Below are 72,089 nucleotides of genomic sequence, written 5' to 3' on the forward strand. Positions count from 1 at the left end.
CTTTTTTCACAATTATTTATTTATTTTTTTTTACTGCTCGATATAGACACGCCCATCGGCGGTTGTGATTGGTTTCAGTGAGACAGCTGTCACTCAGCGTGGGGGCGTGTCTGACTGCAACCAATCATAGGCGCCGATGGGCAGGGGAAGCAGGGAATACGTGATAGATTAATGAGCGGCCGGCATTTTCAAAAGAGGAGAAGCCGCCACAGTGTGAACGCCGTGCAGCGCCGCGCCGATGATCGTGGATCGGTGAGTATGAGAGAGGGGGTGGGAGGTAGAGACCGGCATGGACAGAGAGAGAGATAGAGACAAAGAGAGAGAGACCGACAGAGAGACCGAAAGACCTGCCTTTGTTATGTTAAAAAAACATGTGGATCGCAACAATAATGCAATGCAAATGCACTGCTTAACATTTTGGCAGTGTTGTTCTACAACTCATTGATTTCAATGGGTGTAGAACGCTGCCAAAATGGCAAAAACAATTGACATGATGCTTCTTCAAACGCAGAGATTTTGACAAATTTTTGACAATCAAAACGCTGCGTTTCAAAAAGCATTGTGGGCACAGATTTTGCATGATTCTCATAGACTTTGCTGGGGAAGCAGAACGAATGCATTTTGTCAATGACACAGTGCAGTTGTAAATGCAGCCAAAACGCAAAAAAAACGCAACGTGCGAACATGGCCAAAGTGCCATTTTTCCAGGGCTGGGGATCCAGGTAGACGATGCACCTAGTAGTTTCTGACAGGTGTCCAACTTTTGAGTTTCCATTGAGGTTTTTTACTCTTGCTGAAAAAGTCAGGTTGGTACCAGGAGTTCTCTCTCTGCTTCCTAATATCTATTGGGCCCTCATACCCAATGGAAAAAGAGTTGGCCATCTAATATGTATGGAGCCCACCCAACTCATAAATGGATTGGGTTGCTTGAATTTAGGGTGTACCAAAGGTGTCACTCTCCCCCTTGAAAACACAAGGGCCGAAGTTTCGATTATGGAGAGATATCTGTGCGCCAGACTTATGTGGCCACCTTAAGAGATAGCACAGTACATGTGTAGCGCCCCTGAATACCTCAGGGTGCTACAAGGTTCTGCATCTCCACCAGGATGCAGGACCTACCCCCTTAGGGACCCAGAACTCCAGTGCCGGTAACACCAAGAACCCAGGTAATCCCAGTTCTCCCCAACAATTTCCCCATACAATGGTACCCAGCTAGGGTGGGACCAGTGGATGACCGCCTAGAGGTGGAGCCACTCCAGTCCACTAGTTGACCAGGTGGGAGGGTCAGACTGTGGAGAGTAGTCAGTGAAAGTGTGATAGAGTGAAGTTGAAAGGTGTGACTGAGCAACATCCTGACTCGGGTTGACGGTGACCTGGTACCCAGGAGAGGTGGTTGTCAGTGGAGTACTCCCGGAACTACACACAGACGGGGTACAGGACCCTAGGACAGGAAAGAGCTTCAGCCGACCTGTTAACACCTGCACAGCAAAGGGGACCATCAGGGACCTTGCTGACCATACAGAATCCGAAGACTCAGTAGCAAAGGGAGAAACGGGGACAGGACCAGAGGCTCCAACCCCACAGGGTTCACGCTACCGTCAGGAGGACAGAGGTGGACAAACCACAGACTGGGGACCCCCAGTGTTCCAAACCACGGGGACCCACTTACCAGAGGCTGGTGCAGGGGAAGAAAGTACCAGAGAACCAGACTGGCACTGGGACGAAGGAGACCTGGAGGCAAAACCAGCCGGCCTCGGGCAACCAGTTAACACCCGAAAAGTGAGTAAATATCTGTCTGGACTCCTCCTTCCGACGTCCACCGCACCATACACCCGCTGGGGCAATACCATACTTGCAGAGGGACTACCATACTAGCTGCTCATACCATCAGCCCCAGTAAGGACATTCCGCAGCGGCGGCTGTTTACACTTAGCCGCAACACCGCTAGTGGCGTCACGAATAACTTTATTCACAAATCCCCTGTAAATATCCCAATTACAAAAAGGGTCCAGGGCACGGAACCGGGTAATGGCCAGCATCGTGACATTCCCCGTAGAGACACTGCCCGGAACTGAGGAACCCATATTCCTGGGTGCTACACATGCAATTACACACCTGACCATCATAAGTAACCGGTAAGATATTCCGCATTATACAGCCATCCTATTGTCACATTTTGGCATTTACTGAATTTGCAAGGCATCTATGAAATAGTGTAGAAAATAGCTCAGCCATTCCCAAAGCAGTCAAGAAAATACTCACTCCTCGTAATCAAAGTCTGTCAACTCCATCATCTCTCCAACCCCTGCCTCCATTTTTCAAGGGGGTCTGTGCAAAAAAACAAACAAACAAAAAAAAGATCAGTAAGAGCTCGGCCACACATGGGCCCCCCTGCTCCCAGGAGTGCGGCTTGTTACCTGATTTTCGCTGCTAAGGATTCCAAGGTGACTGCTGGAATTTTCTGGCCATGCAAAAAAAAAAGTTGTCACCTCTGCAGATCTGCGCTGCCTTTGGTTAGTGACTCTACAGATGTAGACAGGTGTGTACTGGAGCGAGGAGAATGACAGGTGTATTGTACACCCCCATCCCTCCAAACGTCACGCCGGTAGGAGTCAGGTAGTGTGACCAATGGTCTGGAGTGGGTGTAAACCTATATCTAACCTGATCTGCTACAAATCCCTGCCATGCACAACCGTGCAGGACAGGGCTGCAGGCCCCGGAGCAGGTTCCCATCTCCTCTCATATTATATCCCAGACAGGGTTTCCTTATTTAGGACATAGATGAATTAACATATACCAGTATAAACCAGTAATTGAGACGCCGTACGGAACAAAAGTGCATTTTAGTTCAAAATCATTACCAATACCAGCACAAGGGTGAGCAGACAGCTCTCCGCAGATGCCAACGGCACATGTATCTGCACGATATCTTATAAACTCAGACGAACCAGGCAAGTTTTTCAGAAAAAATTTATCCCTGAAGGGTCCTTTATGGAATTTTTCAGCCGTTCCCCTGAGCGGTTTTCTGGAAAGTTTTGGTTACCTCTTTTTTTTTCGCTACATTGAATGATTAAGAAACCACTTGAGGATTTTTTTTTTGTTTTTTGTTAGGCAAAGACATTGGCAAAAGGTTCCAAAAATGTCCAGTCATTCTGTTTTTCCCAGCTTTCCCCATGACTTGTATTGTAAAAGCACAGAACCTCGTACGAGTGGAAACTCCTGGAGAACGGTCAGGCCACTTCTTTTAACACATGACGTTTTTAAATGTCCAAAAAGTGGTTAAAAGACGACCAAAAGCCGGAACATAAAGCAAGTTGGTAATACATAGAAATCATATGTTCATTGTTTGGAGCATTTTCTGATGAGGCTTTTTAGACAGAAAAAAAATGTAGCGGCTTCAGCTGGAAAACTCAGCCGTTGTACATAGGGTATGTGCACATGGAGTCTTACGGTGCGTGTCAACGATCAGTGTTCATAGCGTTTTGGATGTAGCGTGTTTTCACTGCATCCAAAAGGCTGCGATGTACAGCACAAGTGTACCGCCCCTGCAGCAGTCGGACTGCTCAGATCCGGGGTTGCTGTGGCTTGAGGGTGTCTGGACCCGGGGGCTTACGGCCACTCGAAAATTAAAGTGGGACTATTTACAGGAGGGTTAGTGTTCGTGGTAAGGGGAGTACTGCTACCGCCGTTGGGAGTACCCTGGGGAGATGGAGCGGGGCAGTCAGATGACGTTCCCTCCACGGGTAGGGTAGGCCCCGGGACTCTGAAAGGTGGAGATGGAGGGAAGCGTGGTGCAGGCCAGGTGGGGAGATTCAGGGTGTGCAGTGTACTCACTCAGGCCGTGTGGATGTTGGTGCGACCATTAAGCAGACTCTGACACAGAAGTAAACCAAGTCTTTGGGTGCCGATGCCACTCGGGGGAGCTCGTCCGGTAATCCGTCCCCGTTGGTATTGCTAATGGTTCTGGACCTGCCTCCATGCACTATGTTTAGGCGTTTCTGAGTGACCCCTTGGTCTGAAGCTTTCGGGGTCCCGCTCCCTACAATTAAATAGAGGAGCTGTGCTCTCGATGGCTGACACTTGGGATCTCAGTGGGCTGCATAAGTTGGAAAGCCCTATCCCCCTTATTGTGTTGGTGCCTTCGATCTCTGCGCTCTTGGGGAAAGTTCATAAAGAGACTATCCTCCACAGGTTAATTATCAGTTGTGTGAAGCTACTCCCTGATCTAGGGTCCAGTACCCGTGCTCGGTACCGGTTCAGTTACTAGATTTTCCGGTGCCGACCGTTCTCCAAAACTAAGTCTGGGCACCCTTCTCCCTGACGAAGCGGTGGCGAAACGGTCGTTGGAGTGTTTGGTGAGGGTGGGCTACTAACCTTTCTGGCCATGGTTGAACTTTGGTATTGATACCACTATTGGTTTAATTGCTGCTGGCAGCCGATTTCTAAATACATCATATATGGCAGTCTTTCTGCGCCTTTGAATACTTATAGAGGTCCTATGATCACTGAGGGAGTGTTCTCTAGTTATGATTTATGATTGATTCATGCTATTTCCTTGTAGTTTGCATCAATGGGTACTCCTTGTTACTATCTTATGATTCACATATGTTGGTTATGTAGTCTATGTGGTTCCAGACACAGTTATTTACTGCCCAATCTAACTTTTGTTATTATTGGTTTAGTGAATCTTTATATTAATCATAAGTATAATACTCTATACATTATATGTTGATATATATATATGCTGCCAGTTACGATTTTTTCCTCAATCCCCCTGAATTGTACTTTTTTACACCTATTTTAGGGTTTGTTACACTTTATCAATTGTCCATCCTAAATTTTGTAATGTATGGAAACATTATGTATACAAAAACTGATGATTTTCTAGTACAACGGTATTGAGTATTGGTTCCCCTGGCCATCTGCTATATCTAATTTTGCCTTCCCTCATTTGTCTGGTCTATGTCTGTCTTTTTTATTATATGTGTATAGTTTTTAATCAATAAAAATTATATTTTTATACTACTTGTTCATGGAATAATTGAGTATAAAACCCTTCTCCAATACCCTGCGACCGGGTTTCCGACTCCTCCGGTCCCAGACCACCGTTTGCGACCTAGCCAAAGTCTCCAAGGGAGCTACAACTCCCTCAGCTCCTCACTCTCTGAGGGCTACCAATTCACTGACTATGTCCCTCCCAACAGTCTATCTGACCCCTAGGCGGGTGGACTTTTCCAGCTAGACCACCCACTGGTGTGACTGACAGGGTGTGGTGTGAGGTGTGGTTAGGATTTGAATGCTGATGGAAGCAATACCAAAGGTTAAGATCCTAGAACCATGGAGGGTGAGTTCTGCACTATAAGAGAAAGGAGTGCAGTTCCCTGTGACACCTTGAGTAGGTCAGGGGTGTCACACAAGCATAGTGGATGGGATTTCAAGAAATCCCGTGCCCACTGTGCATGTGTGGCCCACAGTGTAAACTGACCTGGCTTCCAAGGCCGCAAACATGTCAATTGTTTGTAGCGGAGTCCCAAGCTTTCTCCGCAGGGAGAACACAGTGACAGACCGCAACTGCCTGAACCCTGATCGTGAACATGGGTAGCTACGGTCTCTTGCACAGGAGCCTCGCGGCCCCACAGGTCAGGACCTGCCACATCCAGGATGCAGCATGTCTAGTTCAGGGGCACATACCCTTATAGATGCCGCTGAAGCCACCAAGCATCCCCAGGCAAAGATTCCTCAAGTGCACATGGTGCCTCTTGGACGCTACCGAGTTTTCCCAGGTTACACCATTATAGGAAAGTGTCAGCAGTAGGGATGAGCGAACCCGTAGATGTTCGGGTTCACTGGGAAGGAGTCTTGCGAGGATAATTTGCATATTCCCAGTGCCTTCTGGGATAAGTGAAGAGTCACCGCGAGCTCAAGGAGAACCGGGTTTTGGCCGTTACAGCCGGAAGGAAGACTTCTGAAAGCCAGGGAAGGAGTCTTGCGAGGATAATTTGCATATTCCCAGTGCCTTCTGGGATAAGTGAAGAGTCACCGCGAGCTCAAGGAGAACCGGGTTTTGGCCGTTACAGCCGGAAGGAAGACTTCTGAAAGCCAGGGAAGGAGTCTTGCGAGGATAATTTGCATATTGCCAGTGCCTTCTGGGATAAGTGAAGAGTCACCACGAGCTCAAGGAGAACCGGGTTTTGGCCGTTACAGCCGGAAGGAAGACTTCTGAAAGCCAGGGAAGGAGTCTTGCGAGGATAATTTGCATATTCCCAGTGCCTTCTGGGATAAGTGAAGAGTCACCGCGAGCTCAAGGAGAACCGGGTTTTGGCCGTTACAGCCGGAAGGAAGACTTCTGAAAACCGCGCGCCACTAGGCGCGCAAATTTTAGCCTGTCTTCTTCATTGTGAGCGTGAGTGAGCAAAGTGTGAGCAAAAGTAAGTGTGAGTAGAATTGTTTGTATTTAGTTGTTTAATTACTTAACATTTGTTTAGTGCTATCCCCATTAGAAAATGTGCTCCACTATTGCTAATACGATCCAGTGTACATCTTGTCTCATGTATGCAGTCCTTGAAAAGCCGTTCGAGGGTGCATACTGTTGTTCGAGATGTGAGCAAGTTGCACATTTGGAAGCCCAGATACTGGATCTAAATGAGCAGCTGGCAACTCTGAGATACATTAGCAATATGGAAAGGAGTGTGCTGCTCACTGAGCAGCAGCTTGCTGGGTCAGATGTGGGGGAGGATCGTAGTAGGGAGCGGCAGGACGGTGAGGTAGGTAGCTGGGTGACAGTTAGAAAGGGGGGCAAAGGGAAAAGTGCTAGGAAGGCTAGTCCTGAACTGACACACCCCAATAGGTTTGCAAACTTGGCAGATGAGGGGGATGTCATTACAGGGGTAGCATTGCTGCAGCAAGGCATGACCTCTGAACGCCAGAGGAGTGTCTGCTCCAGTAAGGGGGGGGAATAGGAGTGCAGGGCAGGCAAGACAGTTACTGGTAGTGGGGGACTCAATTATTAGGGGGACAGATAGGGCAATCTGTCACAAAGACAGGGATCGCCGAACAGTGTGTTGTCTTCCTGGCGCTCGAGTTCGGCACATCGCTGATCGGGTTGACAGATTACTGGGAGGGGCTGGGGAGGACCCAGCGGTCATTGTACACATTGGCACAAATGACAAAGTTAGAGGTAGGTGGAAGGTCCTTAAAGATGATTTCAGGGAATTAGGTTGTAAGCTTAAAGCATGGACCTCAAAGGTGGTATTTTCGGAAATACTACCTGTGCCACGAGCCACACCAGAGAGGCAAAGAGAGATCAGGGAGGTTAACAGGTGGCTCAGGAATTGGTGTAGGATAGAGGGTTTTGGGTTCGAGGAGAATTGGGCCGACTTTTCAGTTGGCTACAGATTCTATGCTAGGGATGGGCTGCATCTTAATGGGGAAGGTGCAGCTCTGCTGGGGCAGAAAATGGCTAGAAGGTTGGAGGAGTGTTTAAACTAGGAATGGGGGGCGAGGGTATTCACTTTATATTAGGGGAATGTAGTGCAGATAGTGACCAGGGCACAAGTAATGAAATTGGGGGTAGTACGGGGAGAAGGGTTAGGACAGTTAATACAGTAAGCAGGAATACAGGTACAGAGTCATACGTAACGTGCATGTACACTAATGCCCGAAGCCTCACAAATAAGGTGGAGGAATTAGATTTAATATTGTTGGAAGAAAATTATGATATAGTGGGGATATCAGAGACATGGCTGGATGAGAGCTATGACTGGGCTGTTAATTTACAGGGTTATAGCCTATTCAGGAATGACCGTACAAATAAGCGAGGGGGAGGTGTGTGTCTATATGTAAAATCATCCTTAAAACCCATCCTGCGTGACAACATATGTGAGGGTACTGAGAATGTAGAGTCCCTATGGGTGGAGATAAGGGGGGGAGAATGAATAATAAAATACTGATAGGGGTGTGTTATAAGACGCCGAATATTATGGAAGAGGTAGAGAATCTCCTCATAAAGCAAATTGATAAAGCAGCGAGTCTCGGAGAGGTAATTATTATGGGGGACTTTAACTATCCTGATATAAATTGGGGAACAGAAACTTGCAGTTCCAGCAAAGGAAATAGATTTTTGATAACAATGAAAGATAATTACCTTTCACAAATGGTACAGGACCCCACAAGAGGGGGAGCACTACTAGACCTTGTACTAACCAATAGGCCAGACCGCATATCAAATATACAAGTTGGGGGTTACTTGGGGAATAGTGATCACAAAATAATAAGTTTTCATGTATTCTTTAGTAAGATGTCTAGTAGAGGGGCTACAAGGACACTAAACTTCAGGAAAGCAAATTTTAAACGGTTGAGAGATGATCTTAGTGCAATAAACTGGGATGATGTACTAAGTAATAAAAGTACACAAAGCAAATGGGAGACTTTTATGAGCATCCTGAATAGGGCTTGTGCAGAAAATATACCCTATGGGAACAAACATGCTAGAAATAGGAGGAAACCCCTATGGCTAAATAGAGCTGTAAGGGAAGCAATAAAAGAAAAACAGAAAGCCTTAAAAGAATTAAAGAGGGTAGGTAGTGATGAGGCATTATATAATTATAGAAAATTAAATAAAATATGTAAAAAGCAAATTAAGTTAGCTAAGTTTGAGACAGAGAGACTCATTGCGAGAGAAAGTAAAAATAATCCTAAAATATTCTTTAACTACATAAACAGTAAAAAACTGAAAAGCGATAGTGTTGGCCCCCTTAAAAATAGTCTTGGTGAAATGGTGGAGGAGGATGAGGGTAAAGCCAACCTGCTGAATGACTTTTTTTCTACGGTTTTTATACAAGAAAATGCCATGGCAGATGACATGACCAGTGATACCATAAATTCACCCTTTAATATTACCTGCTTAACCCAGCAGGAAGTACGCCGCCGCCTCGAAATCACTAAGGTTGACAAATCTCCGGGCCCGGATGGCATACACCCCAGAGTACTACAGGAATTGAGTTCTGTGATAGATAGACCATTATTTTTAATCTTCTCAGATTCCTTAATAACAGGGTCGGTACCGCAGGACTGGCGCATAGCAAATGTGGTGCCAATATTCAAAAAAGGGGACAAAAACTGAGCCGGGAAATTATAGGCCGGTAAGTTTAACCTCTACGGTTGGTAAAATCCTTGAGGGTTTCCTTGAGAGATGCTATACTGGAGTATCTCAAGAAAAATAACCTTATGACAGAGTATCAACATGGGTTTATGAGAGATCGATCCTGTCAAACTAATTTGATCAGCTTCTATGAAGAGGTAAGTTCAAGTCTGGACCAGGGAAATGCAGTGGATGTTGTGTATATGGACTTTTCAAAAGCTTTTGATACGGTGCCACACAAAAGGTTGGTACATAAAATGAGAATAATGGGGATAGGGGAAAATATGTGTAACTGGGTTAAAAACTGGCTAAGTGATAGGAAACAAAGGGTGGTTATTAATGGTACGTACTCGGACTGGGTCTCAGTTCATAGTGGGGTACCACAGGGGTCAGTATTGGGCCCGCTTCTTTTCAACATATTTATAAATGACCTTGTTGGGGGCATGCGGAGTAGAATTTCAATATTTGCAGATGATACTAAACTCTGCAGGGTAATCAATACAGAGGAGGATAATTTTATATTACAGGGAGATTTATGTAAATTGGAGGATTGGGCTGAGAAGTGGCAATTGAAGTTTAATGTAGATAAATGTAAGGTCATGCACTTGGGTAGAGGAAATAACATTTATGATTATGTACTTAATTGTAGAACACTGGGTAAAACAGACACAGAAAAAGACTTGGGTGTATGGGTGGATGGTAAACTTCACTTTAGTGGACAGTGTCAGGCAGCTGCTGCCAGGGCTAATAAAATAATGGAATGTATTAAAAGAGGTATAAGTGTTCATGAAAAAAATATAGTTCTACCTCTGTACAAGTCACTAGTGCGACCGCACTTAGAATGCCGTGTACAATTCTGGTCACCGATATATAAGAAGGACATAGCTGAACTGGAGAGGGTGCAGAGAAGAGCCACCAAGATTATTAGAGGAATGGGTGGGCTGCAATACCAAGACAGGTTATTAAACTTGGGGTTATTTAGTTTGGAAAAACGAAGGCTTAGGGGGGATCTAATCACAATGTATAAATATATGAGGGGACAGTACAGAGACCTTTCCAAAGATCTTTTTACACCTAGGCCTGCGACTGGAACACGGGGGCATCCGCTACGTCTTGAGGAAAGAAGGTTTAATCATAATCACAGACGAGGATTCTTTACTGTACGAGCAGTGAGACTATGGAAGTCTCTGCCGCATGATGTTGTAATGAGTGATTCACTACTAACATTTAAGCAGAGCCTGGACGCCTTTCTTGAAAAATTTAATATTACCAGTTATGTATATTAGATTTTATGACAGGGTATTGATCCAGGGAACTAGTCTGATTGCCGGATGTGGAGTCAGGAAGGAAATTTTTTCCCCATTGGAACTTGTTTGCCACATTGGGGTTTTTTTTGCCTTCCTCTGGATCAACATGTTAGGCTACGGGTTGAACAAGATGGACTTAGAGTCTCCCTTCAACCTTAAAAACTATGATACTATGATACTATGATACTTGGTTCAGCCAGACTTCAGTTAAGTTTGGTTTAGGACCCGAACTTGAATCTGGACTCCGAACTCACATAAGTCAATGGGGACTCAAACTTTGGTCATAGTAAAGGGACCTGTAAAAGGAAGCAAAATGGAGGTAAAAACAGGACAGTTGCCCTGCAAGCAAATGTGGATAAGGAATAAACAATAATAAAAAAAAAAAAAAATGACACAGGTCTGCCGCTGACCACAAGTGACCAATTGAGCCTCATTCTGAGAAGTTCCATAGGAATCGATGGTCGTCATGGGACATTACACCACTGGATTACGTCAAAACTTTGAGGATTTCTTTTTATTTAATAAATTGATGAATGAGGACGTGTGGGGGAGTTTTATTCAAATAAACTATTTTTTCCTCTGTGTTTTTTTAACTTTACACTTACTTGGTTAGTAATGGGGGTGTCTGATAGATGCTTCGCATTACTTACCCCTGGGCTTGATGCCAGCTGTCAATTCACAGCTGACATCAACCCCAAAAGTATTCAAAAGTATTATGTAATAGCTGAAGAAAAACACATGGACTGCACATCCAAAAATCATAAGTTGATCTAGGGCCACTAGGCAAAAGATTATATAAATGAACATGAGGTTCTTAGTTTAACATTCTGATCAGACTGTATGAAGAACACTGCCACGTCACGGCGAACCTCTGAGTGGGTCCCTACATTCTTTAAGCCTTACAGGTGCGGCGCTGTGCACCAACCATCACCAGTGACAATCCACCATCAGGGCAAGTGACCTGGAAACTCACAGCACCCGTGCTGCAACACGGAGTCCCCAAGAATCCAAGCCACACCACCCCACAGACACAAAACTACACACCACCAACAATCTGTGAAAGGAGCTGGGCAACTCACCTATTGCATAAAGCATGGTCTGTCCCCTTTTGTTTATTCAACTGGACCAGCACTCATCCTATTTGGCACAGGCATTTTTAATTAGCAGGATACTGCAAGAGGGGTTCTGCCCTTTTTCATCTCAGGTCACAGTCTGGGAGCTTGTGAAAGGTGAGTTGTCCAGCTCCTTTCACAGGGTATTGGTGCTGTGTGGCGGCCATTGTTGCAGTGGTTTTGTGTCTATAGGCAATGTAGCCTGGAGTCTTAGGGCGTCAGCTTTGCAGCATGGTCACCTGCTCTGCTGGTGTTTGGTGCACAGCGCCGCACCTTTAAGGCTGAAATAATGTAGGGACTCATTCAGAGGTTCGTCGTGACATGACAGTGATCTTCATACAGTCTGATCAGAATGTTAAATTAAGAACCTCATGTTCAGTTATATAAATATTTTGCCTAGCAGCACTAAATCAACTGATTACTTTTGAATGTGCGGTCCATGTCTTTTTGTTCAGCTATCCCAAAAGTATTACACCAAATGCCACTGCACTAGGGCAATCGAGAAGAGCCAGGCAAAGCGTCAAAATTGGCCCATCTAATGGATGCGTCACTGCTGGGGCAGCTGCGGGCTACTAGTTTTAGGCTGGGAAGGGCCCAATAACTGCTGTCTGCTTTACCTTGGCTGGTTATCTAAAATAGGGGGGCTCCATACTGTTGTTTTGCGTTTTTGTGTTGTTTTTTAAAATAATCAAAACACAATAAAACTGCATGAGATCCCCTTTATTTTTGATAACCAGCCAAGGTAAAAAAGACAGCTGTGGGCTGCAGCCTGCTGCTGTCTGCTTTACCTATGCTGGTCATCAAAAAATAGAGGGACCCAATGTAATTTCTTTTTTTTGTTTGTTTTTTTAGCTTTTGTTCACAGCAGTGCGCAGGCATCTTCACCATTCCGAAAACCTTGTTGACTGCAGCCTTATCACAAACTTTGAGCATAAGAACAGCATCCGGACTTCGGTGAAAAGTCAGTGTTTGAGTTTGAACCCCGGGCATCAGGTGTCCAGTACAAACCCCAAATTTTACCGTTCGCTCATCCCTAGTAAGCAGTCATTTTCCTGAAGTGACTTTACAGGCGGTTTTGCTGTCATTCTTACGGCGGCTTCGCCATCGGCGTCTTTTCCTGTATACTATAAAGTTTAAAGAGCAGAGTCTTCTTAGCAGAAGCTGCCTGAAGAATAACTGTCAGAGTTTCTCAACCCTGTAGCAGTTAAAAGAAGATGTGACCTAACAAGAGGGAAGTAAATCGGGCACACCCATAATATGACATGTATTACTTCATTTGCAAAAAAGAATATAGGCAAGTACAACAAAATAAAAAAAGAAATCACTGGGGAAACATTAGAGGGGGTGGATACGATAATCCAACATAAAATGTACTACTCCATCAGGCAAATAGGCTGATGCAGCAGTAGAATTGATATCCTGTCCCAATACAACAGTTGAAGGACTTCTTTATTTGTGTGAAGGAGGACTTTGTGCTGATCTGGCAGTAGATGGCGATGTTGTGCTATTTCCTTACTCACTGTATTGTATTGTATTTTTTTTCTTTCTAGTTTCGTTTTTCCTTCTGATGCAATGCTGTAAGATTGTACAAAATTTTACCTCATACTTCCAGAAATAAAGAGCTTGTAATATCCCATGTAATCTGCTCTCTGAACTTTCTTCTGCAACTAGGAAGCTAGAAGCTGTGCAATAGGTTATGGGCCCAGGCACACAAAGATTCCCAGACACCGAAGATCCCAGAAACCCAGGACACTAGAAAGCTCAGCAAGATCCTGGTGAATGCAGAAGAATTCTTCAGAACAATTCTCTCCAAAGAAGTAAGACAAGTTAAAAATGATGAGTAGCAAAGAGCTAAAACTCACAGTAGCTAAGCTGAATAATGAGAATTATCAGTATCAGTTATGGAAGTTCAAAGTGGAGATGTTATTGTCTAAAGATGATTTATGGAAAGTAATCTCTACAGACAGACCCAATCATAATAATCAGACATGGGATCAGAAAAAACAGACAAGCAAGAGCTACTATCAGCCTTTTAGTGGAAGAGTCTCATTTAATCCACATAAGGAATGAGGATACAGCACAGGGAATGTGGGAAGCATTAAGAAAGCTACATGAAAGACCCAGCTTATATCACAAGGTATTTCTGCTAAGAAAGCTTTACAGTATGGGACTGAGTGCAGACAATGACATGCAGAAGTATATATTCTCTATGATGGAAGTGATATCACAGCTGAGATCAACTGGTGAAGATATGAATGATAGCAATGTAGCAGCAATATTAATGTGCAGCTTACCAAATTCATACACTGCTTTAATAAACACACTAGAAACAAGACCTGAAGCAGACATTACATTAGAGTTTTTGAAGACCAGACTCATAGATGAATATCAAAGAAGGAAAGTGCAAACAAATTATTCTACTGAAAAAGATGGTGGAAATGCTTTTAAAGCTACAGAATCAAAGAGACCCTATAATAAAGAGACAAGAGAATGTTTTAGATGTAAGAAAAGGGACATTTAAAGAAAGACTGTACTATATGGAAAGCAGAACAACAGAAATTACACCATACAGAGGATACACAGAAGATGAAAAACACAATTTTTGATTCATGTGTAAATAATTGGAATGGCACATTTAAAGTAACTGAAGAAATCATCATCAGGTTGGTTTATTGACTCAGGAGCAACAAGTCATATGACAAGTAATAAACGTTTCTTTACTGAACTTGATTTACATAAGAAGGAAGCCATTTATCTTGCAGATGGGAGCAGAATAACTGCTGAAGGTATTGGACAAGGAATGCTAAACTGTTCTAATACGTTTGGACATGATTAAAAAAAATACTTGTACAGGATGTTATATGTTCCAGGATTAGAAGGAGGATTGTCATCTGTAAAACGTTTAACAGGTAAAGGACTTACTGTAAAATTCAAAGGTGATGAATGTACAATCCTATCGGGAAATAAGATAATAATCAATGTCAAAGCAGATGAACAATTATATCATCTAGACACATTAAAGGAACAGATGAAGTTGTGTACATATGATCGCAAGAACTGTATTCACATGGTGACATAGACGTCTAGGACACAGACATCCTGAAAGTATAATGGAGCTACAAAAGAAAGCATTGACAAAGGATTTATTGATATCTGATAGCTCAATTACCGTAAGATGTGAATGTTGTATAAAATCTAAAGCTACAAGAATATCTATACCTAAAGAAAGTGAGACGAAAAGCACAAGACCCCTTGATTTGGTGCATACTGACGTATGTGGACCCATGAAAGTGACTACATCAGGAGGCAATAGATATATAGTGACTTTTATACTTGACTACTCAAGATACACAAAACTGTAAACAAAAATAGTTGGAGTTGAAGCCAGTGACAGTGCTGGCTGACAGAAAGGAAAGGCGTCGGGGGTGGAGCCCTGGCGTGCTGGCTAAGTGGTAGATAGTGGTCCGTGTCAGGAGGAGACGGGAAGACTGTTGCCGGAAATACGAGGTGGATCGGGGCAGGGTTGGAGCCAGTCAGTACCAACACCGGAGAACCGACCCGGAAACTGTGCACAGAGGGGGTACTTGGACCCTGAAGCCAGGACCGGAACCAACGGCCTAGCTAATTAACAAATTGAGGGCAGGATTTTAGGTCCTGTCCCAACCAAAGTCCCAAAAGCAGACAACCTCCCACCAAGAGGGATAGGGCATCCGCCAGAGCCCAGTAGATCCCAAGGGTCAGCGTCAGCGGGCAAGGCTCCCAACAAAAGGACTGGGAGCGGACTCCCGTGTTTCACACCGGGAAGTCCAACACACCAAACACAGAGTGCAGAGGGAAGAGACACTGACCACTAGCCCGGGTGTGGGACCAGATATAACCGACCGTGGCGGCCGGCCACCAGCACCTTGGTTTACCATTGGACTTGTCTGATTCTTCCGATCATGAGAAAACTAACTAACAAAGCCCGGCCAGACCGGGTGCGCCGGCCCCTGCAGTCACCATCCCCATCACAGAGACACTGAGCCCCGGGGCAACCATCCCTACCCACAGAGGAGTTAACATCCAGCTGCCATCCCATTGCCCACGGGTGCCCCACAAGAGCAGCGGTGGTGGTGCCACACTTCACCACACACGTGGGTGGCATCACGGAATATCTACAGTACATCCTGTACAAATACGTCCCCTTTTTATTCGAAGTATCCGCGCGACCATCGGGTCCGGAAGAACCCCTCGAGCCACACCGCAGATCCGGATCCGAGCAGCCCGACGGCTGGTGTGAGGGTGGCACACCTCGAGACTTGGCGTCACGAACAGGACTGAAACCGATCGACCTACCTGGTGGAAGTGCGTCTTGCTCTGGACTGTCAGCGTGTTCCGCTGCAAAAATTTTGAAAAGCCGCCATTTTGCCGCCATTTTTGGGCGCAAAAAATAACAACCCAGCGTCTTCTTCCCCGAGAAAGGGAGTGAAGTTGAAGCCCCGCCCTCTAGGAACACGGAAGGAAGGAAAACCCTGAGGCTGAAAACGAAACTAGCGGGCCGCGCGAAGTGAGTGCTCCCGAAAAACCAGAGGGGCGGCCGGAAAGCTGCTGCATGTGATCCAAGGAGATAAAGGGCAGGGACACCAGGACTCTGCGACCTTCTGTTCCTGGACAACATCACGAGAGGATGTCTGCCGGTCCGGCAACCCGATCATGGAGGAACCTGCTCCCGGGACTGCTGAATGGGTGGAAGCCCAGACCGCGAAGATGTGCCGCAGGATCCAGACACAGGCAAATTATATGCTGGCGAGATGGACGGCCGAGATGAGGGATCTGGCTGCAGCTGTCCGGGCACGCAAAGAGATGGCCTCGGAGGATCGGGTAAGCGACCCACGCCCCTATGTTCCACCGGAACCGGCCCAACCAGCTAAGGAGCTCGGTCCGCCCCCATCCGCCTTGTCGCCCGCACCTGCAGTTAGTGACCCAATCGGTCTGCTGCCCCAAGCAACGGCAGCGGTACCCGTTACATCTACCAGCGAGGACCCAGCCACGGAGTCCTCGGGCCACGAGCACACCACCGCTCCGGCACCCGTACCAGCCTTGCGCAAGACGAAAGCCCGGAAGACATCCCCTCCGGCCCCGAACCCAGCCGCACCAAAGATGACATCAACCCCGGTCCCAAAGATGGCTGCGCAGTTGATGACATCAGCCCCGGCAGCCCGCCCGGCCGAAACAGAGGCGACGCTCAATTGGAAGTCGGCCACAGCAAAGATGCCGACCGTTCCCCAGTACCCGGTCCCGGCTGAGGCGCAGTCGGGATGTACCAGTAGGGCGGCAGAGCAAGCCGCGACACATCGGAGCCCTCCACTTCAGGGGAGGCTGGTTGTAGCCGGCAGTGAGGGCATCCGGATGGGCCAGGTTCCCGAGCAGGAGGAAGCGGAGCATGACACCAGTGCCCCGTACTGGGAGCGGCAACGGCAGCAGCTGAAGACCGAGATCACTGCCCAAGAAAAGCGGAAGGCAGAGGTGTTAACCCGTACCTACTGGGAGAAGGACAATCTCCGACAAGCAACCTTCCGGGTGCGGGGCCCAACCTATCAAGGACAGGTCCGGCACTTCAATACCCAAAAAGGATGGGGCTTCATCTGTAAGCCGGGCATGGATGCCGAGATATTTGTTTCCCGGAGGGATGTGGCCCCACACCTGCCTATGGGCCACCCGGATGGAGACCTGGAGCCTGGAAAGCTGGTCTCCTACACCCGGCACTGCGGAGAGAGGGGGTGGTTTGCCTTAGATGTAAGGAAGTTGGTGAAAGTTGGTGACCAGCTGTACCTCCACCCCTCTTCGCCATCTCCAAGCACAGATGATGATTAACGTAGCGGTTCCCGGCTACCCCCAGTTATTGTTGATCCCATTGGAGTTTCTACAGTTTTAAAAATTGGACCATGGCTTTGGACTGGGAAAGCCAACCCAGAAACTATTGGGTTTTGTAAATAGACCCCTATCCACCTTCTTGTTCAGCACCTGCACAGTCTCTGGAGAGGCTGATTGGAGGAAGGGCCTGCGGTAGAGTCGGTCGAGGCCCAGTCACTACTGAAACCGGTAACTAACCTCTAGTCCAGGGGTCCCCGGACTTGGGGCCCGTGACAAGGACTGTCGGGTAAGGAACTTTTTACACGACCCGTGTGGGCGTCACCCGGACCCGTTCCTGGACATGGGAAAAATGGGTGTGCACCAGTGCTTACCGGTGGCACCAGGGAACAGGTTGGGAACAGGGGGGGGTGCGACAAGAAAGTGGTCCGTTCCTCCAGTTCCGGTTTAGCAACGTTTAAGAATGGAGCCCGCCGGTACCAACACTGAAGAAGCGACCCGGAAACCATGCACAGAGGGGGTACTTGGACCCTGAAGCCAGGACCGGAACCAATGGCTTAGCTAATTAACCAATTGAGGGCAGGATTTTAGGTCCAGTCCCAACCAAAGTCCCAAAAGTAGACAACCAACCACCGAGAGGGATAGGGCATCCGCCAGGGCCCGGTAGATCCAAAGGGTCAGCGTCAGCGGGCAAGGCTCCCAACAAAAGGACCGGCAGCGGACTCCTGTGTTTCACACCGGGAAGTCCAACACACCAAACACAGAGTGCAGAGGGAAGAGACACTGACCACTAGCCCGGGTGTGAAACCAGATATACCCGATGCGGCCGCCGGCCACCAGCACCTTGGTTTACCATTGGACTTATCTGATTCTTCCGATCGTGAGTAAACTAACAACCCCCGGCCAGACCGGTTGCGCCGGCCCCTGCAGTCACCATCACCAGCACAGAGATACTGAGCCCCGGGGCAACCATCTCTACCCACGGAGGGGTTAACATCCAGCTGCCATCCCATCTCCCCCGGGTGCCCCACAACAGCAGCGGTGGTGCCACACTTCACCACACACCGTGGGTGGCGTCACGGAATATCTACAGTACATCCCGTACAAATACTATCCCTTTTTATTCGAAGTGTCCGTGTGACCATCGGGTCCGGAAGAACCCCTCGAGCCACACCGCAGATCCGGATCCGAGCAGCCCGACGGCTGGCGTGTGGGCGGCACAAATCCATCCTTTCTACAGGGTAAGCCACCTCCATTGTATCGAGTACTGGGTGAGTCTGGGTGCAGGTTGATTTGTAACCTTCTGACAAACACTCAATCTCCTCTTACCCAGGAGGGCGCCATCTCCAAATACCCACTTTTGGCTAGTAATATATTCATTGCAGTTCAGATCAAACATTATACCACCTCAGTTGTAAATAGCATACCAGATAGACAGATCTAATCCCTTACACGAGATGTCTTTTGCCTGACGTACAGGGACATACTCATTAAGCCATATTTATAAATCTATCAAACCCTACATTTCTTGGTCAGACTCATCTCCGGGACCAGGTAAATGGACATCGCAACTCCCTAACTATACATTATCAGTTATACTAAAAGCCACACTACGCCTAAATTCCATACTACCATATCATAGCTACACTACAATGGCTCTCATGATATTCCACAGAGCCTACATATCACCTGAAGTTAAATCCAGGATGTCTTCCGGGGGGGACCCCTCATGCCCCAAATGCTCTTGCTCTCCAGCAGACATATACCACTGTCTATGGGACTGCCCGAAAATCCGAGAGGTCTAGGAACTTCTTCATGATTACCTCAAAACTACGCTTAATATTCCTTTTACACTATCACCTGAATGGGCAATATTTAATATACTGCCACAAAATCAGCTCAGTGGACCTTCTGCTCGACAACGACGTATTTTAATTATCTGGGCCGCAGCTACCCGAAAAAGCATCCTCCATCTATGAGCACAAGATACGGTCCCCACTTTAACTTTTATATCCAGAAAGATTAATTACTTAATTAAAATGGAGTGGATTGAATCTCTATTACATTAACACAAAAGAACAGAACTTTTCTTTTTCACATGGTCACACTATATCGATACACAACCACGCTCGGTACGCCAATCGATACACGAATGCATCCAATTTACCGACTGGTATCTGAGACAACTCATTGCAGGTACCACACCGGTTAGGCTTATCTAAGAGGATACTACAAATATGTTTTGTGCCTGGGGAAAGGGGAAAGGGGGGGAGGGAGTGTTTGTGGGAGTTCCAGATTTGTTGGGTTAAGAAAACACTGTCTTATAATTTGCATAATCGAAGCTGCATCTGATATATCTGAAATTGCATCTGATTTACACACTGTATATGTATAACGATTTATTTTCAATAAAGATTGTTTATAAAGACAAACAATAAAGTGGTGAAAGAGGGTGCTTTTTTGTCTTTTATTCCAAATAAAGCATTATTTTAGTGCTTGTGTTTATTTCATTTCACTTACAGATTAGTGATGGGTGATGTCTCAGGTAGACGCCTGCCGTTACTAATCTAGGACTTAGTGGCAGCTGTGGGCTGTTAACTCCTTCCTTATTACCCAGATTCCCACTGCACCAGGGCAATGCAGTAAAAGCCAGATAAAGTGCTGGGACTGTCGCATTTAATGGATGCGGCAATTCTGGGCAACTGCTGGCAGATATTTTTAGGCTGGGGGGTGCCCAATAACAATAAATATCCCCAGCCTGAGAATACCATCACCCAGCTGTTGGGCTTTACCTGTGCTGGCATCAAAATATGGGGGATAGTACGCAAATTTTTTTAATTTATTTATTTTACTGTACGATATAGACCTGCCCACCGGCATCAGTGATTGGTTGCAGTCAGACACTTTGTCACTCAGGGTGGGGACTCGTCTAATTGCAATTAATCACAACAACCGGTGGGCGGGGGAAGCAGTGCATATTCAATGAAGTTAATGAGCAGCCTGGGAAGTAAATGACCGGCCGAGGGAGCAGTGTGACAGCAGCGCCGGTGATTCGGTAAGTATGAAGTGCATGTCTTGAAAAATGCAGCCAAGATGCTGCCAAAAAAAGGATGCACCGTGTAGACAACAAAATAGAAATCTCATAGACTTCGCTGGGAGAAGGAAATGCATGAATTTAGGTGTATGTTAGTACTCCCACAGAGGCATGCTACCATGCTAAGGGGGCCGACTAACAAAGGGAATTAACGCCATCACGACTAGTTGCTGGCCTCATTAGCATATGATAAAAGATTTTCAAAACTTTTTTTCTAAAGATCCCTTTATCTATGCTACTAGATACAATATCATACACAAGACTAGGTGGACACGTGTCAGCTGTGGTGCATGAAATCCATATATGTATATGATTTGCAAAAGGTCTGCAACTCTACACCGAAACGTGCGACATCTTGCATTGCATTTTTGAAAGAAAAAAGAATGAAAATGGATTGAAAGATATGGAATAAATTCTGCAACTATAAAGAATTGTTTTGTGAGTGCCGATCCTTCTGCTGATATTGCTACTAAATACAGGGACAGTTAGACAGGGATTAGCAATATGCAAACAGAACAGCTCGGGGTTTTGGGTGCATATTGCACCTGATAGGTTCCCTTTAATGACGACGGTTATTTTATAGGGACCGATAAACCTAGGCCCCAGCTTCCAGGAAGGAATCTTCAACTTTATGTTCCTGGTAGCAGACAGTCATTTACACTTAGGTCCGGACCTGGCAAGCGTGTTTTTATCAGCCATACATTTGTATCTGTCTCCCATGAGCTTCAAATTACTCAACCCTTGCCATACAGAAAAGAGCGATGAGGCAAAACGCTCCTCCTCAGGAACTCCCGAAGCACCCCTACCACTAAAGGTACCAAATTGCGGATGAAAACCGTATGCATCAAAGAATGATGACTTGCCAGTAGACTCCTGGTGATGATTTAAATTTGGCCAGTAGTAAATAAGATTCCCAATCCTCCTGGTTCTTGGAGACAAAACACCAGGGTTAAGTTTCCAAATTTTGATTTATGTGCTCGGTCTACCTATTCGACTGAGGAAGGAAAGCAGAAGAGAAAGACAACCGCACCCCAAGTCGACCACTAAAGGCTTTCCAAAAGTTGGAAACAATCTGGGTTCCCCGATCTGAGACCACATCAGAAGGAACCCCGTGAAGCTTCATGATCTCATTGATGAACACCTGAGCCGGAGTTTTGGCATTTGGAGGTGCTGGCAACGGGATGAAATACATCATCTTACTGAAACTATCCACAACTACCAAAACCACAGTCCTTCCCGAAAACGAAGGCAGATCAATAATAAAATCCATGGATCCCTTGGAGACAACAAACTGATGGGCACAATGACACTTATCATCATTGGTAACACTGGAATTGGGGACTAATTTGCACCTACCAGACTACCAGTTCTCATGATCCAGTTGTGATTTTACCAGTCCATAGTCATTGGAAGAAGCCTAATTGATGCCCCATATGCCCTTCCTATAATCCAGCCCTGGGCAATATATCCTCTCCCAAAAGCAATGATCTGGGAGTCAAACAAAAAACAGCATCTTTTCATAGAATCTTATGGGCACCATATTATGAAGTAATACAACGCAGTATTCAGGTTGGCATTTTAATTTTTTTTTCAATGTTTATCTTTAACCCCTTAACGACCGCGGGCAGTAAAATTACGTCCTAAATGTCATAATGTTACTGCCCGCGGTCCTCCGGCGGCAGCATGCCGCGATCAGCGCACATCTCAGCTGATTTTCACAGCTGAGATGTGTGCCTGCTAGGCACGAGCAGAATCGTTATCTGCTCGTGCCGATTAACCCCTTATATGGCGCTGTCAATACGTGACAGCGCCATTATAAGCGCGATCGCTGTAAAGTTTTACTTACCGCCCAATACCGGAAGTCACGTGACGCGATCACGTGACTTCCGATAGTTGTCATGGTAGCACAGGGTCATGTGATGACTCCTGTACTACACATGACTTGCTTTCACTTTCGCTGTGCCAGCGGCACAGCAAAAGAGAAAGAGAGCGTATCTGCTGTTTACAGCCGTGTAGCTGTGATCAGCAGATAGTGCAGAGCAATCGGAATGCTGATCGCAATAGCCCCCTAGGGGGACTAGTAAAATAAAAAAAAAAAAGTAAAAAAAAAAGTTTTTAAAAAATTAAAAAAAAACAAAAAAAACTAAAAGTTCAAATCACCCCCCATTCGCCCCATTGAAAATTAAAGGGTTAAAAAAATATACACACTTTTGGTATCGCCGCGTTCAGAAACGCCCGACCTATCAAAATATAAAATAAATTAATCTGGTCAGTATATGGCATAGCGGCAAAAAAATTACAAACGCCAAAGCGACTTTTTTTGTCGCCACAACTTTTGCGCAAAATGCAATAAGAGGCGATCAAAACTTAGCATCTGCGCAAAAATGGTACCGTTAAAAACGTCAGCTCGAGTCGCAAAAAATAAGCCGTCACTGAGCCATAGATCCCGAAAAATTATAACGCTACGGGTCACGGAATATGGCGTAAAACGTGCGCCACTTTTTTCGGACAAACTTCCGATTTTTTTTAACCCCTTATATAAAAGTAAACCTATACATGTTTGGTGTCTACGAACTTGCACTGACCTGAGGCATCACACCCACACATCAGTTTTACCATATAGTGAACACAGTGAATAAAATATCTCAAAAACCATAGTGCTATCGCCCTTTTTTTGCAATTTTTCTGCATTTGGAATTTTTTTGCCGTTTTCCACTACACTATATGGTAAAACGGATGGTTTCATTTAAAAGTACAGCTCGTTCCGCAAAAAATGAGCCCTCACATGACCATATTGACTGAAAAATAAAAAAGTTACGTCTCTCAGAAAAAGAATTGCGAAAAAAAAAAAACGGAAAGCGAAAAATCGGCCGGTCGTGAAGCGGTTTAAAAAAAACCCTAATCCCGGACGAGTTGAGTATTCTTTTCTTTCTCTATGACATAACACATTTGACCTTCTTTTAATCAAGCAATCCGACAAGTTACAGCTAGAGATGAGCGAACCTTTCAAAGTTCAGTTTGCCGATCTTCCCGATGTTCGCCAAGCAGTTCGCCAAACGGGATCGTCAAGCGATTTTGAGCCCCATTGGATTCAATTGGAGGCTAAGCCTAAGGCAGAGGTCAAAAAGCTTCTAAAACAGCAAAAATATGTTTTTACAGGGCAGCCCCACTGTTTAGGCATAGCCATTAGCTTTTTAGACTATCAACGAAAAGGTCATCATGTACTACTATATTTAGTTTGCATTCACTGCAGAAGGACTACTTGTTTTGCGTAGGCCATGAGCGGACAGATCATTGGTGCAATCTGGAGAGGTAAGCAGGTCCATTTTGACCTCCAAAGCAGGTGTAATTGTGGATTATGATGCGTTATTGGACTGTAAAGGTGGCTTTACACACTGCAACATCGCAAACTACATCGCTGTAACGTCACCGGTTTTGTGACGTTATAGCGACCTCCCCAGCGACATTGCAGTGTGTGAAACACATCAGCGACCTGGCCCCCGCTGTGAGGTTGTGATCGCTACAAATCATTCAGGACCATTCTTTGGTCCTTTGTTTCCCGCTGTGCAGCAAAGTTTTAGTGTGTAAAGGGGACTTTACAGCGACTTCGTTAGCGACTTCCTTTTCAAAAAGCTGCTTTACAACGTCCCCAATGACTAGCTAGGTCGTTCTGCAGGTCCGGATCGCTGTTGCGTCGTTGGCCAGGTTTGCCTGTTTGACAGCTCACCAGAGACTTTGTAGCGATCCCGGCCAGGTTGGGATCGCTGGTGGGATCGCTAGAAAGTTTCAGTGTGTAAAGGGGCCTTAAAGGGCCCATATATTGTTCTTGCACAAGGGCCTTTTGTTGTCTGTGCCCACCAGTGGCCTTGGCTGTCTGCAGTGAAATCAGCTGTATGAATGGGGAGCCGGCCACTGCTGCTTTCAATTGTTGTCATCCCTCAGCAGAGAGAAGTAATAGGTCACTATGGGAAATCACTAAGAAATAGCTGAGATCACAGCACAGCTGTCATTTCTTAAAGAGTCACTATCATTGTATTTATTAATTTATTATTCTTTTCATAAATTATTAGTACAAATGAAGATCACAAACTTTATATATCTTAATATACCTTTATCAGAGAAATCTGCTTCTTTCTCAACGTGGACTGATCTTTCACTCTCAATTCACAGATATAATTTACACACAGTTTAGCACAGCTGAAGTAAGATGCACCAAATCTAATAAGAGGCGTGCACCTTTCCTTGAATTTGCCGTAACTTACAACTGCCATGTGTGCAGCCAGGGATATACTCCAGTCAGTGACTGGAGTACATTTCGAGCAAAAAAATTGCCACGTTTTTCACGTAAGTTATGATGAATTTGTCTGGCAGCCATGAGCTTGCACCATTCCGCCCAAGCTCTGTCCACATTTGTCCAACTAGGACAGAAAAAAATCCTAAAACATTTGTGCGACTAAGAGTTGCGTAAAACATTTGTGATATTTTAAAAATGTTTACATCAAAACGCTGGCAAAAACTCCTTGATGACTTTGAGTCCAGTGTGTACAGATTTTGCCACTACTGAGTTAGATGACAGTTAGTGCACATATAGTTCTATGGAGAGAGGGAGAAGCTACAGGCAGACACAGATATTCTACTGCAAGTTCACCTGCAGCAACAGACGATGTCACTGGTCTCTCTGTGATGTCACTTGACCTTTGGCTTTGGTCCTGTCATGTGACCTTTAGAATGTGATGATGTCACTAAGCCCTTTGTGATGTCATGGAACAATCATCAGAATGTCGCTGCAGCCCGATTATCGTCCATTTGTGTTCATCACTTAGTGGGTGAAGGCGATTTTTACTTGCGCTTAGCAAATTTTGGTGTTATAAAAAATATAAGACCGAATAATAGAAGGCCTGTTAGAAGAGCAGTTCCAGACGCTATCCGGGAGCGCTCTAGAGGTGGACAGGACCTTCTTCAGCCCAGAATTTCATCTATGGAGCTGAATATGGAGAGTGTGAGAAAGAGCGAGAAAGAGAGAAGAGACGAGGTGCCAAATACAAGAAGAGAAACATCAGAGGGTGAAAAAGATGGCACCAAAAAAATCCTTGTCAAGGCTTTAAAAAGACCTGGATGCCCGATACAGGAGAGTATCGTGAGCAAGAGGAAAAGGGGAGAAGCGATGGGGCACAAAGCTGATGATGGATCCAGCGGGTCCCCCAAAGCTGAACCTGTGCTGAATATGGAGAATTTGAGAAAGAGAGAGACCATAAATGAGGTGCCAAAAAAAAGAATAGAAACACCGGAGAGTGAGAAAGATGGCCCCAACCAAAGTATTCTCAAGGCTTCAAAAAGATCTCGAAGCCCGATACAGGAGAATATCACGAATAAGAGGAAAAGGGGAGAAGCGCTGGGGGACAAAGCTGATGATGGATCCAGCGTGTCCTCCAAAGCTAACACTGTGCAGCTTTCAGGTGAGTGCATATCTAAGATACCAATAGCCCATAGCTCCCAATGTAGTACTTGATGGGATTGTGAACCTTTAGAATACCCCACCTATTATGATTGTTGTGCCATTTTTCTTTGATACTCCCTAATATTGTTCTACCCCATGTTGTAATTGCTATAGAAGGCCACATTAGCATTATATTGGAATAATAAATCTTATTTCTCCTCTCTCCATCAGGTACAACCCCAGGTGAATCCCCCATCATTGTGACTGGACTGGAGAGCTTCACCTTCCATAAAATCCTTGGAAAGGGTGGATTTGGTAAAGTAAGTATTAGGAATTGTGGTGACGTCTACTTCATGTGTGTGATGTGGAGCAGTAATATGACTCTAGGAACATCACTGCTTCATACAGGGCCGGCTCCAGGTTTTTGTGGGCCCCGGGCGGAAGAGTCCCAGTGGGCCCCATCCACACACAGACACCGATACGAACATATACATATTTAAAGACAAACTCACAAAAATACATATAAACAGACAAATATATAGTCATATACACTTACAGACACACACACACACACACACAAGTCTGCTGCATACAGACAGACACACACACACACAACTCTGCTACATACAGACAGACAAACACACACAACTCTGCTACATACAGACAGACACACACAACTCTGCTACATACAGACAAACACATACAACTCTGCTACATACAGACAAACACATACAACTCTGCTACATACAGACAAACACACACAACTCTGCTACATACAGACAAACACATACAACTCTGCTACATACAAACACATACAACTCTGCTACATACAGACAAACACATACAACTCTGCTACATACAGACAAACACACACAACTCTGCTACATACAGACAAACACATACAACTCTGCTACATACAGACAAACACATACAACTCTGCTACATACAGACAAACACATACAACTCTGCTACATACAGACAAACACATACAACTCTGCTACATACAAACACATACAACTCTGCTACATACAGACAAACACATACAACTCTGCTACATACAGACAAACACACACAACTCTGCTACATACAGACAAACACATACAACTCTGCTACATTCAGACAAACACATACAACTCTGCTACATACAGACAAACACATACAACTCTGCTACATTCAGACAAACACATACAACTCTGCTACATTCAGACAAACACATACAACTCTGCTACATACAGACAAACACATACAACTCTGCTACATTCAGACAAACACATACAACTCTGCTACATACAGACAAACACATACAACTCTGCTACATACAGACAAACACACAACTCTGCTACATACAGACAAACACATACAACTCTGCTACATACAGACAAACACATACAACTCTGCTACATACAGACAAACACATACAACTCTGCTACATTCAGACAAATGCACACAACTCTGCTACATTCAGACAAATGCACACAACTCTGCTGCTCTGTGGGGCCCACACCCGCGGCTTGGCGGGGACAGCACCCGCGGCTTGGCGGGGACAGCACCAGCGGCACTGGCAGCACCCGCGGCTCGGCAGGGCCCACACCCGCGGCTCGGCAGGGCCCACACCCGCGGCTCGGCAGGGCCCACACCCGCGGCTCGGCAGGGCCCACACCCGCGGCTCGGCAGGGCCCACACCCGCGGCTCGGCAGGGCCCGCGGCTCGGCGGGTACAGCACCCGCGGCACTGGCAGCACCCGCGGCTCGGCGGGGCCCACACCCGCGGCTCGGCGGGGCCCACACCCGCGGCTCGGCGGGGCCCACACCCGCGGCTCGGCGGGGCCCACACCCGCGGCTCGGCGGGGCCCACACCCGCGGCTCGGCGGGGCCCACACCCGCGGCTCGGCGGGGCCCACACCCGCGGAATCGGCGGGGCCCACACCCGCGGAATCGGCGGGTGGGGGCATTGGCAGGGGCCAGGGCATACATCCAGGGGGTAGAAGCAGCTCACCGGGGCCTATAATGGGGAGGCGGGGAGGGCACTTACCCGATTAGGTCACGGTGGAGAGGGGGCCCACACAGCGCCGGACAGAAGCTCGCCTCCTTCATCTGTGGGACTGAGAAGGCGGTAGCTCCGCCCACAGATGAAATTCAAACGAGGATGTCTGCGCGCCTTAAAGTGACGGCGCCGCAGATTGCTGCCGAGGACTGCGGTCCCCGGAACTCGGCCGGGGACCGCAGAACTGTAAAGGCGAGTGGGCCCCGGCCAAGGGACAGGAGAACTGACGAGGCCGAGTGGGCCCCCCCGGCTCTCCAGGGCCCCGGCATTTGCCCGGGTTTGCCGGGTGCTGACGCCGGCCCTGGCTTCATATCTTCACGTCACGTCTCATGGCTGGATGGGCCTTTCCACTAGTTCTAATGTTCTGTATCCTCCAGGTCATATTGGCCACACATCAGGCCTCCCAACAACAAGTGGCAGTGAAGATGGTGAAAAAGAGGTTCCTACTTGAGAACTTAAGAGACGATGTCCTGATAGAGCGACAGGTCCTGGAGATGACTAGGAAGAGTCCATTAATTTCTCGGGCTTTTTCCACCTTCCAGTCCCAGGTAAGAGGCTGAAGATCTAACAGCTCTGGGTCTTCTATATAGTATACTAGCTGTACTACCCGGCTTCGCCCGGGTTAATAACTGCTGTTAACAAAATAGAATGTATTAACAAAAATGTATTCTGCACACAAAAACCACAAAACAAATAGATATAAATGTAATTATTAAAAGGCAAAAAGTAAGGTAATAGAAGCATTTCACAACATATATTTCAACACCACAGATATTCCACATAGATTTAACTAAATTGACCAAGTAATGTGCTCCGTCTGTCTCTTTCCAGATCTGTCTCTTTCCCTGTCTGTTTCTGTCTCTTTCCCCGTCTGTCTCTTTCCCTGTCTGTTTCTGTCTCTTTCCCTGTCTGTCTCTCTGTCTGTCTCTGTCTGTCTCTCTCTATCCGTCTCCCCACCGACATCTTATTACCTCACATATGAGCTTCTTATACGATGAATGTCTTTGGTTCCTATAGCAACCACTCACAGCTCCTATTAATAACCTGTAGTTCCAGGCTCCATTTACTTTAATGAAGGCATGTTTTTTGGAGAGTAACTGTAAAGTGCGGGGTTACATTTTCCTATCAAAATATAGTCTACGACGTTCCCTGGGTCACATTAGGTGTCTGTGCAAAAGTTTGTGATTGTAAATGCGACGGTGCAGATACACTTTTCGTTTCACTTTTTCCCCATTATGTAGATATTGATTGGTAAATTGGAATGCGCTGGGTTAAAATTTCGCCTCACAACATAGCCTATGACGCTCTCGGGGTCCAGACGTGTGAGTGTGCAAAATTTTGTGGCTGTACTGCGACGGTGCAGATGCCAATCCCGGACATAAAGACATATACACACACACATTCAGCTTTATATATATGCCTGTCTATATGATCATCTGTGTGCAATGTTCTTCTAGGCCACTATCATAGTATTACATGTATTATAACATTACCACCACTAGCTCATATCTAGACTATTCCAGTAACACCTATTATCTCCTCTGTTTTATCACAGGACTACTTATTCTATGTCATGGAATATCTCAGTGGAGGAGACCTTCGAGGCATCATGTCAACCAAAGCCCCATTTCCCATTGCAGTCACTAGGTAAGACGTAACATGGATATATTAGGTGAAGATAATGGTTGTCAGGCTCATCTGGCTTTACTTCATTATTAGATCCTTAGTACAGTTGGTAGGATGTTGATGGTTTTCTGTTGTTTTTTTTTCTTATTAGATTTCTTGCAGCTGAGCTGATTTGTGGGCTGCAGTTTCTCCACTCTAGAGGCATCATACACAGGTAGGTGCAGCACGTCTTCCTCTGTGTAGACCTGATATATAAACTCATACACTCATCCTCATGCCCCCTGTAGACATTTGATATCTCATGCCATAATACGTCATCAGCCGGGATAATATAATAATTACATTATTGTATTTTTTAAACTCTTTCCAGAGACATAAAACCGGAGAACATTTTACTGGACAGCACCGGTCACTTGAAGATTGCTGATTTCGGTCTTGCAGTAATGAACATCTTTGGCGATAGAAAGACTTCAGATTGTGTCGGAAGCCTTATCTACATGGCTCCTGAGGTGAGGAATCATCAACATGTCCCTGAGTGATCACTGTGTACAAGGCTGGACATCTCCATGTCTTCTGCTGGCTGGACAATGTTCTTATTGTCTTTTTCATGTCTTCACAGATTCTTCAAAAGGAGCCCTACAACACGGCAGTGGACTGGTTCTCTGCTGGTGTGGTGATATACCAGATGGCTACTGGCAGGTATCCATTCTATGAAGGAAAATTTGTTCAGACCATCATTGAGGTAATAATCAATGATGATCCTATCTTTCCAAAAGGATTTGATCCCCAACTCAAAGCCATCATTGAGGGGGTGAGTATAAAGACACATCTCAGTAATACAGCAGAGATATGTAATTAAATAAACAATGAAAATGGAGGACGACTGGAGACTGAATAATCATCTTCATTGTATTTTCCCAGCTCTTGGATAAGTCACCAGAGAGTCGGCAGAAATTTGTGGACAACATCAGAGATCATCCATTCTTTAAGGAGATCAATTGGACAGATATAGAGGAAGCCAGAGCATGTCCTCCATTCCAGCTATCCCCTGTAAGTATACGACCCAGAAAAGATGGTGGCAGCAGTACATTTCTGTTGTGTTTCTTTTTTATGAACGCTCTCACTCTTGTATCTTCTCCCCGCAGCCACCAGTGATGACATCTGATACAATGAAAAACGTCGTATCCTACACTGAAGCCTTTCATCCACCAATAGCCGAAACAGATCAAAAACTGTTCTGTGGATTCACGTTTGCCAATGACGCATGGAAGGTCATAAAATCAATACCAAAACCTGTAATATCTAATCGAAGACCTGTAAAACCCCATCGCAGGTAAGTCAGTATAAATGGGACGGGGAGAAGGGGACGTTTTAAGGCCCATCTCTTATTTTATGAATCTGTCAGCAGAGTGTAGTGTGGAAGCCTCTTACTGACTGCCACTTACATGTTATCCCTTCAGGACAGTCCCAATTTATCTACAGTCATGGCCAAAAGTTTTGAGAATGACACCAAAATTATATTTTCACATGATCTGTTGCCCTCTGGTTTTTAATTGTGTTTGTCTGATGTTTACATCACATACAGAAATATAATTGCAATCATGTTATGAGACCAAAAGGTTATATTGACAGTTAGAATGAGTTAATGCAGCAAGTCAATATTTGCAGTGTTGACCCTTCTTCTTCAGGACCTCTGCAATTCTCCCTGGCATGCTCTCAATCAACTTCTGGACCAAATCCTGACTGATAGCTGTCCATTCTTGCATAAGCAATGCTTGCATTTTGCCAGAATTTGTTGGTTTTTGTTTGTCCACCCATCTCTTGATGATTGCCCACAAGTTCTCAATGGGATTAAGATCTGGGGAGTTTCCAGGCCTTGGACCCAAAATCTCTATGTTTTGTTCCATGAGCCATTTAGTGATCACCTTTGCTTTATGGCAAGGTGCTCCATCATGCTGGAAAAGGCATTGTTGGGCGCCATACTGCTCATGGACAGTTGGGAGAAGTTGCTCTTGGAGGACATTCTGGTACCATTCTTTATTCATGGCTGTGTTTTTAGGCAAGACTGTGAGTGAGCCGATTCCCTTGGCTGAGAAGCAACCCCACACATGAATCGTTTCAGGATGCTTAACAGTTGGCATGAGACAAGACTGGTGGTATCGTTCACCTCTTCTCCTAATAAGCTGTTTTCCAGATGTCCCAAACAATCGAAAAGGGGATTCATCTGAGAAAATGACTTTCCCCCAGTCCTCAGCAGTCCACTCCCTGTACCTTTTGCAGAATATCAGTCGGTCCCTGATGTTTTTTCTGGAGAGAAGTGGCTTCTTTGTTGCCCTCCTTGAAACCAGGCCTTGCTCAAAGAGTCTCCGCCTCACAGTGCGTGCAGAAGCACTCACACCAGCCTGCTGCCATTGCTGAGCTAGCTCGGCACTGCTGCTAGTCCGATCCCACAGCTGAAACAGTTTTAAGATACGGTCCTGGCGTTTGCTGGTCCTTCTTGGGCGCCCTGGAGCCCTTTTGGTAACAATGGAAGCTCTCTCCTTGAAGTTCTCGATGATGCGATAGATTGTTGACTGAGGTGCAATCTTTGTAGCTGCGATACTCTTCCCTGTTAGGCCATTTTTGTGCAGAGCAATGATGGCTGCACGTGTTTCTTTAGAGATAACCATGGTTAACTGAAGAGAAACAATGATACCAAGCACCAGCCTCCTTTTAAAGTGTCCAGTGGTGTCATTCTTACTTAATCATGACTGATTGATCGCCAGCCCTGTCCTCATCAACACCCACACCTGTGTTAATGGAACAATCACTAAAACAATGTTAGCTGCTCCTTTTAAGGCAGGAATGCAATGATGTTGAAATGTGTTTTGGGGGTTAAAGTTCATTTTCTTAGCCAATATTGACTTTGCAAGTAATTGCTGTTAAGCTGATCACTCTATGACATTCTGGAGTATATGCAAATTGCCATTAGAAAAACATAAGCAGTAGACTTTGTAAAAATTAATATTTGTAGCATTCTCAAAACTTTTGGCCATGACTGTATCTTATTGGCATAGAACAATTATTTCTAACCTATTCTCTCTCCCGGCAGGACATTTGGCAGTATGGTGAGGGACGCCTTCCACAGGATCTGGAGGAGGATAAAATCCTGGAAGTGAACAGCTATGAGAAATGCTGTTCACCGGTTCCTATTCCACCAGCACTAGGAGTATCCTGAGGGTCGTGACCTGCAGTGTAGCCATATCCACTCCTACGCCCTGCCATAATCAGGGCTAAGGGTTAATGCTGCATCTGCAGGGTCCAAATACAAGAAGAAGCTGAAGAAGACCATGAAAATCCTACCAGGAGTCAATAATATGACCATGGACCAGCACTACTAGACAACATGTTGCCTTGTGCCCCCAGGGAAGGGCACTTATCCGTAGGCCATGGTTCCCTAGAGGTTTCCCCACAGGGGTTTTTCCTCTCCTGAGTGCCGATGGATAAATACAAGAAAATGGCAACTTATAGTCCTTTTGCCCTCGGTGGAGCTCACACGACTAGTGGCAGAGAGGAACCTAAGATTTTTAAAAGATATTTACCAGTAATAAACAAAACCATTCATCATCATGTGCTAGTAGTAGTAGTAGATTTATTTTGTATCTTCATGGATAAGTATTTTACATTCCACCCCTTAAGAGCATAGGGTGCATATAATGTGGTGGTAACATGTATCCCCTTTTCATTGGTACCATTTTAGATTATATCAAACTGTCTGGTCAATTTTTAAATCCGTTTTTGGAGGGGTGAAGGAAGGAAGAAATTATTTTCTGGTGTTTTAGGGGGTTTTCATTTGTGCAGGGGAGGTAATATGTAAGTGCTATAGTTTTAAGTGGGTACAGGTACAGCAATTCCAGCTAATATAGATGAAGGTGTACAGTGCAGGTACACGTCAGGCTGAACTCCTGGTGACTATCGGTCACTCTTCCTGGCTACAGTTTTGAAAAATATCTTCTATTATTCTGTTTTATTCATAGAAGGTCAAGCAGGGAGTAACACCTCGGTATAAATCCACCTTCAGTCCCCAGATGTCCATACGATAACACCTGTCCGTTCCTAAGGGGACACGTCCACTGGCTACCACGTGTATGGCCTTGGCATGCTAGAAGAAGAAAAGGTTGGATCTCACTGGGTATAAAATCAATCCTTTATTTCATCTGTTAAAAGTCAAATGGAAGGAGAATGCGGGGCACTGTGGACGATGGCGGCCGTTTGCGCGTGTCCTCGGTCTCAACAGGTCCCAACCTCTTACCAACCTTGTTTTCTTGTAACAAGATTGGAATTTGTTTCGAATTTTGGTTTGAGCACCACTGAGGGTGTTACTCCCCCAGAGACAGCCTAACAGGCACAATAACAAAACACATTGTAAACAGGTTTTTGGTGCCGGACAACATACACTACAAGTATTGTCTTGGCTACTGACCTCTGTTCAGCTTCTTCCATTAGTGTACATGTAGGGACCTCTGGATCGGCCACCACCGTCTCCACCAGGATGATCGGTCCGAGGGAGCTGCCGTCCTATACAATAAAGTGCAGATGGGTTTGCTTAGTATAATAAGTAGTGTTGAGCCACCCCCCTAGTGTTCGAGTTCGGTTCGTCGAACGGCGGCTCAGTTCATCGAACCCCATTGAAAACAATGGCAGGCAAACATAAACACATAAAAACACATTATACATATACACATACAGTTAATAAACATTGCCATTACACTTACAGGTCCCGGCGACACGTCCTGCACTCTGTCTCCCGCCGCTTTCCCTTCTGATCATCGCTGCGCCCTCCCGGTAACCAGCACTGATGAAGGACCTTCCGTGACGTCAAAATAGCATGTGACCAGTCTCGTGTCTATTATCTCATTGTTTGTTTTAATGTTTTGTTTATTGTATCAATATTAACAGAGTATATGCACATAACAAAAAACATATGCAATTTTTAGCATCACGGTTAAACTAAATTGCATTAAATTACATTAAATCGCCTTCCAGATACAAAATCGTCTGTGGGATAGGATTTCAAATCAATTAAAAGTCATTATATCAATCGAGAAGTGGAGGGCGAGCCAGACCATGCCTTGCTCTCATAACATTATAAAGAGAAAAAACAGTTTTAACCTTTTTCTTATTTAAAGGGGAAAAAATAAAGAAAGAAAGAACACATAAAGGCAACAAGGAAATAGAGATGGGGGGGGGGAAGGGAATCACTGAGGATTCTGAAAAAGCCTTCCAGCACCTATAGCTCAGTGTTAGGGAAGGAGATAGGGGGCCTAAGAGATTTGAGAAAGGGAGATAAGATAGAGGGGGAATGAAGTAGGGAGAGGGTGTTGGTCTTGGGTCCATTCATCATATGTCTATAGTAATCAGGACTAGGTTATCAACTCACTCAATCCCCTAATGGGGAGGAGGAGACGACCTAGGTTTCTTTATGACATCTCCTGCGCAATCGCCGTCAAGAAGGAAGGTTTGGATTTGTAGTCTTTCCAGGCTTTCCAGACTTGCCCAAAGAAGAACAGTTGTTGTCGTGAGAGGGCAGAGAACTCCTCCGCGTGGTATAACTGGTCAATTTTCTGTAACAGCTGCGAGATGGTGGGTATCATAGTCGTACGCCACAATTGAGCAATCAGCAGTTTGCAAGCTGAGCTCACAAAAGACACCAGTTTCGAGTTAGCCTTATCATTAGGCCACAATGGGAAATTTAGTAATAGATGCATGGGTTCTGGGTCCTCCTGCTTGTTTGTAAGGTCAAAAATCAGCTGGATTGCCATCCTCCAAAATATCTGGAGGCGGGGGCACGTCCACCAAATATGCATATACGTTCCTCTATCCCCCTCACATCTCCAGCAGAGATCCGAAGAGGCAGACTGCCAAGCCGCGGCCGTGTCCGGGACTATGTACCATCTCGTCACTACTTTGAAGGAGCTCTCTTGAACCCTCACACAACATGATGGTCCATGTGAGGCACCGTAAATTTGACTCGTTTGAGCGTCAGTAAATGTGGTGTTCAGATCTTTTTCCCACTTCAATATGTAAGCTCTTTTTACTACCAATTCTTTTGTAAGTAGAGTGTTATACAAGCGAGATAAGATTTTTTTAGGAGACCTTGTTTGCGAGCAAAATGATTCAAATGTGGTTAAGGGTCTGGTGAGGCTGGACTGTGACAGTAATGGTTGAATTGTGCGTTTTATCGTCATATAGTGAAGAAATGTGAGTTTAGAAAGTAGGGGGATCTCACCCACCTCCTGCCTCGAGACCAAAGAACCATCTTTTAGAAGATCTACAGCTGGGATCTTTGCATTACTTGAATGTGGAGGCTTCACGGTGTTGGCGAGATTAAGGCTGGAGTCTAATATATCGGAGATTAGGGTAAGTGGTGAAAGAGGAGGGGCCAGGAGCTCTATGTTACGATTCCAATTGTCCAGAAGTGTTCTAGTCAGTTCGTTGGTACAAGATCTTTTGTTTCCCTGACAAGGGGGGGTAAATAAAAGAGCACGCAAGGGGGAGGGGGCCAGGTATTCCTCTATTGTCGTCCATAGCTTATTCGGAGGGCGCCTGACCCAGTCTACTGCTCTAGAGAGGACAGCAGCTTTATAATAAGTGGATATGTTGGGGAGTCCCATTCCCCCTTTGTCCTTTGGGAGGCTTAGAGTGTGAAAATTAATTCTTGGTTTGTGTTTGTTCCAGATGTAATTGGAAATTAAAGAATTACATTGAGAGAGGAAAAAATTAGGGACTGGTATAGGTAACATTTGAAAGAGGTATATGAATTTTGGAAGTACGATGCTTTTGATTAAATTTTTCCGGCCTATCCAGGAAATGAAAGGCGCTTTCCAAGAGGCTATTTGCGTAGTGAGTTTGGGAAGGAGAGGCTTATAATTTAGGAAGAGTGATTTGGGGGCTTTCCCTATTTTGATGCCGAGGTAGGTAATGTGGCTTTTTGGCCATTTGAATGGGAACGACTTCTGGAGGCTGTTAATGACATTACTCGGGATGTTTAGACTCAGTGCTTCAGATTTGGAGAGATTAATTTTAAAGTTAGACCATTGGCTATATTCTTCTAGTGTGTTCATGAAGGCAGGGAAGCCTCTTTCGGGTCTGGACATTACTACCAACAAGTCATCAGCAAAGGCGGCGGACTTGTGGTGAATCCCCTGTAGGTTAATCCCCTCAATTTCCCGGTTTTGTTGGATGGAGCGTATCAATGGTTCCATTACCATGACAAAAAGTAGGGGGGACAAGGGACATCCCTGCCTGGTTCCATTCTTAATGTCGAAGGGGTCAGTCAGCGTGTTATTTATTTTGATTCTGGCTGTGGGGGATGTATACATCTGTAGTATTGCATGTATGACTATCTGAGGAAACTGAAATGCCTCCAACGTGCCCCGCAAGAAGGTCCAGTCCACCCTATCAAACGCCTTTTCGGCATCCGTTCCCAAAAGCACTAGGGGCAAGCTCCGGGTCCTAGCATATTGCATTAAATGAAGTAAGCGTAGCGCATTGTCCTTCCCTTCTCTTCCCCGTATAAATCCGGATTGCTCCGGAGATATAAGGTCAGGAAGGATTTCCGCAACCCGGTTAGCGATTAAGCTAGCGTAGATTTTCAGGTCCACATTCAAAAGCGAGATGGGTCTATAACTTCCACAGCTTTCCGGGTCCTTCCCTTCCTTATGTATCAATGATATGTGGGCTTCCAGAGTTTGTTTGGGTATAGGATCACCCAAAAGTAGAGCATTGCATGCTGCCAGGAGGTGGTCCCCCAAGATATCAAAGAACTTTTTATAATATATGGTTGGTAGGCCATCCGGGCCCGGTGCTCTTCCCATGGGGCATCTGGACAAGGTGGACTGAACCTCAGCACGGGAAAATGGTTTTGTCAAGGATTCTTGTTGTGATTTGGAGAGTGTTGGGAGGTTTAAATTGGCTAGGTAGTTATGTATGCCACGTTTTCTCTTGTCCATTTCTGCTGTTGACTCTTCTGGCCGGGATTGGTATAAGCTCTTATAGAATTGTAAAAATTCATTTGAGATTTGTGAATAATCCTGAATGCGGTGTCCCTGCGGTGTTTTAAGCGTATGTATAAACGTGCGGGCCTGTCTTGTTTTAATTAATGACATCATAAGTTTGGAGGCTTTGTCCCCATGTACAAATATACGGTTTTTCCAGCTCAAGTGTAACTTGGCCGATTGTTTGTTGAGTATGTCTCTCAGTGCCACCCGTTTGGCAGTCAATAATTCTAGAGTCTGTTGGGACAGAGATTTTTTGTGTTGGGTTTCCAATATAGTTATCTCTTCATATAGGTTTTGTAGGATTAGTTTTCTTTGTTTATTAAGGTATGAGGAAATGGAGATCAGTTCTCCCCTTATGACCGCTTTGTGTGCCTCCCACAGAAGTGGTGTTTTGATGTCTTGCGTCTTATTCTCCGCAAAATAATCGCAGAGACGATCGGAGATACGTTTCCTGTTGTCTTCTGAGGAGAGAACTGACTCATTTAACCTCCATGTGCGGTGAATCAGATATGCCCTCTGTAGTGTGAAATTTGCCGTGACATAGCTATGATCAGAGTGTGGCGTGGCTTGTATTGTCGTGTCAATGACATTAGGTAGCAGAAACCTGGGTAAAAAAATGTAATCTATCCTGTGATATGATTTATGGGGATGAGAAAAGAAAGTATAATCTTTGGTTGTTGGATGTTGTAGTCGCCAGATATCGGTCAATGATAGAGAGAGAAGAGCAGTTTTGACTCGAGAAAGGTCTCTAAGTGATATGTGGCTCTTTTTTGATGTTGAGTCTAATGTTGGTTCCAAAGCTACATTAAAGTCTCCACAAAGTATTGGAATGCCTTCCGAAAATGTCTTGAATTTTTTGAGTGTGGAAAGCAGCCATCTCACCTGTCTGATATTTGGAGCATAAATATTTCCCATAGTTACCATTGACCCTGCTAATAGGCCTTTAACAAAAATGTACCGGCCCTCCGGATCAATTACTTCATGTTGGGGTAAAAAGGGTATGTCTTTGGCGAATGCTATCGACACCCCTTTAGTCCGTTTATTTGGAGAGGGAGCATGGAACCACGTATTATAGTGTGCTTTTTCAAAGCTTTGAATTTTGCCTTTACAAAAGTGTGTTTCTTGTAGAAAAATTATGTCAGTACGTTTCTTGTGAAAATTAGATAAGGTTTGTGCCCTTGGTATGGGAGAATTCAACCCATGAGCGTTAAAACTTGCCACATTAAATACCTTATGTTGTGTCTGCATAGTGACGATTGCAGGTGGATGACTCTTTTTCCGGTGGGATGAATGGACCAGACCCACGACCGTGCTGGGAAAGAGGGGAGTAGAAGAGATGGGGGATAGAGAAAAGACCAGATAAAGAACAAAATGTTAAAGTCAACAATAACAACATTTTCAACACCTAGATAAGAGTAGATACATATCTAGAGGGAGCAGAAAGTGTGGGACCCCTAAAGAGACTTCATGCTTTTACCATGCATAAACAATGATTGGCAATAACAGGTTTGAGCCTAGGCCTTCTCGTGGGGCTTGTTTCCTGAGTTCGCCTGTTGCTTCTGTGCCGCATTGCGTCTAGGCCTTTGGGCCTTCGGGTTGACGCTGTGCCAGGGTGACGGCTCTGGAAGTTGCTGTAACGCAGTTGCTGAACTATGGATCTCTAATTCAGGATACTTTTCCAGGGTAATCCCCAGATCTTCGCAGATTTGCTTAATTTCGCCTGATGTTTTGCCTTGATAGTGTTTCCCTTTCGCTGTTACTGCAATGCCAAATGGATATAGCCAGCGGTATGGGAATTGGCGTTGGCGTAGCTCCTCTGTGAAGGGTTTCAGTATTCGCCTCTTGGTCAGAGTGGTGGCAGCTAGGTCTTGGAAAATCTTGACTTCGGAATCTTCATATTTTATGGTGCCAGCTTCTCTTGCTTTTTTGAGGATGAGCTCCTTAATACGGTAGTCCATGAAACGGCAGATGACATCACGTGATGGTTCCCCCTGCCTGGGACGCGGTCTCAGGGATCTATGGGCTCTGACCAGCTCTATCAGTGGTGCAGGGTCAGTGTCTATCAAATCGGTGAAGATGCTTAAAAGAGCTGGGGTCAGGGCTTCATTTGCTACCGTTTCTGGTAGTCCTTTTATTCTGAGATTGTTCCGCCTCTCCCTATTTTCATGATCCTCCAGAATAGTATGTATTTGGTTGATATTATCTTCTTGTTGGTGAAGACAAGAGATGATGGCGTTGGATGTTGTGGTAATCGTGGCCTGGGAAGCTTCCAGTGTTTCCACTCTGTGGCCTATCTGGCCAATATCCTGTTTGATATGAGAGAGCTCCTTCACTACCGATTCCAAGGCTTTGTTGAGAATCCGTTTGATAAAGGACCTGGAGATTGGAAGGCTCTTGCTAGAATCCATGTCCTCTGCGTCACTGGCATCCTCCTCCATTTCTTGTGTGGTATTAGCAGGTGAGTTTTGAGAGCATTCGGCCCCCGCCTCTGCTGGCAAGAGATGTTTTTTGAGGAACTTGTCAACATCTGCTTGGGTCGTGGTCACCGCTGTTTTAGGCAGAGCACTGGCCATTTTATTACCAAATTTGACCATGTCGAAGTCAGCTCTTATTGTATTATCTTATATCCAGTATAGTGGGGGTCCGGTCACTTCGCTCCCACTTCGCTCCCTCTGTGCAGTGTGGGGTCCACCGTTTTACATGCCCCTGTGGGGGGGGGGGGGGGAGGGTGTCAGATGGTTTGTGCTTTTTTATATATTGTAGGACTATTTGGATGCCCTCTGTGCTCCTTCTGCGTTTTCCCCTCAGCTGCCCTTGGGACAAGAAAGATATATAACTCCAGGTCTGGGGAGGTTACTAAAGAGCCCCTCTTGAGACCCTAAATATAAAAGTCTCACTCCTGGCAGACCCTCAGGTAACAAATAAAGGAGTGTGGTATCTCTGGATATGCTGTAAATGCAGCCCTTATGCTGTGGGGGGGGGGAGGTGAGGGGGGTGCTCACGTTTCAGAACTCCCCCAGGTTCCCCTAACCGGTGCTTGAGTGCGGCTTCACCCCTAACTTGGGCCTGGCAGCCCTCTGACTTCCAGGCAGCCTCCCAACGTTCTGCTGTGGGAGCGGGGGGGGGGGGCGGCAGAGGAAGGACGCCGACCCGCTGTATGGGGGTCGTGGTGGGGTATGTCCCGGACTCTCCTGAGTCTCCCTGGGTGTACGCGTGAGCACGAGAGGGCGTCCGGGGGTGTGGAGATAGTCACTTACCACCCGAGCTCCTCTCCGGTCCCAGCCAGGTTTCTCACAGCGTCGCCCTCAGCTGTCGCGAGGGTTCCGATCGGCACTTCAGATCCCCCTGCGGCCTCCGGGAGGCCCGACGAGTCTCACCGCCCTCCCCGCTCCGGCTCCCTCTGTCTGGTGGCCGGGCCGGCGGCTGCTTCCTCTTCACTTCCTGTAGGCCACCCGGTCCGTGGCCTGCGGCTGTGCGCGCCCGCTTCTGGCCTGCGGGATCAGGAAGGTGAGTCCAGAGCTCCAAGACGGCGGCGGTTCTCCTCCTCACGTCTCTGACTGCCGGTCCCCCAGGCTTATGAGGCTGATTCTGGAAGGTGGGGTGGTGGCTCCGTGCGATCACAGTTTGCTCTGCCTGGGCCTCCTGCCACCTTTTGGGTCTCCTCTACACAGACACTCTTCGTCTCCGGGGGTGTTACTGCTTAGGCCCTGCGGCCTGCTGCGTGGATCCCGACCTCGGCCTCGAGGAGCCTTCACAGGGTCCCAAGCTCTGATGTAGCCGTTCAATTTAGGATCTCCCTCCGTCCATCCGAGCTCCGTGGTATATGTGGGGGGTCTAGGACTGGCTTTTGACAGCTGGAGGGCTGGATGTAATCAGATGGTCAGGAGCTCCCTCATGCACGTCTGCTCCTGACCGCGGCCATCTTGGACTCCTGTCTATTATCTCATTGGCTACAGACTGGTCACATGGCTAGACGTCATGCTAGGTCCTGTCAGTGCATCTCAACGGTACGCGGTGATGGTTTGAGCATGTCCGTGTACCGGCGAGATGCTATGGCACATGGTCGGCTTCCCCGTTCCTGCATGTCGGCGCTCTTTACAGAACTATATCATGAATCCCAAGTACTCAAATAGAACACGAAGAATAAATGCAAAAGTGTTATTTATTAGACTATTTGCAAAAAGAAAACGCCACCGCAATAGAGCAAAGCCAACGTCTCGGCCTGTGTTAGGCCTTTGTCAAGGTTTTGCGTATGATAGTTTGGTGGATGGAACGACTTAAACGTCAAACAATTGTACCATACGGCGTTTACTTTTCAGAAGAAGGTTGCAGAGGTCAGGGAGGCCCAGAAGAGAGGTGGGGGAAGAGAGAGGATGCCTGAAAAACACGAGGAGTGGGCACAGGGTCCCAGAGGTCTGTGTTTGTGGCAGGAGGCCTCTGCAACCTACTTCTGAAAAGTAAACGCCGTATGGTACAATTGTTTGACGTTTAAGTCGTCCCATCCACCAAACTATCATACGCAAAACCTTGACAAAGGCCTAACACAGGACGAAAGGTTGGCTTTGCTCTATTGCGGTGGCGTTTTCTTTTTGCAAATAGTCTAATAAATAACACTTTTGCATTTATTCTTCGTGTTCTATTTGAGTGCTTGGGATTCATGATATAGTTGAGCGTTACCTTTCCCTTAAGCACCTCCCTCTTTAGGCAGTAGAGCCCAGCTTTATTCCTTCATTTGGCGCTCTTTACAGAGTCAGCCCACATGCAGGGACTAGATGCCACAGCCGGTGAATAGCGGCAACGGGAATCACGTGATCGGAGCACCGTTGCTATAGTAACCCGCCTGTCAGATTACTATTTCAACAGTGGCAGCAGTGACTTCACCGCTTACAGCCTGCAGCCTCTGCTCACTCACTGAGTGATTAGGCTGCACGGGAGCAGCAGTGTCTTCCTCCCATGCAGTGCTGTCTGATGTAGCAGAGCTGCATGGGTTGAAGGAGTAAGAAGGCAAAAGACCATGATCGTGGAGGAGTGAGAGGGAGTAATAAACATGGAGTCTCTAAGTGTGTCTGTGTATTTATTTCTATTAAAGTATTTTTTCTCTGTATGGTGTCTTTTTTTTAACCCTTTATTGGAGATTCTTAATAGCCGGGTCAAACTTGCCTGACATTAAGAATGTCTGGATTAATACTAGCTAGTAAAACAAAGCTAGTATTAACCCATTATTACCCAGCAAGCCAACCGGCTTCAAGGCTGCTGGAAGAGTTGGATACAGCGCCAGATGATGGCGCTTCTATGAAAGTGCCATTTTCTGGGGCGGCTGCGGACTGCAATTTGCAGCAGAGGGGCCCAGAAAGCTCGGGTTAACCTGTACTGCGGATTCCAATCCCCAGCTGCCTAGTTGTAAGTGAAATAATTAAAAAAAGGGCTTCCCTATATTTTTAGTTCCCAGACGGGTACAAATAAGCAGCTGGGTGTTGGGGGCAGCCGTACCTGCCTGCTGTACCTGGCTAGCATACAGGGAAGCCCATTAATTTTTTTTATTTAAAAAAATAGTTAAAAAAAAATGACGTGGGGTCCCCACATTTTTGATAGCCAGCTAGGGTAAAGTAGACGGCTGTAGCCTGAAAACCACAGCTGGCAGCTTTACCGTGGTTGGTGATCCAATGTGGAGGTCACCCCAGGCTCTTTGTTATAATTATTTTATAAATAATAATAATTACAAAAAAAAGTAGGGTCACCCTCAAATTGGATCACCAGCCAAGGTAAAGCGGACAGCTGTGGCCTCGTATTCTCAGGGTGGGAAGGTCCATAGTTATTGGCCCTTCACAGCCTAAAAATAGCAGGCAGCAGGCGCCCCAGAAGTGGCGCATCCACTAGATGCGCCAATCCTGGCACTTCACCCCAGCTCATCCCGTGCCCTGGTGCAGTGGCAAATGGGGTAATAAATGGGGTTGATACTAGCTGTAAGGTCACCAGACATCAAGCCCAGCAGTTTGTGATGTCATGGCGTCTATCAGATACCAGACATCACAAACTGTCAGTACTAACATTAAAAAAGACAAAAAAAAATTTATTTGAAGAAACACTCCCCAAAACATTCCCTCTTTCACCAATTTATTGTAAGGAAAAAAAAATAAGGGGGTCCCACGACGACTCTGGACCGTCTAGAATATGGGGGGACATGCTCAGGGAACGTATCCCCCATTTTCTAGGAGTGCAGGCCCTCCATGTGAGGAGTGTGGGTGCAATGAATCTGCACCCACTCTCCCCGGGTCCACAGCAGCAGAGTCCATGTTGCTACCAAAGCTGCAATGCCCTGCTCATGAGGTAAGGGGCATGCCTAATGAGGAGAACTATTCTACATTTCAAAATATTGGTATTTGCTGATATTATTGCTATTCTACCCACTATATATTGGGGATAGGATCTTGTTGATGGAATACCCCTTTAAGTCCAGTTATCCTGCTGAATGAATACTAAACAACAGAGCTCGCTATTTAGACATGTTATTTTGCGGCGTATGGCGGACTCTCATGTTTGGTATTCCCATATATTACAGCAACAATAAGACAGATGAGTACAAGCCACCTGCTTGCAACAAGAGCTGAGTGAACTGAATAATATCACCCACACAACTTCAGGGAAAATGGGAGTATTTAAGCACAAAAGGAATACTGGTAATGATCAGCTGGATGAAAATAGCACTACCCTGGGTCCTAAAGGGGAAAAGATGGAAAGCTACCTACTACAATCCAGGAACAACAGAAAGTCAGGGTGTATTTTGCAAAGCCAAATGCTGTGACCTTCTATTGCCAGAAACCACATGACTGTCACCTGTGACATATCCGTGAAAGTACCCCCCCTTTTACGAGTGGTCTCGGGATACTCATGACCAGGCCTATCTGGATGGGCTGCATAAAATGAATGAACTAATCTTGTGGCATTCAGATCTGATGCTGGAACCCACATCCACTCCTCTGGTCCATAACCCCTCCAGTGCACCAAGTACTGAAGGGACCCACGTAGAAAAAAAGACTCAACAATCTTAGCTATTTGAAACTCCAAATTACCATCAACCATGATTGGGGCCGGCGGTAAGGGAGATGGCTCCAAAGGTTCCACATACGTTTTGAGCAGTGCCCTGTGGAACACATTGCGGATCCTAAGGGGCTAAGACAACTCCAGACTAAATGCCACTGGTTTAAAGTGAACCTGTCAGGTGCAATATGCACCCAGAACCACGAGCAGTTGTGGGTGCATATTGCTAATCCTTGCCTAACTGTCCCTGCATCTAGTGGCATACATAAAGGGATCTTTAAAAAAGTATTTCTAAAGATCTGTATGATATGCTAATGAGACCAGCGACTAGTCGTGAGGGCATTAGTTCCCTTTGCTAGTAGGCCCAATTAGCATGGTAGCTATCCCCAGCGGGCGTGCTAACATGCTAATGAATGTGCAGCGGCAGAGGAAGGCCGTGCTCACCTCTCTGCCACCACCGCATCCGATGCTGGATTTCAGCTCAGTGCGCATGATCCCGAACTTTCGGTCTTGCGCACCTTGAAGCCGGCTGTACGAGTCCTGGCTTCAAACCCATGTAGCGTGCATGGCCGAAAGTCCAGGATCATGCGCACTGAAAAACTAAACCCTGATCAGGTAGACCAACATAATTTCAACCACAACTGCCAGGGAAATTGTTTGGGATGCAAAGAGAAACCCACAAATAACATCAGCTGAAATACAGGACTCACTGAAAAGTAGCGGTGTGGCTGTTTCAAGATGACAATAAGGAGGCACTTGAAGAAAAATGGGCTGCATGGTTGAGTCGCCAGAAGAAAGCCATTACTGCGCAAATGCCACAAAGTATCTCGGCTACAATACACCAAACAGCACAGAGACCAGCCACCAAATTTCAAGAACAAGGTAATTTGGAATGATGAGACCAAAATCGAACTTTTTGGCCAGAACCATAAACGTTACATTTAGAAAGGGGTCAATAAGGCCTGTGTTGAAAGGAACACCATTCCTACTGTAAATCACGGAGGTGGATCGCTGATGATGTGGGGATGTGATGTGAGCTACAAAAGGTACAGGTAACTTGGTCAAAGGTGAAGGAAAGATTAATGCAGCACGTTATCAGCAAATACTGGAGGCAAATTTGCACTCATCAGCCCGGAAGCTGCGCAGGGGACGTACTTGGACGTTCCAACATGACAAAGATCCAAAACACAAGGCCAAGTTAACCTGTCATTGGCTACAGCAGAACAAAGTGAAGGTTCTGGAGTGGCCATCTCAGTCTCGTGACCTAATATCATTGAGCCACTCTGGGGAGAACGTAAGCGCGCAGTTCATGCAAGAAAGCCCAGGGAATTTACAGGAACTGGAGGCTTTTTGCCAAGAAGAATGGGCAGGTTTACCATCTGTGAAAATAAAGAGCCTCATCCGCAACTACCACAAAAGACTGCAAGCTGTCATTGATGTTAGAGGGGGCAATACACGGTATTAAAAACTGGGGTAGAGGGAATCCAAGATGGCCGCCATGAAGGGAGGCTGCATGTATTAGAGATCTGCAGTGGCTGCTCTTAATCCTTCACACCAGATCACCATCCTGCCTTATTGAACGCCCAGAAAGGAAGAAAAAGGGAGTACCTTAATCCGAGAACCCTCTGGACAGATTCTTACCTTGCCCGGGGATCCATGAGGACCAGAGGCGCGGCGCGGCCTTGGCGGCCAGGGAACCAGAGGCCTGTGATCGCGGGGAGGGCATTTCCCTGTCATCCTGCCGTACATCGCACTGAGGAGGAGACCATCTTGCGGGGGAGACAGACAGGATATCGGTGGTGGGAGCGGAGGCGACAGCCCTGGTTGCGCTGCAGTTCTGGAGTGGAGGCCTAGCCGTGCGGAAGGCTTGCGGCCTGGTGTGCTGGGGATCCCACCACGTCTCTTTCCTTCACTGACCGCTGGCGCGGGGGGGTGGTCCGGAGGTCCCACTGCGTCCGGGCCGCTACTCGCATCCGGCGACGGGGCAGGAGGGGCAACTCGGGAGGCGCTGATTACCGGCGGGCCTTGCTGGGAGCCTGAGACGGCGGGGGCCGTGACGCACGGGGAGGCCTGAGATCTCTCCACCGGCGCTGCATTTCCATCGGCAGCAGAGGCGACGTCGGCACAGAAGATTTAGAGCTGGGTTGGTGGAGCCAGTCCGGAGGCCTGTATAGGAGGTGAGGAGAGACTGAAGGAGGAGAAGGCCCTTGAGAACGGCCACCGGGAGGCATTACCGGTAAGAAGAACTCAGGAGGTGGTGGTAGAAGGGAGTCCTGACCCCAGCTTATAACAAGAAGCAGCAAAATCAAAAGGGATTAATTGTGAGTTGACCTCCCCAAAAATAGCAAAATAGCAAAGTTCCCCTACAGTGGTGGTCTACAGGTCTTATTTTAACCTATACGTGACTGACATAGTTGAGGCTTTAGATCTGGCCTGGGAGGCCCCTACCCCTAGGGATATATACGGTTGAAGTTTGACACGACCTGAGCAGAAACAGATCAATAAAGGTCGCACTTGGCCTCGGTGAATAAGGCTAATTATATTTTTCTTCAAATATTCCTGGGGAGACAAAATCTATTCCTCAAAACAAGTGGTCCAGATGCTATATACAGTGCTGGCCAAAAGTATTGGCACCCCTGCAATTCTGTCAGAGAAAACTCAGTTTCTTCCTGAAAATGATTGCAATCACAAATTCTTTGGTATATTATCTTCATTTAATTTGTCTTCAATGAAAAAAAAAAAATGTCAAAAAGCCAAATTGGGTATAATCCACACCAAACATAAAAAAGGGGGTGGACAAAAGTATTGGCACTGTTTGAAAAATCATGTGATGCTTCACTAATTTGTGTAATTAACAGCACCTGTAACTTACCTGTGGCACCTAACAGGTGTTGGCAATAACTAAATCACACTTTCAGCCAGTTGACATGGATTAAAGTTGACTCAACCTCTGTCTGTGTCCTTGTGTGCACCACATTGAGCATGGAGAAAAGAAAGAAGACCAAAGAACTGTCTGAGGACTTGACAATCCAAATTGTGAGGAAGCATGAGCAATCTCAAGGCTACGAGTCCATCTCCAAAGACCTGAAAGTTCCTGTGTCTACGGTGCGCAGTGTCATCAAGACGTTTAAAGCCCATGGCACTGTGGCTAACATCCCTAGATGTGGAAGGAAAAGGAAAATTGACGAGAGATTTCAACGCAAGATTGTGCGGATGGTGGATAAAGAACCTCGACTAACAACCAAACAAGTTCAAGCTGCCCTGCAGTCCGAGGGTACAAGAGTGTCAACCCGCACTATCCGTCGGCGTCTGAATGAAAAGGGACTGTATGGTAGGATACCCAGGAAGACCCCACTTCTTACCCCGAGACATAAAAAAGCCAGGCTGGAGTTTGCCAAAACTTACCTGAGAAAGCCTAAAACGTTTTGTAAGAATGTTCTCTGGTCAGATGAGACAAAAGTAGAGCTTTTTGAGAAAAGCCATTAACATAGAGTTTACAGGGAAAAAAAAGAGGCATTCAAAGAAAAGAACACGGTCCCTATAGTCAAACATGGTGGAGGTTCCCTGATGTTTTGGGGTTGCTTTGCTGCCTCTGGCACTGGACTGCTTGACCGTGTGCATGGCATTATGAAGTCTGAAGACTACCAACAAATTTTGCAGCATAATGTAGGGCCCAGTGTGAGAAAGCTGGGTCTCCCTCGCAAGTCATGGGTCTTCCAGCAGGACAATGACCCAAAACACACTTCAAAAAGCACTAGAAAACGGTTTGATAGAAAGCACTGGAGACTACTAAAGTGGCCAGCAATGAGTCCAGACCTGAACGCCATAGAACACCTGTGGAGAGATCTCAGAATGGCAGTTTGGAGAAGTGGCCCTTCACATCTCAGGGACCTGGAGCAGTTTGCCAAAGAAGAATGGTCTAAAATTCCAGCAGAGCATTGTAAGAAACTCATTGATGGTTACCGGAAGCGGTTGTTCACAGTTATTTTGGCTAAAGGTTGTGCAACCAAGTATTAGGGGTACTTTGCACACTACGACATCGCAGGTGCGATGTCGGTGGGGTCAAATTGAAAATGACGCACTTCCGGCATTGCATGCGTAGTGTGTAAAGCCTAAAACATCGTAGTGTGTAAAGCCTAGATGATACGATTAACGAGCGCAAAAGCGTCGTAATCGTATCATCGGTGCAGCGTCGGCGTAATCCATAATTACGCTGACGCGATGGTCCGATGTTGTTCCTCGCTCCTGCGGCAGCACACATCGCTGTGTGTGAAGCCGCAGGAACGAGGAACATCTCCTACCGGCGTCACCGCGGCTTCCGTAGGATATGCGGAAGGAAGGAGGTGGGCGGGATGTTTACATCCCACTCATCTCCACCCCTCCGCTCCGATTGGCCGCCTTCCGTCGCAGTGACGCCGCACGACCCACCCCCTTAACAAGGAGGCGGGTCGCCGGCCAGAGCGACGGTCGCAGGGCAGGTGAGTGCATGTGAAGCTGGCGTAGCGATAATTTTCACTACGCCAGCTATCACAATATATCGTACCTGCGACGGGGGCGGGGACTATCGCGTGCGACATCGCAGCATCGGCTTGCGATGTTGCAACGTGCAAAGCCCGCCTTAGGCTAAGGGTGCCAATACTTTTGTCTGGCCCATTTTTGGACTTTTGTGTGAAATGATCAATGATTTGATTTTTGTTTCATTCTCTTTTGTGTTTTTTCATTGCACGCAAAATAAATGAAGATAATAATACCAAAGAATCTGTGATTGCAATCATATTCAAGAAGACACTGAGTATTATCTGACAGAATTGCAGGGGTGCCAATACTTTTGGCCAGCACTGTAGCCTGTAATGAGCATAGACACTTTAATACGAGTCTGCCATCTAGTGGACCTTTTTTTTGCATTTTCTGATCAGAGCTAAACTGTCTCAGTCAAGGCTATTACACACACATCAGAATATATTGATGTAATTCTTTCGCTGACCACCTCTCGATAGCCGCCACTGGGTGGTACTGAGTACCCGATTTTATCTATCTAGCCTTTAGAGGTGGCTGGCTTCGACCCGTACTGGGATTAGGTGATATAGACATTTCCTTTGACCACGATTAAACCTCAGCCTATCTTCAATGGATACACCTGGAGAATTATCTCCCAAACTGTTTTCCTCACTCACTTAACTATTTACTATTCTTCTCGACCGGACCCCCTCCGTAGTCCTCTGAAGATTGTATCACCTATCTTATCCACCCTTTCTATCCAAATGGAAAAATGTGTCAATACAGGTAGTGCAAAAGCGGCCAAAACTAGAGCCCAGAATGCGAAATCCACTGCTGACAAATCGGAGTCCACGGTCACACTTTCCAAGGAGTCACTACAAAGCATTAAAGCATTGCGGATACCATCACCAACCAACTTATGCCTAAAATTGATGCCAGACTGTTATCTTTCCAGTCTTCTCTGGAGTCCATTACTAACCAAATGTCAGATCACGCCAACAAAATATCAGCAGCTGAAAAACGAATCTCAGATCTGGAAGATTAAGTTCAAGCTTACATTGCTCAGGCTAAAGATAATGACCAGATGCTAGAAAAATGCCAAGACAAACTTGATGATCTTGAAAATAGAAGCTGCAGCAATAACTTGCACCTCATTGGGGTCCCTGAGTCAGTAAAGGACTTGCTCCAGTTCATCTCAACCTGGCTCCCAAAATCACTTAACATACCAGAAGCAATGGTAGTAGAGACAGCCCACAGACTTGGACCCCCATTCTCGCAGCCCAAGCCCGGTAATCTTCAAAATGCTGAACTACCAAGACAAAATGATGCTTTTCCGCGAGTTTCGGACTCAACCGGAAGTGAAATTTGAAGAATATTCTCTTTGTCATGATTCGCCTCCCTATCCACATGGCTAGGGGGCGGAGCCTTCTATCGGGCCTCACTTCCGGCCCCTGGATGCCTTAAAAGCTGACACTTCCAGTGAACCAGCGCCGGCTATAAGCTTAGCTCTGCTTTGCCTGTGATTGCTGGTCCTGTGAGTGATATCCTGATCTGTCTGTTCCTGTGCCCCCGTGCCCTTGTCTGTGTTCTGTCCCCTGGTCGTCCCTCCTGTCCTGTATCCCCCTCCTATTTCCCCACTCGGTTGCTTCCTCCGGTACTGACCTTAGCCTGACTTTGACTTCGCTTCTGCTCGCTCCTCCGGTCCTGCTTCTGCCCGTACGGTGTTTGACCCAGCCTGTCTGACTATTCCTTGCATGCTCTGCAGCTCTGCTTCTCAGCTGTGCTGATTAGGCAGTGCATGAGAACGCTGTGCATTTCCTTCCTGGTTCTCATTGCTCTGTGTAGTGTCGTCTGCTGCAGAGCTCTGGCTCCCCCTGGTGGCAGCATTACACTCTTCTTATCTTTCAGGATTTCTCCTCCACGGTGGCTGCAAAACGCCGGGCCTTTGCTCCGGTATGCAAGATTCTCCATGATAAGAATAAACGTTTTGCTTTATTATACCCAGCACGTCTCAAAGTAGAAATTTGTGGGAAGATACTCTTCGTCACAGATCCGGAGAACGCCTTGACAGCAGTATGTGGTTCCTCTCGGGCCCCTACTCCGGATACTTGATCCATCGCATGATTGAGGTTGCTTATCTTCATTATCTGATATTTCATGATTTGGAAACCACTAAAGGATTTTCAGGCTGAGATGTGATACCTTAATAACATTTCCTCTACTGAACACTCAACCTGACACATTACTGGGGTTTTTTCTCCTTCTACTTTTGTTTTTGTGACAATATTGCACAATTTTTTCCAGGGCTGTGGAGTCGGAGTCGTGGAGTCGGAGCTCATTTTGGTGGAGTCGGAGTCGTGGAGTCAGAGCTCATTTTGGTGGAGTTGGAGTCGGTATAAAATGCACCGACTCCGTCAATATATAATAAATTGGGGACAGTAGTGCAATGCAGAGTGTGATATTTTTTCATAGGAATTTGGGAAAGTTATGAAATGTCCTATAAATGGCTGTTCTATTCCTGATCTAAGGCTACATTCACACACAGCGTTTTTGCTGCGTTTTTCGAGGATACGTTTTTCAGCTGCAAAAGCAGATCAGCTTTTTAAAAAAACGCATCACCTGAAAGGTTTTTGAGCTCATAAATAATGCTTTCAATAGCAAAAGCAGATTAGAAAACCGCCACAAACTGACTGCTCATTCTTTGTGAGGATCCTCACAACACGCTGTGTCTGAATGTCCTATCTTGTCACCCACTGCCTTTGCTGGATGCCAGAGTCACTGCATTTCACTGAATTATTTTGCCATCAATGTTCGATATGTTTGTAACAAGAAAGAAATTGTCAGCAAGACACTGGCAGTAAAAGATAGTAAAGCTCATCACAGCAGCCAGCTTCTCCAGGCCTTAGGGGTACTTCTCACATAGCCAGATCGCTGCTGAGTCACGGTTTTTGTCACGCAGCAGTGACCTCATTAGCGATCTCGCTGTGTGTGACACTGAGCAGCGATCTGGCCCCTGCTGTGAGGTCGCCGCTCGTTACACACAGTGCTGGTTCATTTTTTGGTCGATGTTCTCCCGCTGTGAAGCACACATCGCTGTGTGTGACAGTGAGAGAGCAACGATCTGAATGTGTAGGGAGCAGGGAGCCGGCGTCTGGCAGCCTGCGGTAAGCTGTAACTAAGGTAAATATCGGGTATCCAAGGGAAGCCCTTTCTTGGTTACCTGATATTTACATTAGTTACTAGCGTCCGCCGCTCTCACGCTGCCAGTGACAGCTCCCTGCACACGTAGCCGGAGTACACATCGGGTAAATAAGCACAGCGGTTTGCTTATTAACCCGATGTGTACTGTGGCTAGGAGTGCAGGGAGCCAGCGCTAAGCGGTGTGCGCTGGTAACAAAGGTAAATATCGGGTAACCAAGCCCTTGGTTACCCGATATTTACCTTAGTTACCAAGTGCAGCATCGCTTCCACACGTTGCTGCTGGCTGGGGGCTGGTCACTGGTTGCTGGTGAGACCATGTAGCGACGCACCAGCGATCCTGACCAGGTCATATCGCTGGTGGGATCGCTGGAGCGTCGCTAAAATGTGATGGTACCCTTAGTGGAAAAAGTTCTGCATGATTACCAACTCAAAAAAGAACAGGTTCTTGCTATTGTAACGGACACTGCTTCAAACTTGTTCAGTACAATTAAACTGATGAATGAGAGTAATGAGCAACAGCTAGAAGAAAATTTAGGATTCAGTATGTGTGAGATGGAGCCACAGTGTTGTTCATGTAACTGAGGAACAAACAGATATTACAACAGAAGAACAGCCAAATGATACTTTAGGATTAGATGATCTTGTTGAAGCTGCTTCAAAACACTTTCATATTCATCACATGCGCTGTGTTGTGCACACGCTGCAGCTGGCAATAAGAGATAAGGGTGCATTACACGCTGCAACATCGCTAGCAATGGCTAAAGATGTTGCGCGCGATAGCACCCGCCCCCGTCGTGTGTGCGATACTGTGTGATCGCTGCCGTAGCAAACATTATTGCCACGGCAGTGTCACACGCACATACCTGGTCAGCGACGTCGCTCTGGCCGGCGATCCGCCTCCTTTCTAAGGGGGCGGTTCGTGTGGCGTCATAGCGACGTCACACGGCAGCCGTCCAATAGCAGAGGAGCGGGGGAGAAGAGCGGCTGGAAAATGCCGCCCACCTCCTTCCTTCCTCATTGCCGGTGGACGCAGGTAAGGAGATGTTCCTCGCTCCTGCGGTGTCACACATAATGATGTGTGCTGCCGCAGGAACGAGGAACAACATCGCTACTAAGCAGACAATGATATCTGGTTTTTGGACGACCTCTCCAAAACCAACGATTTTTGTCTCTTTTGCGATCGTTTTAGGTCGCTCAGAGGTGTCACACGCTGCGATGTCGCTAACGACGCCGGATGTGCGTCACAAACACCGTGACCCCGACGATAATTAGCGATATCACACCGTGTAAAGCCCCCTATAGTATGCAAGAGGGACCCCGGTTTCACACATCCGACTTTTCGCCGGTTTGGCGGATGCAGCGCACTCCAGTACAGTGGCAGCGCGACAAACGCCGGTCACATGCTGTCATGTGACTGGAGCAAGTGACCCGGAAGTTGCGGCGCTGCCACTGTACTGTATCGTACTGCACTGGCGTGCGCCGCATCCGTGAAACCGGCGAAAAGCCGGATGTGTGAAATGCTAGAAATCTAATTGGAAAAGTGAGGAAATTGGTTATTGCCGCCAGAACCCCTAATATTGATTCCATCTTGAAGAGACGTGCTGGTAAAGGGGCAATTGTTGATCAAGCCACTCGGTGAGGCAGCACTTATTTAATGACTGAGCGATTGCTTGAACTAAAATAGTTTCTTATAGATATGGTGAACCCTCAAGTAACATTAAATGAAGGTCAATGGACACAGGTGGCTGAATTGAAGGAATTGCTTAATCACCCATTTACCGTGACTAAAAAATTACAAGCTGAGGATATAACTCCTGGCATTTTCATAAGGGAGTGGAAGAACTTGCTATTTTGCCTGTCCCAAAGAGGAGGTTTAATCGCAGATGGCATTTCTGCTTCAATGAAACTGAGAGAGACACAGCTATTGGAAAATAAACTTCTTCTGGCAGCTGTTTATGTGGACCCAAGTGATCGTATACTGCTTGATGATCAACAGCTTACTAAAGGAAAAGAAGCTTTGAGTGAGGTAGCAGTTAGGATGAGCGGCTACAGGACTGCCAGGCGCAAGAGGACTTGGGGCCTGACAGTGCTACTGCTGCCATATCTTCATCCTCATCAGATGAGGAGTTTAACTTTGACAAGTATTTGGATGACATGGAGCAGGCAAAGCGTTGCCGCAAGGAAAAATATTTCACTCCGTCTCCTATAGCAGCAGATTGACAAGATTTCAGTAAAATTTTTCACTTGCTCTCAAAGAAATAGAAGAATTCAACCATTCATCAAAACTGATTGTGCATGAGGCAATTCCTTTATACCCGGAAATTGTTAGAGATGTCGCCCATGTGGTTACGGCTTTGCCTCCAACCCAAGTTACTGTAGAGAGGTTGTTCTCTAGCCTTAACATTATTCGGTCAGATTTGAGGTCATCTGCGAAGGAGGATATCATGGAAGCAATTCTATTTCTTACAACAAATTCATGGACTGCACAAATGTTATTTAGTATGTTTTTGTTGAAAACTGTTTTTTGCCACTTACATAGTGTATTGGATAGTGTTATATATAACACACAATATATTCTGGATATATAACACTATGTAATGCACTATGTAAGTGGCTAAAAAACAGTTTTCAACAAAAACATACTAAATAATAACATTTAGTATATTGCTTATATTTAAGTGAAAAATTTACTGCAGTACAATGTGAACATCAGACATTTAATCATTTTTATGATACAATAATCAAGATATTTGGATAGAACATAAAATAAATTTATTGGAATACAACTTTAGAACACAAAAAACTAATAAATTGTAAATATGTAATACAATATATATATATATATATATATACACACACACACACACACAAGACATATATGTAATCTACTGTATATTACATAGTGTATTACATATTTACAATTTATTACAGTTTTTTGTGTTCTAAAGTTGTATTCCATTAAATATATTTTATGTTCTATCCAAATATCTTGATTATTGTATCATAAAAATTATTAAATGTCTGATGTTCACATACACATGTTCATGTACTACATTAAATTTTTCACCTAACTATAAGCAATATATGTAGGAGTTGGAGTCGGAGCAAGGGAAATTGAGGAGTCGGAGTCGAAGGTTTGGCTAAGGCTACTTTCACACATCAGTTTTCTGCATTTAGGCACAATCCTTTTTTTTTCCTGATCCAACGGATCCGGCAAAAAATGTAAAAACCGTATCCACCGGATCTGTTTTTTAACGGATCCGTTATGCCGGATGCGTAAAAAAACGGATCCGGTGGATCCATTTTGCATCCGTTTTGTCCGTTGTTTTTTGTTGCTGGATCCGGTTTTTCAAAACATTGGAGCATGCTCAGTTTACAAAAACGGATCCGGCAGCCGCATCCGTTTTTTGCCGCATTGCGCCGGATCCGGCGTCCATAGGCTTCCATTGTAAAACACGCCGTATCCGGCGAGATGCGTTTTTTTTGCCGGACAAAAAACGTTACAAGATACATTGCCTCCGGCCGCCGCTTTAATTAATTTTGCCGTATCCGGAAAAAACTAGATGCAACGCAAAGCCATCAGGCACATTCTGGTAACAATGCAAATCTATGGGGATAAAACGGATGCGGTACCGGATCCGTTTTACCCTTTTTTTACGGATTGTGCCTGATGGAAAAAACCTGATGTGTGAAAGTAGCCTTACTGACTCCACAGCCCTCTTTTCAGTTTATAAAACACTGATAGTTGTGATACTAGCTTGACTTTTTCCATAGGGGTGCTTTCTCAACGTCCCTTTTTTTTCTCTCTCTTCTGTTGTTTCATTGAGAACACCAATATTTTAATGGAGGGTTCTCTGGTCGAGAAATAATATTGTAATGATATATTTTCTATATTTGCTGTTACTGCTGGGATGGGCGGGTTCCTCTTCCTCAGGCACAAATAATTTCCTCAAATCCTTGGAGTTCTGGGTTTGCTCGCTGGGACGGATCCAGACCCAGTTATCTTTTATACATGGACATTTTTGGATGGCCTAGATGTGGTATAGGACAATTAATTGCAGGTACCACACCTATGTCTTGTGCCTGGGGACAGGGGAAAGGGGGGGGGGGGGTAGAGAGTTTGTGGGAGTTCTAGATTTGTTAGGTTAGTTAAGAAAATACTGTCTTGAAATCTGCATAATTGCAGCTGTACTTGATATATTTGAAATAGCATTTGATTTTACACATTGTACATGTATAACAATGCATTTTCAATAAAGATGGTTTAAAAAAACAACAACAAAAAAACCTGGGGTATGAGAACTTTTGATCAGGGTCATTTGGATGTTTTTGGTTGTCATTATGATTTAAAAAGAAAAAAAACCCTAGTTTTTCAATAAATGGCTTCACCCAAACACGAACCATGAGTGGAAAAAACCATTTTGTGCTATCATTCATATTCTCTGGAAAAAAAAGGCCAAGAAAGCAAAAGAAGGGAATTTTGTTTACTTACCGTAAATTCCTTTTCTTCTAGCTCCTATTGGGAGACCCAGACAATTGGGTGTATAGCTTCTGCCTCCGGAGGCCACACAAAGTATTACACTTTAAAAAGTGTAACCCCTCCCCTCTGCCTATACACCCTCCCGTGCATCACGGGCTCCTCAGTTTTGGTGCAAAAGCAGGAAGGAGGAAACTTATAAATTGGTCTAAGGTAAATTCAATCCGAAGGATGTTCGGAGAACTGAAAACCATGAACCAAAAGAAACGATTCAACATGAACAACATGTGTACACAAAAGAACAAACAGCCCGAAGGGAACAGGGGCGGGTGCTGGGTCTCCCAATAGGAGCTAGAAGAAAAGGAATTTACAGTAAGTAAACAAAATTCCCTTCTTCTTTGTCGCTCCATTGGGAGACCCAGACAATTGGGACGTCCAAAAGCAGTCCCTGGGTGGGTAAAAGAATACCTCGATAAAAAAGAGCCGAAAACGACCCCCTCTTACAGGTGGGCAACCGCCGCCTGAAGGACTCGCCTACCTAGACTGGCGTCTGCCGAAGCATAGGTATGCACCTGATAGTGTTTCGTGAAAGTGTGCAGACTAGACCAGGTAGCTGCCTGACACACCTGCTGAGCCGTAGCCCGGTGCCGCAATGCCCAAGACGCACCCACGGCTCTGGTAGAATGGGCTTTCAGCCCCAAAGGAAGCGGAAGCCCAGAAGAACGGTAGGCTTCAAGAATCGGTTCCTTGATCCACCGAGCCAAGGTTGACTTGGAAGCCTGCGAACCGTTACGCTGGCCAGCGACAAGGACAAAGAGCGCATCTGAACGGCGCAGGGGCGCCGTGCGAGATACGTAGAGTCGGAGTGCTCTCACCAGATCTAACGAGTGCAAATCCTTTTCACATTGGTGAACTGGATGAGGGCAAAATGAAGGTAAGGAGATATCCTGATTGAGATGAAAAGGGGATACCACCTTAGGGAGAAATTCCGGGACCGGACGCAGAACCACCTTATCCTGGTGAAAAACCAGGAAGGGGGCTTTGCATGACAGCGCTGCCAGCTCCGATACTCTACGGAGCGATGTAACTGCCACTAGAAATGCCACCTTCTGCGAAAGACGTGATAAAGAGACATCCCGCAGCGGCTCGAAAGGTGGTTTCTGAAGAGCCAATAGCACCCTGTTAAGATCCCAGGGTTCCAGCGGACGCTTGTAAGGTGGGACTATGTGGCAAACTCCCTGCAGGAACGTGCGGACCTGCGGAAGCCTGGCTAGGCGCTTTTGAAAAAATACGGATAGCGCCGACACTTGTCCCTTGCGCTAGGAGCCAGGACTCAATGGCCACACAGTCAGGTTGAGGGCCGCAGAATTCAGATGGAAAAACGGCCCTTGAGACAGCAAGTCTGGGCGGTCTGGGAGCGCCCACGGTTGACCCACCGTGAGATGCCACAGATCCGGGTACCACGACCGCCTCGGCCAATCTGGGGCGACGAGAATGGCGCGACGACAGTCGGACCTGATTTTGCGCAGCACTCTGGGCAGCATCGCCAGAGGAGGAAATACATAGGGCAGTCGAAACTGCGACCAATCCTGAACTAATGCGTCCGCCGCCAGAGCTCTGTGATCCTGAGACCGGGCCATGAATGCCGGGACTTTGTTGTTGTGCCGTGACGCCATGAGATCGACGTCCGGCGTTCCCCAGCGGCGACAGATCTCTCGAAACACGTCTGGGTGAAGAGACCATTCCCCCGCGTCCATGCCCTGTCGACTGAGAAAATCTGCTTCCCAGTTTTCTACGCCCGGGATGTGAACTGCGGAGATGGTGGAAGCTGTGGCTTCCACCCACTGCAGAATCCGTCGGACTTCCTGGAAGGCTTGACGACTGCGAGTGCCGCCTTGGTGGTTGATGTATGCGACGGCAGTGGCGTTGTCCGACTGGATCCGGATCTGCCTGCCCTCCAGCCACCGATGGAAAGCCAATAGGGCTAGATACACTGTCCTTATCTCCAGAATATTGATCTGAAGTGAAGACTCTATCGGAGTCCAGGTTCCCTGAGCCCTGTGGTGGAGAAAAACCGCCCCCCACCCTGACAGGCTCGCGTCCGTGGTGACCACAGCCCAGGTGGGGGGTAGGAAGGATTTTCCCTGCGACAGAGAGTTGGGAAGGAGCCACCACTGAAGTGACGTCTTGGTTGCAAGGGAAAGGGAGACGTTCCTGTCGAGTGAAGTCGACCTCCTGTCCCATTTGCGGAGAATGTCCCACTGGAGTGGCCGCTCTGTTGAGCAGTTTGAGGTCCAGAACGGGACGGAACGAGCCGTCCTTCTTTGGCACCACAAACAAGTTGGAGTAAAAGCCGCGACCATGTTCCTGGAGGGGAACAGGGATCACAACTCCTTCTGTCTTCAGAGCGTTCACCGCCTGAAAAAGTGCATCGGCTCGCTCGGGGGGCGGAGATGTTCTGAAGAAACGAGTCGGGGGACGAGAGCTGAACTCTATCCTGTAACCGTGAGACAGAATGTCTCTCACCCATCGGTCTTGAACATGTGGCCACCAGGCGTCGCAAAAGCGGGAGAGCCTGCCACCAACCGAGGATGCGGTTCGGGGATGCCGAGAGTCATGAGGAGGCCGCCTTGGAAGCAGTGCCTCCTGCGGCCTTTTGGGGGCGTGACTTGGACCGCCACGCATAAGAGTTCCTCTGGCCTTTCTCCGGCCTGCTGGACGAAGAGGATTGGGGCTTGGCGGAGGGACGAAAGGACCGAAACCTCGATTGTATTTTCCGTTGCTGAGGTCTCTTTGGTTTGGACTGGGGTAAGGAGGAGTCCTTTCCCTTGGATTCCTTAATAATCTCATCCAATCGTTCACCAAACAAGCGGTCGCCAGCAAACAGCAAACCGGTTAAGAACCTCTTGGAAGCCGAGTCTGCCTTCCATTCGCGCAGCCACATGGCCCTGCGGACTGCCACAGAGTTAGCGGATGCCACCGCTGTACGGCTAGCAGAGTCTAGAACTGCGTTCATGGCGTAGGAAGAAAAAGCTGACGCCTGAGAAGTCAAAGACGCAACCTGCGGAGCAGAATTACGTGTGACCGCATTAATCTCAGCCAGACAAGCTGAAATAGCTTGGAGTGCCCACACGGCTGCAAAAGCCGGGGCAAAAGACGCGCCCGTGGCTTCATAGATGGATTTCACCAGGAGCTCTATCTGCCTGTCAGTGGCATCCTTAAGCGATGAGCCATCTGCAACCGATACCACAGATCTAGCCGCCAATCTAGAGACTGTGGGATCCACCTTGGGACATTGAGCCCAACCCTTAACAACGTCAGAGGGGAAGGGGTAACGTGTGTCTGTAAGGCGCTTAGTAAAGCGCTTGTCCGGAACCGCTCTGGGCTTCTGGACAGCATCTCTGAAGTTAGAGTGATCGAAAAACGCACTCCGTGTGCGTTTAGGGAACCGAAACTGGTGTTTCTCCTGCTGAGAAGTTGACTCCTCTACAGGTGGCGGCGGGGGAGAGATATCTAACACCTGGTTGATGGACGAGATAAGGTAATTTACTATGGCGTCCCCTTCAGGTGTGTCAAGATTGAGAGCAACGTCAGGGTCAGTGCCCTGAGCTGCGACGTCCGCCTCGTCCTCCAGAGAGTCCTCAAGCTGGGAACCCGAGCAGCGTGAAGAAGTCGGGCAAGATTCCCAGCGGGCCCGCTTAGCCGGTCTGGGACTGCGGTCCGGACCGGAGTCCTCCACGTGAGACCTAGGGCCCCCCCTGGGAACGTGCTGCGGCGCGGACAGAGAGGGGCCTGGAGGTGAAGATCCAACAGGGCCCGGGGCCTGTGTAAGGACCGGTCTGGACTGCAAAGCTTCAAGCAGCTTGGCAGACCATTTGTCCATAGCCTGAGCCATGGATTGTGAGAGTGACTCAGAGAGTTTTTCAGCAAAAACTGCAAACTCTGTCCCTGCCGCCTGGACAGGGAGAGCAAGGGGTTCTACCTGAGCCGAGGGGCCCACTAGTGAACGAGGCTCCGGCTGAGCAAGCAAAACAGGGGTTGAGCATTGCTCACAGTGAGGGTAGGTGGAACCCGCAGGTAACTTAGCCGCACAAGAGGTACAGGTCGCAAAATAACCCTGTGCCTTGGCACCTTTGCTCCTTGTGGACGACATGCTGTTGTCTCCTAGGAGAGTGATCACTGAGGGTATATGGGGAGTGTATACAGCCCGACCGAACAGAAATATATATATATATAGTATCTATTCCGGCACCCTGAGGGGACCAGCACCGGGTGACCAGTGTGGCTTACCGACCGCTAAAAAGCGGAGTGTGTGTCCTCCAGATTCCCTGCCTTAGGTCTCCCAGCGTTGCAGAGCTCTTTCCAGGAAATCCTCCACAGGCAGAATGCCAAAGAAATGGCTGCCGGAGCTCTCTGGGGAGGAGTGGGGCCGTGGGCGGCGTCTAGAAAAGTGCGGGAATCTGGAGTCCCCACAGTGATCAGTGAGGGGGGAGGAAACATACAAGATGCTCCGGCCCTCACATCCGACGTCAGGTCGGCAGTCTCGCCCTTACCCCTGATAGACAGGCCCGGGGGCGGGAGTTTTGCTACTAGGCCGCAATTGAAGCCGGGGACTAAATTTAAGACCGCGGCCGACAAACAGGCGCGGTCGGCGCGGAAGTCCGCCGGCCGTCACAAAAGAGCAGCTGCTGCAGCGTCCGGGATGAAGGCGTTCCATGCACATCCCCCATGGGGATACAGAGTACCTTAGTGTTGCAGGGCCCGGTCCCTGAGGATAAATAAACTCCTGTCCGACAGATTCCCACAGGGGCTGCGGAGGGAGCCCGGTCCCAGTGAATGGATGACCGGTCAGGATCCCACTTCTCCCAGAGCCGCTAAGGGATGGTGAAGGAGACGGCATGAGGCTCCGGCCTTTGTACCCACAATGGGTACCTCAACCTTAACAGCACCGCCGACGTAGTGGGGTGAGAAGGGAACATGCCGGGGGCCCCGTAGGGGCCCACTTTTCTTCCAACCGATATAACTAAAATGAGAATGCATGAGTGGATGTGTGCCTCCATCCACACAAAGCATAAAACTGAGGAGCCCGTGATGCACGGGAGGGTGTATAGGCAGAGGGGAGGGGTTACACTTTTTAAAGTGTAATACTTTGTGTGGCCTCCGGAGGCAGAAGCTATACACCCAATTGTCTGGGTCTCCCAATGGAGCGACAAAGAAATCTGGGGTATGTAAACTTTTGAGCTCAACTGTATGTCTTTCTGAAGCGTTTTTGGAGCAGAAACTCTTCAAATCCTCCTCCAATAACTCAAAAGTGCGCAAAAACTTGGAGTTTTCGATTATTCGCTTTGTGCACATGATGTCTTTAAATCTGATGGCCAAAGGTTTTTTTTCACAGTCACTTCAGGAAAAAGCAACTTTGGGAGTAATCAGACTGAAAAAGACATAGTCATTCAGTGGTCAGAGAGATTGGATTAAATAAAAATCCTAAAGAATTTCAGATACATTAGTCAAAATTCTGCTAAAAAATCCGCAGTATTTGAAGCTATTTTTGATGTGGATTTTGAAGCAGAATTTTGAATAACGTTTTTTATCAAGATCAACAGAAGCAACGTATCAATTTTTGGGGTGGTTTTGCCTGAAAAACAGCTCCAAATTTGGCTACTGATTTATAAGAGCAGGAAAAAAAAGTTTCATAAAAAATACATAAAATATGTAAAAATCTGGTGGTTATTTATGCTTTTTTTGGTGAACATACCCAAATACTGTCAGAATAAGGGCTCATTCAAACGACCGTTCCGTCTGTCCTGTTCAGTTCCTGTTTTTTTGCAGACCTACTGACAGGAGCATCTTTTCAATGTCTTTTGTGTAGGATCGGATGTCACACTGTAGCACTTCCGTGTGCATCCGATCCTACAAAAAAACAGATTGGATGCCGTATGTCTGTTCCGTTATTATGGAATATGTCCTATTGTGTTCCGTAATAACGGACCGTGACTCAATACAAATCAAAGGATCCGCAAAATCCCCGGAAGCCACATGGAAGCACTTCCGTGTGACCTCCGTCGGGTGCCCCTGCAGTCTGTGTCCTGCTCCCGCACCAGACCGCGAGCAGCCGCAGCGATGATGAGCGTTGCCGGCAGGAGGTTAGTAAAGTTCATTACCTGCGGTGATGAAGTCCGCTGCACTCCTGACGTCAGCGCTTGTTACTGTTTTCTATGCCCGCCACATTCTCACATCACCTCTCGCGAGCGGCCTGAGACTGTGACTAGCGGTGATGTAATGGGCCACTCGCGAGAGGTGATGTGAGAACGCGGCGGCATAGAAGTCATTGACCAGCGCTGACGTCAGGAATCCAGTGGAGATCATCACCACAGGTAATGTAACTAGCTATCCTCCTGAACTCAGCGCTGGTCATTCCCTGCAGTGACCTGGGCTGCTCTCATGATGTTAGCTCAGGTCAATGCACTGCTCTCCCAGTCAATGGGGAACATTCCACTCTTCATTGACTGGAACAGTGAGTATGGATCGTTGTGGGACCCCCCTATTGGATTACGCTGGACCCGGATTTGATTTTCCTTTCCAATAAATTGGTGAAAGAGGGAATGTGTTGGGGAGTGGGTTTTTTTCAAATAAAAATTTGTTTGTCGTCGATTTTTTTTTATTACTGAGTGGGTTTCTGATGTCGGGTATCTGATAGACGCCGTGACATCACTAACCCCTGGGCTTGATGCCAGGTGACATTACACAGCTGGTATCAATCCCATATATTACCCCGTTTGCCACCGTTCCAGGGCATCAGGATGAGCTGGGACAAAGCACCAGGATTGGCGCATCTAATGGATGAGCCACTTCTGGGGCGGCTGCAGCCTGCTATTTTTAGGCTGGGGAGGGTCTAAGAACCGTGGACCTCCCTAGTCTGAGAATACCAGATCACAGCTGTCCGCTTTACCTTGGCTGGTGATCCAATTTGGGGGGATCCCACATTTATTGTTTTAAATTATTTATTTTAAAATAACAGCGTGGGGTGCTCTCTGTTTTGGATTACCAGCCAAGGTAAAGCTGCCAGCTGTGGTCTGCAGGCTGCAGCCGTCTGCTTTACCCTAGTGGGCTACAAAAGATAGGAGGGACCCCACGTCATTTTTTTTTTAATTTATTTATTTTGGCTAAATACAAGGCTAAGAACCCTTTAGGGCCACATGAAAGTCACTAAATGGTGCAAGATGACAAAATGCTGGAGAGTGGGACATTATATGTCTTTCTCTTCTATCTTTCTCTCTAGCTACCCCTCCATTCATTCATTCATCCATCTCCCTATTTATCCTTCTGCCTGTCTATCTATCCCTCTATCTATATTAATCCATTTATCTAATCTAGCTGCCTCTGTTTTTTTGCGGTCCGCCCGTATACGGAAAAGAACGGATGCATAGCATCCGTGAAAAAACAGGACTGTTTTTTGCTGCCCGCAAAAACGGGACGGTCGTGTGAATGTAGCCTTATGCTGAGCCTGATGAAGAGACCTGCGTAGTCTCGAAAGCTTCCTATTGTTGTCAATGGGAAAACCACATTGCTATTTATACAAGCTTTCATCCGATGAGGTGATAAATAAGAAAATAAATCAATGCCGTCACTGTTTCTTACCGATTCCTTATGGACTCTGCACAAAGTTTCACATTGAAGTCAAAAAAGGTGGAAAAAACAAAACAAATGACTTTTGCTGGATTTTTCCATTCTGAAAAAAAAAGTGTAAATAAATGCATGTTGCCTAGATCATTCTCTGCCGTAAAGTGCGAACCTATGTGTGTGCACTGCCCTCGAACCGAGACTACACCCTCATCATAGCAACCGCCGTGACTACAGCATGACTACCCTGTGCCTCGTGCTGTGGACACCGACCGTGATTGACACCAGGCGTAGCCAACCGGAGAGAAGATCCTTACAGCCAATCGGCTCCTAGCCACGTGGAGGGGGTGGGGCCACTAACAAAATAACAGATGCACTGAGGCGGAGGGGCAGGCGGAGCTGGGGCTGTAGCGGACAGAGACTGTCAGGTCAGAGACCTACAGAAACCTCTCTGTGGGACCTGGTCACACATTTGGGGGCCAGTTTTTGTTTTTTTTGTTGTTTTTGGGGGGAGGTAGCAGTGTGTTGCACCACATGTTGTGCCATGTACCTGTGCATATAAGCTGCTTTATGTGTAAGGCACAGGTAGCCACGCACAGGGGTGCCAGATTCCGTGCACATTACTTTCAGTTTGATTATTGCTTAAATAAATTGAAAATAGTTATATAGCTAAGGTATTTACATCAACTATGTGCAAGCAATGCGTATTTTAATGGGCACAAAGTGTACCTGTCTCCAGATGTACTCCTGTCCCAGGGAGTGCCCGTCCCCAGATGTACTCCTGTGCCAGATTGTGCCCGTCCCCAGATGCACTCCTGTCCCAGTGCGTGCCCGTCCCCAGATGTACTCCTGTCCCAGAGCGTGCCCATCCCCAGATGCACTCCTGTCCCAGGGCGTGCCCGTCCCCAGATGCACTCCTGTCCCAGGGCGTGCCCGTCCCCAGATGTACTCCTGTCCCAGGGCGTGCCCGTCCCCAGATGTACTCCTGTGCCAGAGAGTGCCCGTCCCCAGATGTACTCCTGTCTCAGGGCGTGCCCGTCCCCAGATGCACTCCTGACCCAGAGCGTGCCCGTCCCCAGATGTACTCTTGTCCCAGGGCGTGCCCGTCCCCAGATGCACTCCTGTCCCAGGGCGTGCCCGTCCCCAGATGCACTCCTGTGCCAGAGCGTGCCCGTCCCCAGATGTACTCCTGTCCCAGAGCTTGCCCGTCCCCAGATGCACTCTTGTCCCAGGGCGTGCCCGTCCCCAGATGCACTCCTGTCCCAGGGCGTGCCCGTCCCCAGATGCACTCCTGTCCCAGGGCGTGCCCGTCCCCAGATGCACTCCTGTCCCAGGGCGTGCCCGTCCCCAGATGTACTCCTGTCCCAGGGCGTGCCCGTCCCCAGATGCACTCCTGTCCCAGGGCGTGCCCGTCCCCAGATGCACTCCTGTCCCAGGGCGTGCCCGTCCCCAGATGCACTCCTGTCCCAGGGCGTGCCCGTCCCCAGATGCACTCCTGTGCCAGAGTGTGCCCGTCTCCAGATGCACTCCTGTCCCAGGGCGTGTCCGTCCCCAGATGTACTCCTGTCCCAGAGCGTGCCTGTCCCTAGATGCACTCCTGTCCCAGAGCGTGCCCGTCCCCAGATGCACTCCTGTCTCAGGGCGTGCCCGTCCCCAGATGCACTCCTGTCCCAGGGCGTGCCCGTCCCCAGATGTACTCCTTTCCCAGGGCGTGCCCGTCCCCAGATGTATGCCAATCCTGGAATGTACGCCCACAGATTATCCTAGAATAGTTTGTGGACTCCATTTGCAGACCCCTAAGTGCCTAAACAGAAGAAATACCCCAAGTAACCGAATTTTGGAAATTACACCACTCGGGGAGTTCATCTACAGGTGTAGTGACAATTTAGTCTCTGGAAAACATTCATGGAGGCAAACACAATTAATGTTGCAGAATTAAAATAAGCCCTTATTGTGCCCAGTAAATTGTAGTGCCCATACATTGTGCCCAGCTCATGCTTCTGGAAACCTGCACCCTGTAAATTAAGTGGGCTCGCCTCAGTATAATAATGCCAAGTATGGGGGCGTTAACTATAGTTTAGGCACACTGTGGGGCTCTAAAGGGAGGCGGGCATTTGGATTTTCGTGCGCAGATTTTGCTGGAGTAGCCATAGCGTTTTTCTAGAACCTTTGTGCTAACATGGAATCCCCCTATATTTTCGTTAACAGATAATGGACCTGAGTGAGGACTTTTTTTTTTTTTTGTGGGTTGAGTTGAATGCTATTCCGTAATGACATGGGTACAGAACATTTGGATCAGTCCACATTTATCCTGTGCTCTTTGCTAAGCTCTTACATTGGGGTTTCTATCTACATCTCTGAATTTCAGGTGAAACCCCCAAGGGATCCATTCACTAATGAGGGAGCAGAGTTAGGACATGTGCGCACGTTGCGTTGGGTAACCTGCAGAAATGAACGCATCCTCTGGCAGAATTTGTCATTGTCAAATTTGGTTTTGACCACATAAATGCAGGAAATACGCAAGCGTTTTTATAGCGTTTTAACCGCGTTTTACATGCATTTTCAGTGCTTAAATTGAGATGCGTTTTCAATACAAAGACACAACTAAAGTTTGAACATTCATACAGTAGGAAAAAAATTGAAAATTAAAATTTTTTTAATTCATACACTATAATGATAATTTACAGAAAATTATTAATGTGATTTATTATGTTCATAATTAAGTAAAAGTATTGTTTGACTCCTTTTTTTTTTAAAGTTGAAATGGATGTGAGGGCAAATGTAAACCTCTTGACCTCACTATAATGCCAAAAATGCATGCTTTGATTTTGACAAAAAAGCATGGGTTCAGCATCAAAAAAGCATGTAAAACGCTAGACATTTCTTGAAGGATGCGTTTAGATAATTCTCATTGACTTCAATGTTACCAAAACGCTGCCAAAATGGCAAAAACAATTGACATGCTGCTTCTTCAAACGCTGAGATTTTGACAAATTTTTGTCACCAAAAACGCAGCGTTTTTACAAGCATCGTGCGCACAAGAAAGCCCTATTTCCCATAGACTTTGCCTGGAAATCAAAATGCATGCAATTTTTCATTAAAACGCTGCAGCTCAAAACGCTGCGGAAACGCATGACAAAAACGCAACGTGCGTACACAGCCTTACTCTGGACTCAGTTCGACCTCTGATCTGCAGTGTCCGTCTTTTCAAAGGTGAACAAAACTGTTGATTGACATGTATGTCTTGAAAAATGCAGCCAAAATGCTGCCAAAAAAGGATGCACTGTGTAAACAGCAAAATAGAAATCTCATAGACTTCGCTGGGAGAAGTAAATGCATGCATTTAGGTGTATGTTAGTACTCCCAAAGAGGTGTGCTACCATGCAAAGGGGGCCGACTAAGAAGGGGAACTAACGCCATCACGACTAGTCGTTGGCCTCATTAGCATATGATAAAAGATCTTCAAAACTACTTTTTCTAAAGATCCCTTTATCTATGCTACTAGATACAATATTATACACAAGACTAGGTGGACACGTGTCAGCTGTGGTGCACGAAATCCATATATGTATATGATTTGAAAAAGGTCTGCAACTCTACACCGAAACGTGCGACATCTTGCATTGCATTTTTGAAAGAAAATAGAATGAAAATGGATTCAAAGATATGGAATAAATTCTGCAACTATAAAGAATTGTTTTGTGAGTGCCGATCCTTCTGCTGATATTGCTACTAGACACAGGGACAGTTAGACAGGGATTAGCAATATGCAAACAGAACAGCTCAGGGTTTTGGGTGCATATTGCACCTGATAGGTTCCCTTTAATGACGACGGTTATTTTATAGGGACCGATAAACCTAGGCCCCAGCTTCCAGGAAGGAATCTTCAACTTTATGTTCCTGGTAGCAGACAGTCATTTACACTTAGGTCCGGACCTGGCAAGCGTGTTTTTATCAGCCATACATTTGTATCTGTCTCCCATGAGCTTCAAATTACTCAACCCTTGCCATACAGAAAAGAGCGATGAGGCAAAACGCTCCTCCTCAGGAACTCCCGAAGCACCCCTACCACTAAAGGTACCAAATTGCGGATGAAAACCGTATGCATCAAAGAATGATGACTTGCCAGTAGACTCCTGGTGATGATTTAAATTTGGCCAGTAGTAAATAAGATTCCCAATCCTCCTGGTTCTTGGAGACAAAACACCTGTGTTAAGTTTCCAAATTTTGATTTATGTGCTCGGTCCACCTATTCGACTGAGGAAGGAAAGCAGAAGAGAAAGACAACCGCACCCCAAGTCGACCACTAAAGGCTTTCCAAAATTTGGAAAAAAATCTGGGTTCCCCGATCTGAGACCACATCAGAAGGAACCCCGTGAAGCTTCACAATCTCATTGATGAACACCTGAGCCAGAGTTTTGGCATTTGGAGGTGCTGGCAACGGGATGAAATACGTCATCTTACTGAAACTATCCACAACTACCAAAACCACAGTCCTTCCCGAAAACGAAGGCAGATCAATAATAAAATCCATGGATCCCTTGGAGACAACAAACAGATGGGCACAATGACACTCATCATCATTGTAACACTGGAATTGGAGACTAATTTGCACCTATCAGACTACCAGTTCTCATGATCCAGTTGTGATTTTACCAGTCCATAGTCATTGGAAGAAGCCTAATTGATGCCCCGTATGCCCTTTCTATAATCCAGCCCTGGGCAATATATCCTCTCCCAAAAGCAATTATCTGGGAGTAAAACAAAAAACAGCATCTTTTCATAGAATCTTATGGGCACCATATTATGAAGTAATACAACGCAGTATTCAGGTTGGCATTTTAATTTTTTTTTTCAATGTTTTTCTTTAAAAAAAACCCTAATCTCGGACGAGTTGAGTATTTTTTTCTTTCTCTATGCCATAACACATTTGGCCTTCTTTTAATCAAGCAATCCGACAAGTTACAGCTAGAGATGAGCGAACCTTTCAAAGTTCAGTTCGCCGATCTTCCCGATGTTCGCCAAGCAGTTCGCCAAACAGATTGTCAAGCGATTTTGAGCCCCATTGGATTCAATTGGATGAATTTGTCTGGCAGCCATGAGCTTGCACCATTCTGCCATCATAAAACATTTGAGCGACTAAGAGTTGCATAAAAGATTTGTGATATTTTAAAAATGTTTACATCAAAACGCTGGCAAAAACTCCTTGATGACTTTGAGTCCAGTGTGTACAGATTTTGCCATTACTGAGTTAGTAGATGACAGTTAGTGCACATATAGTTCTATGGAGAGAGGGAGAAGCTACAGGCAGACACAAATATTCTACTGCAAGTTCACCTGCAGTGACAGACGATGTCACTGATCTCTCTGTGATGTCACTTGACCTTTGGCTTTGGTCCTGTCATGTGACCTTTAGAATGTGATGATGTCACTAAGCCCTTTGTGATGTCATGGAACAATCATCAGAATGTCGCTGCAGCCCGATTATCGTCCATTTGTGTTCATCACTTAGTGGGTGAAGGCGATTTTTACTTGCGCTTAGCAAATTTTGGTGTTATAAAAAATATAAGACCGAATAATAGAAGGCCTGTTAGAAGAGCAGTTCCAGACGCTATCCGGGAGCGCTCTAGAGGTGGACAGGACCTTCTTCAGCCCAGAATTTCATCTATGGAGCTGAATATGGAGAGTTTGAGAAAGAGAAAGAGAGAGAGAGAAGAGATGAGCTGCCAAATAAAAGGAGAAGAGATGGCACCAACCAAAGCCTTATCAAGGCTTTAAAAAGACCTAGAAGCCCGATACAGGAGAGTATCGTGAGCAAGAGGAAAAGGGCAAAAGTGATGGGGTATAAAGCTGATGATGGATCCAGCGGGTCCCCCAAAGCTGAACCTGAGCTGAATATGGAGAGTGTGAGAAAGAGCGAGAAAGAGAGAAGAGACGAGGTGCCAAATACAAGAAGAGAAACATCAGAGGGTGAAAAAGATGGCACCAAAAAAATCCTTGTCAAGGCTTTAAAAAGACCTGGATGCCCGATACAGGAGAGTATCGTGAGCAAGAGGAAAAGGGGAGAAGCGATGGGGCACAAAGCTGATGATGGATCCAGCGGGTCCCCCAAAGCTGAACCTGTGCTGAATATGGAGAATTTGAGAAAGAGAGAGACCATAGATGAGGTGCCAAAAAAAAGAATAGAAACACCGGAGAGTGAGAAAGATGGCACCAACCAAAGTATTCTCAAGGCTTCAAAAAGATCTCGAAGCCCGATACAGGAGAATATCACGAATAAGAGGAAAAGGGGAGAAGCGCTGGGGGACAAAGCTGATGATGGATCCAGCGTGTCCTCCAAAGCTAACACTGTGCAGCTGTCAGGTGAGTGCATATCTAAGATACCAATAGCCCATAGCTCCCAATGTAGTACTTGATGGGATTGTGAACCTTTAGAATACCCCACCTATTATGATTGTTGTGCCATTTTTCTTTGATACCCCCTAATATTGTTCTACCCCATGTTGTAATTGCTATAGAAGGCCACATTAGCATTATATTGGAATAATAAATCTTATTTCTACTCTCTCCATCAGGTACAACACCAGGTGAATCCCCCATCATTGTGACTGGACTGGAGAGCTTCACCTTCCATAAAATCCTTGGAAAGGGTGGATTTGGTAAAGTAAGTATTAGGAATTGTGGTGACGTCTACTTCATGTGTATGATGTGGAGCAGTAATATGACTCTAGGAACATCACTGCTTCATATCTTAACGTCACGTCTCATGGCTGGATGGGCCTTTCCACTAGTTCTAATGTTCTGTATCCTTCAGGTCATATTGGCCACACATCAGGCCTCCCAACAACAAGTGGCAGTGAAGATGGTGAAAAAGAGGTTCCTACTTGAGAACTTAAGAGACGATGTCCTGATAGAGCGACAGGTCCTGGAGATGACTAGGAAGAGTCCATTAATTACTCGGGCTTTTTCCACCTTCCAGTCCCAGGTAAGAGGCTGAAGATCTAACAGCTCTGGGTCTTCTATATAGTATACTAGCTGTACTACCCGGCTTCGCCCGGGTTAATAACTGCTGTTAACAAAATAGAATGTATTAACAAAAATGTATTCTGCACACAAAAACCACAAAACAAATAGATATAAATGTAATTATTAAAAGGCAAAAAGTAAGGTAATAGAAGCATTTCACAACATATATTTCAACACCACAGATATTCCACATAGATTTAACTAAATTGACCAAGTAATGTGCTCCGTCTGTCTCTTTCCAGATCTGTCTCTTTCCCTGTCTGTTTCTGTCTCTTTCCCCGTCTGTCTCTTTCCCTGTCTGTTTCTGTCTCTTTCCCTGTCTGTCTCTCTGTCTGTCTCTGTCTGTCTCTCTCTATCCGTCTCCCCACCGACATCTTATTACCTCACATATGAGCTTCTTATACGATGAATGTCTTTGGTTCCTATAGCAACCACTCACAGCTCCTATTAATAACCTGTAGTTCCAGGCTCCATTTACTTTAATGAAAGCATGTTTTTTGGAGAGTAACTGTAAAGTGCGGGGTTAAATTTTCCTATCAAAATATAGTCTACGACGTTCCCTGGGTCACATGGGGTGTCTGTG

General features: G+C 46.5%; 2 protein-coding genes across 2 annotated transcripts in view; both read left to right on the plus strand.

Moving 5' to 3' along the window:
* The first annotated feature begins 25,258 nt into the window (after nucleotides 1–25,258).
* Nucleotides 25,259–28,342, plus strand: LOC142302725 (uncharacterized). The gene is made up of 3 exons (XM_075343839.1): nucleotides 25,259–25,958; nucleotides 26,171–26,259; nucleotides 28,337–28,342. Exons 1-3 carry the CDS (start codon nucleotides 25,259–25,261, stop codon nucleotides 28,340–28,342), a joined length of 795 nt encoding a protein of 264 aa, XP_075199954.1.
* Nucleotides 28,343–70,317: 41,975 nt separating this feature from the next.
* The window catches only part of LOC142302726 (protein kinase C delta type-like), a 6,021-nt gene continuing 4,249 nt past the window's right edge, over nucleotides 70,318–72,089 (plus strand). The window contains exons 1-3 of the mRNA XM_075343841.1: nucleotides 70,318–70,519; nucleotides 71,056–71,144; nucleotides 71,295–71,465. Of these exons, the coding sequence (XP_075199956.1) occupies nucleotides 70,318–70,519; nucleotides 71,056–71,144; nucleotides 71,295–71,465 (462 nt within the window). The remainder of the gene's footprint in view (nucleotides 70,520–71,055; nucleotides 71,145–71,294; nucleotides 71,466–72,089) is intronic.

This window comes from Anomaloglossus baeobatrachus, chromosome 4 (assembly GCF_048569485.1).
Source record: "Anomaloglossus baeobatrachus isolate aAnoBae1 chromosome 4, aAnoBae1.hap1, whole genome shotgun sequence".
Classification (NCBI taxonomy): Eukaryota; Metazoa; Chordata; class Amphibia; order Anura; family Aromobatidae; genus Anomaloglossus; species Anomaloglossus baeobatrachus.

What these genes read in the sequence shown, in the direction of transcription:
- LOC142302725 (XM_075343839.1), top strand. Translation starts at nt 25,259, where the DNA reads ATGTCATGGAACAATCATCAGAATGTCGCTGCAGCCCGATTATCGTCC. An exon ending in TAACACTGTGCAGCTTTCAG is followed by an intron (nt 25,959 to 26,170) that starts GTGAGTGCATAT and finishes TCTCTCCATCAG; the next exon opens with GTACAACCCCAGGTGAATCC.